We start from the raw sequence: 55,930 nt of genomic DNA on the forward strand, positions 1-55,930 counted from the left end.
TTTTTTTTTTTTTTTTTTTTTTAATACTTTCTGATGCTTTGGTCTTTTATGTCGAAGGTGTGGTAATTCGAGATGTTTTACCTTCTCTTAAAAATTTAAGTTACCCGGCGAAATATTATAGAATCTTATTCACTATCGTTGACAAGTGTTCAAGTACCAATTCAGTAGTCAGTCTAAAATTTATTGGCAATTTTGAATGTAAATTTAGAATTTTATTGACTGACGTTGGCAAGTGTTCAAGTATCAGTTTAGTGGTCAGTTTAAAATTTATTGGTGATTCTGAATATTAATTTAGACTTTTATTCACTGCTCGCATTCAAGTTAATGACCAGCGTAAAATTTATTCGTGATTTTGAATATTAATTTAGAATTTTATTCAATATAATTAACAAGTATTTAAATGCCAGTTTAGTGATCGGTCTAAAATTTATTGGTAATTTTGAATATTAATTTAGACTTTTATCCACTGTCGTATTCAAGTACCAATTTAATGATCAATCTAAAATTTATCCGTGATTTTGAATATTAATTTAGAATTTTATTCACTGCCGTTGGCAAGTGTTTAGATACTAACTCAGGTGTTGATTCACAAATCTATTGGTAATTCTGGATATTTTTCAAATTTTTGAAACGTTACGACTTTAGACTCGAATTAATTTCTTTTTTCACCTTTTAATGTGAAAATTTATTCAATGCAAACATTGCATGAATAAACAGCCAACTTGTACGAAAGTGATTCAATAACATTATCTGGAATGATACTTTTTTGTCACATTGGCTATAACATTAAATGCTTATACACCTTCATTTATTACCACTGTACAGGTTTCAACTGTAGAAGACATTAAGCCGTTACATAAAAGACGAAGATGGAATTCGAATTGGGATCTATTTATATTTATTATATCTTTGATCGGAAGATATCTTTTAAATACTGATATTTTAAATCTTGCAATAAATGCATAATTGTATTTCGTATACCTTCGTATATGACACATAATATTAAATTCGTATTATATTAAGACACAAGCCTTTGATTTCTCGAAATTAAAATGATGTTAAAATCGTTTTAGAGTTGAAAAGATAGCTCAATTGTTTTATCACGACAACGAACGATCGAATCATCTAAATTTACACTATCTGAAGAAGAAATATAAAATTCTTAAAATCGAGCTCGTGATTGATTCCAAACCTTCATGTTAAAAATTTCTGTTAAGGATTAAGTTGAAATTTATTATTTTATATTTAAGTGCTCGAATGTTCCTCGCTGGAAAACATTCAAATGCCAAATATCTGGTCTACGTCAAGCAATATTATTGTAAGAACTTTGCTCGTCGTTATTCCAATAAATAACATTGCAATTAATTATCGAATCTCGCCCCTTTGTGTAACACCGCGTTAAACGTCCAAACGAGTTTTATCCTCATTTCGCGACTTTACGACGCAATAACGCGGCGATTGCGCGCCGTTGCCGTTCTGAAATTAATTGCGATTTTCGTTCTTCCGTGAACGACGATCCGCCGTTGAATGCCTGCGTCGAGACGTCGTATTGAAAAATAGAAGAATTTGATCTTGAAACGAATGGATCTCGATGAGAGAGAGAGAGAGCGGCCCCGTTGGTATGCAGCCGTGATACTCGAAGCGGTGAAACGGCGCTGTTAATGGACCAGACAAAACCGGGACAGCTGATCTTGATAAACATTTACGAGTACAAAATCGGTTGGCGTGCCGTATCCTCGAAATGCATTATAGTAGCATTTATTTGGCCGTTACACTTCTTTATGGCTTGTTGGACAAGCTTCCTTTGGCGTACCCATGAAATCTGGACTATTGAGACGGTATCGTGGTCGTTGTATCGGCGAACGGACCACATAACACGAGGAGGGCTCTCTCGAACGGACAGGCCGCGCCACGATACCAGCGAAATGATCATTCGTATTGTCTCAAATGCTTTTCAATGTTGTTCGTAGTTCGAGGGGGCGCGAGAACGTTGCCACGGTAGAGAGGAGAGTTTCCAAATAGAACAAAAATGGCGAAATATGGTCGTGTAATATCAGGCTTCGCTGACTCTCGTCTATTATATTGTTCGGTCTTTCCTGCTCCCCCCCTCTTTTATCTTTCGGTTGTTTCTTTTTTTTTTTTTTTTTTTTTTTTCTCTTCACTCGACGTTCGTTGTCCAAGTGTATTCAGAGATTATTGCTCGTCGCCGAGTAGTATAGGATGCCCCAAAGTAAATATAGCTTAAGTAGTTCCTCTTGGCGATCGAGTGGTAATAGCGTCGTTTCCCTTATCGCCTTTAAAACTTCCTTGCTGGAACTGTCTCGAAGGGAACTACGAGTTCCTCTTCGGTAATACATCGTTGATCGATTTAATGTCCAACAGCTCTTAATCGCACGGAGCTCAAGATTTAACGGGGTGTTGCCTTGCGATCGGGAGCAAGTTTATGAGACACTATTTCTACTAATGTATTTAAATCGGATTTCGATATTTTAAACGTATTCATGTCGGATATTTTTGAAAATTATTTTCGAATTTAGCCAAAATTCTTCCAACAAAATTCTTCCAAAATTCTAATGAGGAAAGAGCTTTTTCAAAGGAATTTCGATTTTTTGGAACCGACAAATTCTTCGAACGACGCATTACGATCTAATTTAAGGAGTTCGAATCTGCATATTGTAGTGAGCATATTGAGAAAAATATGAATACAGAATACAGAATATAATAAACTGCCCAAAGATACCAAATAATCTCTCATCAACGCACAAATGTTGAACGAACACAAATCTGACATTTCACGTCGTACGATCTAATATAAACGAAATAATCTTTGAAGTTCAATGAAGCTCAAAAATGATTCAACTTGAACTTTAATTGACAATCTACCCGAAAGGAGTTATCCCATCATTGATTGTTGGATTCCGCGTAAACTTAATATTTTTGAGAAGGTTTTATTCTACGTGGTTACAGAGTCTACTTGATGAAAAAAGAGAATTCTTCTCTTCCTACGTCATTTGATAACTTTGTCTATCGGTAAATCGAAGGGAAAGAGGATGACCAACTACGAATAACTATTCTTAGGTCACTTTAGGGTGGCCGTAACTGGCTCACAATCACTGTCAATACTGAGCCAATATTATCAGGCTTGATTGGTCAATCAGCCTAACATGACTACCACAGCGAAAGTAGTGAAAATCTCTATTACCCAAGAGGACGATAGTCGGCCGGAAGTTGCTCTGATTTGTTAGGCGAAAACAAAGCGTTGGTCGAGCGTTGTTGAAAATTTTGCAAGTGAGCCACTGCATTTGCCCGTGAAGCTTCTCTCCGTTACACGTGAAACTCGCAGTTTATTAATACCGTCAGTGGCGATGCCTCGGCCCATTTAATTCTATATTTACCGCGGTGGCGTTTAGTAGGTACCGCGAAGATAACGACTAATCTGCGGAGAGGATCAGTCAAGGCGAGCCGCGGAGGGTCCATCGCGATCGCGCACCAGGGATCTTCCCACGGTGTGTGTTGGCCAGAGAAGAGGTTCGTTGGAAAGAAGGAAAGAAGGAGCCAAGGTGGCGGCGGCGTGAGCGTAGCCTTGCAAGGACAAGCACGCCATTTTAGATGTAAGCGCGCAAACAATTATTATTACCGGGAGAGGGCAGGGTGTGGCGGCTTCGGTGTTTCTGTCTGAAGACAAAGCTGCCTGGTTGCACGGAGGCGCAGAAAGAGCATGGAATTAGAGGGACGAAGATAGGGAGGGAGAGAAAGAGAGAGAGAGAGTGAACACGATGGAAAGTGGCATGATGATGCAGAATGCGCGATTAAGTACTTTTACGGGGCTCAAGGTCAGAGACGAAGAATCGTAATAGAGCGCAACAATTATTTCACGCGTTTGTCCCTCGAGCTCTGTGCGCTCCGCTAGTCAAGTACACCTGCACTTGCTATGGTATAGCTTCCAATGAGTTCTCTCGCAGATTTAGGGATTCTGGCAAGTTTCTCGCGTGGCCGAGGTATTTAGGGTTGAGTAGCTTGAGTTACTGTTGTAGCCTTGCAATATTTATAGAATTCGTGTTTCTTGTAAATTCAAACGGATGAAAACTAGTAGCTATTGTATGCTTGCTAGTATTCGAACACGTCTAGGAACTTTTTATGAGTGTATAAAACATGTGTGTATAAAACAGTCTGAAATTTCATTAATACTGTAACGAAGTACGACTGTTACTGTTGGATTGGTGAAGTTTGAAACAAATCTAAAAATGTGTATAGAAATTATGACATTTGAAGCAAGTGCATGTTTTAGAGTGGCCACAAGAGTATTTGAATTATCAATTATATCAATAAACCTTAATATTTGATGGAATCAACTTTCGCATTTGTTATATGTGCTTAAGATGGTTATTCATGTTGTGTAACAGTTCTTTTATTAAACATATATTGGTAATAAATATATCAATACTCACATTTTCTGATTGGTTTTAAATTTCATCAATTATAATTGCAACAGACAAATACATGTTTGCCGTAAATAGATATCTTTGTAACGTCTATCGATGTAATCATAGTACAAAGCATACTATAATTTGGTGTAAAATTTTTTTCATAGTAAATATTCAAATACTTTCACGAGCTACTGTATATTTATACAGCATAATTGCATTTGTCTTTCTGTAAAAATTGTACAACGACGAAAGAACAAAAATACTTAATCGGAACGTTCATTTTCAACAACGTGAATTACACTTTGCTACAAATCTGAATCACATCAGCTCGATGCCTTTTTCCAAATATCATCTCTTCAAACGCAAACCATTGTCTCCTAGATGATCTCGATCACTTACAAATCCCGTTCGCCTGACATTCTATTTCGATTATTCGCAAACACCAGTGGTTCTTATCGATTCGTCGGCTAATTAGTCGGCAGCTAGGCTGGCCGTGTTCCATTGAATCGGCGCGTACACGCCGAGAGGTTCAGAGAGTCGCTGGCCATGTTTAAGGGGCAATGTTATTCGGTCACCGGTGTCAACGATCCGATATCGTACGGATCGATCTGTTCACGATTCGCGCTGAGAACGGCGCGGCCGCCAATTAGGACGTACGCGCTTCGCATTTTTCACTCGGCGTTTATTTCATATGAAATAAATGTGCTAACTAACCAATTACAGCAGGACGGGCCACGGGGACCCGGCCGTTCTGCTCATTAGTGTCACGCTAAAGTGCTGCCGGCCGCACCTTCGCGCACCGCACGAATACGATGACGATCCACCGGCTTCTCCCGTCGACCGATAAATTCGATCCTTCTCGTTCGTGGGGAGATTCCACGCCAGATATGTATTCGGTTCGGGATGCGTTCGTGTTCGACCCTGCGAGATGTCGCCAGGCGCCGGAAGTGATTCGATTGAATAACTGGCTTTTATTACTATGGCCACTTGTTCCACGAACTTTCGGTTCCTTTTTATGATTTCATTTGCAACAATTGGATTCTTGGTTTTTGTGTATTTGCAGAAGAATTGAAGGTGCACGAACGCGTGCAATAGAATGTAACAGAAAGAAATATACGAAAGGCTGGGAATCATAATAGTGTAAATCACTCTATGAGTGTTTGTTGTAAAATTATGTTTACGTTTGCTATTATCGCTTTCTTGTTCAAGTATGTACTGGAGTGAAACACTGTCATTTCTCGGTAATAAATGAAATTATATTATATATATAATATACTTGAAGGACGTTATTAATTTGATGTTAAATAAAATTTGGAATTACACTAGAATGATTTTCAACCCTTCATATATATATATATAGAGTTTATTTAAACTTTCTTTGTTTGTTTTATAGTTCATTTATATTCTTAATTCATTATAGTTCATTTTAGTTCATTTATAGTTCATTTACAATCTTAGTTCATTTTCTAATGTTCTATTTTTTTCAATTGCATCCTTAAAAATATAATACTCAAATAGAGAATAATACTCAAAGAGTAAACTGCGTAGTATACGTATATCTTTATATTTATTTTTGGGTATTATGATTGATCTCATCATGTAAAAGTTGTTCAGCGATGGAAAAACTTCTCTTCGGCGAGACGTTTGAATTTTTACAATTTTCGAGAAGAAAAGTATTCTTATTTTTACACTTGCTGCATGATGTAAAAATAAATATCTTTGAACGAAATAAACTCAGGATTGTTAAAGTAGAGACTCCGCTCTTTAAAATAAAATCAAGTTAATTATTCTACAAATTTTTTTGACGAAATCATAACAGTTTAAAGTATTGACAATTTTTTTTACCTAGTATACGAATATTTTCCTTTTTTAAGAATGTGTTTTTTAAGAATCTCATGAATTTTATGTATTTGATTCAGACCAGTTTTTTATTTTTTTATTCCAAATTAAATATGTAGTGAAATAGGTAATACATTTCCTACGATTCTCGAACCTCGAATCGATATTTTTCATGATCGATTTTTAAGCAGGAGAGCAGACCTTTAATGGCGGAAAGAAGCACACCTCGGAAGGAAGTGTTATCCTGGAACATTATCCAGAAAGAAGTGTCAATCAAAAGTTCTCAGGTAAAAATTTATATCAATAGCTATTAGATTTGTATTTTTGTTGTGAATTTTTAAATTATAACTTGCATTTTATAAAAATATTTGATAATTGATTTAACCATAATTTAACCCTTTAATCTTAAAGTAAGATTTAACCAAATAATTATCAGAAATAATAACATATAAACATTTAAACAGAACATACCATGCTAAAAGTTATTTCTAATTTTAAATATAAATTATAAACCTAACCTAACCAAAATTTAATTTCAATTTTACAAACAGTACAAATATTGTGACCTTGTAATATGTATAATATGCTTTTATTTTTATTGCAACATTTTCTATTTATTTGTTGATCTTTTAACTTCATATACTACGTAATTCTTAACTAACGTAAATTCAATAATTTATTAGGAATGTACGTGTTTAATATTTAAAATAGTAATTTTACCATGTAATATCATAAAATTTCTCATGTTTCAGTATAAAGTATTGAGAATTTTTCATCAGGTGTGCGAATATTTTCGTTCTTTTTCTTATGAATTTTGTGTATTTGAGTCAGATCAGAGTTTTTTATTTTTTATTCCAATATTTCATGTGAAATGCGCGCGTATTGGGGTTAAGTTAGTTGAAGATTACAGCGCCACTACGCGGTGAAATAAGCAATACACTTCCTACGATTCTCGGACGTAATCGATATTTCTCATGATCGATTTCTAAACGGCGGAGCAGACCTTTAATGGCGGACTCATCTGTATAAAAGGAAGTGTGATTCAAAAAATTCATCCAGAAAGAAGTGTCATTCAGAAGTTTTCAGGTAAAAATTTAAATCAATAGCTATTAGATTTGTGTTTGTGTTGTGAATTTTTAAATTGAAACATACATTTTCAATTAAAATTTGAATTAAAACTTACAGCTTCAATTCATCGAGATTTGGCAGATTATCGAAAAAGTGTATAATTTTTAATCCCATTAAAGTGAGTAACCAAATAATTATTTTCAACAATTAAAGAAATACTGGCGTATAAACATTTATATAGAACATATTATGCTAAAAGTTATTTATAATTTTATATCAATATTTAATTTCAATTCTAACCAATAAAAATATAACCTTGCAATTGACTAACTCATTGTTATATATTATATATTATATATTTTTACACGTACACCTCTATTATTTGTTGATACTTTAACTTCATACTGCATAATTCTTAACAATTCTAATAATTGTATTAACAATAATTTGTTAAGAATATACGTATTGGTTAAAATAATAATTTTACTGCGTAATATAATGAAATTGTTCAGTTCTCAAATAAAGTAAAACGTAGAAGGCCTTGAGGCTCGAAATTCGAAGTAGAAAACAACAACATGAACACAATGTTTATGTTCGTCTTAATTATCGTGCCTGTTCGGACAGAATTACCCCGTCCCCTACTATTTCCTCAACTGAAGGACGATACGTGTCGCGGGGAGTCATTTAGCTGTGGAATTTCGTGACAACAACACGTATTACGTCGCATTAGGTTCGTAACTTTTTCTAACCTATCGGTGGTGTCCCTTCGTCGTTTCTTCGACACTTTTACTTTCATTTATATCTCATTAGTAGTGTCATTTAATTAATACGCGTGTATTGAATGATTAATTAGCATTACGACAACGAAATCGTGTAGTACTTTGAAACTTTTCGCATTAATTTTTCTTCAATCGTCAATTACACTTGTAATGGTACGGTTACCGATAGTTTGTCTCGTACGCTTTTTTTAATAGAATTTGTAGTTGATTATTTTTACATATTTGCCTTCATTTGGTCTGACTTTTGATTTCTTTCTGTACAGGTTCTTCCTTGATTCTAAAGATAGCATAGAGTGCATGGACGCTAGGATCATTAATGTATAATCTGATGAACATGGACGCTAGGATCATTAATGTATAATCTGATTTTATGGAAAATTGACAACATTTTATTTTGGAAAATATTTGGTATACAATTTATATTTATTTATATTTGATGTACAATTCAGAATACGTATTTTCATGATTATTTGCGATAAAGGGATGAAAATAGAAAAGATTAAATCAATTAATGTTTTATTGCGAATATAGAGATCATAGTATCTCAATAGTATTTATTTTTAAATGGATATACATTAGATTATTCAATTCAAACTTTTTGTACTTCATTATACAATATATTTACTTTTTCCGATCACCAACACGCAATACATATTCAAGTTTCATTATTTTCATGCATTCATTACTTTCAGAAAATTTCTGTGACCGCGTGCAATGCGGTCGGTAAAGCCAGTGTTTGTTGCGTAGTATTTTAATTCTTGTGTGATTTAAATAAAATTATTAATTCATTTAAATTTATTTCGCGAAGTTAGAGCCAGTGAGTTCGCCGATTGTTAAACACGTGCGTTGATAGTCTTTTATTTTTCTCTTTTTGTACTTCTTCTTGTTCAATACTCGTTTTCGGAATTAGAGTCAGTGCTCAAGAGGATAAAATCTCTTCAGGAGATCAAGATCGTAAGTAGTTTTATATATTGTACTTTAATTTATTCAATTTTTCAAATTTAATAACAAAGTATAATGTTTGACGTTTTACAGACGCTTCATATCAGCAACAATTTTTTTGTAGCTTTTGGGGAAAATCCAACGTTAACTCTAAAGCAGAAAATGTAAGAATCTTTCATTATCTTCAACTTAAGATTTTGCTTTGCTTCTAAATACGAATTCTAATGTTTAATGTTTTGTTACAGATCTTCTGCAGTTCGTCACTTCCCCTAATGCTCCAAAAATCTTATGATGCTTCAGAAGCTAAGAATGTAAGTATTTTAGCATATTGTACTTGAAATAATTCTATTCTCTATAGTTCTCTTTCTCTGTTAAAGTCGAATGTATTATAATTATAAAATAAAAATATTTCAAATTATTAGTAATAATAATTTTTATCATTATTAAACTTTAAATTTTCACAAATAACACTGTGTCTTTAGAAATAATATGTTTTATGTTTCTTAAGAAATTTTTCACGGCGTTCACTTCACCCATGGGATTCTCAGTGGTATCTACTTGATGAGGATCTTCACGACAACTTTTCCTGGTCCAGTGCAGCATTGATGATAACGTTCTCCATATCTATCGCGTGAGTCGCATGCATTTATGTTCCTCCGATCACTCAAGCATGTCGTAGGACGAAAGGTCCAAATCGGCACGGGTGACTGGTTGTATACGTAGAATTTTTGATGAGCATAGTGACCGCGGGTATTTTTTGTACCCACGAGTAGTAACATCTTTTTATGTATTAGATCAGGATAGGGCTTCTTGCACATCGCGATTTTAACAATGAAATTTTTTAGTAATTACTTATAAAATCAAAATATCTTCAATACAAATGTTTGCAAAGGTAAAATATATGAATATCTATATGAATAGATAAATTATAAATACTTATAAATAATTATTATTAAAATGATTTCGTTTGAGCATTACATAGTAGAGTAGACGGATAGCCTCTGACTTCATTGCTATGAAAAATGGTTATTACTTATTGATATTGATGATATTTTGTTATAATAATTAATAATTAATCATTTTCAATTTCATCTATCCTTTTATAGTATTATATAATTATACATAGTTATGAACTTCTATAGAATTTGAAATATAACAGATTAGAATTTTTTCCGCAAAAAAAAAAAAAAAATGTATGAAATGTTATGTGCAAGAAGATACTTCGCGACAGGTAGATTTTTTAATCAAGGCAATAAGTTTGAATACTGCTTTCGTATTTTCGAAAATGTGCTTTGATGAAGAAATCGCCTGAGGTTATTTCTATTAATATTTAATTTAGAGTCAATTGTTTGATTTTGATTGTTTGAGTCAATTATTAGATTTCATAGTATCTTGTTTAATAAATTCAGTTCTTGTCCATTGCAATTTCAACAATTTTTGAAAGAATAGAGTCATTATAGTTTGAAATAAAATAATGCAATAGTCCGTTAGACACAAATTACATAAACTAATCATTTTTTAAATTCAGGATTTTCAGGTTTAACCCTTTCCGTGTTCATTGTCAGGATCTCACTCACGTGCCCAGGTGCTACCTGGGTGGGTGAAAGACATTGGGCACGATGACTATAGTTTGTAACTTTATAAAAAATTTCTCAGCGACTGACAATGTGTTAGCGTACCGTGCACGACGTATTTCCACATGTGTGTTGTGTGGTTAGGATGTGGAATTGCGTCGTTTCCATTGTTCCATTCATTATAAGTTGAAACATATATAATATTTATGCACTAATCTAAAGAATTATGTCATAATACGTAACAAATACGTATAAGAGGTTATACTCAAATATTATTATTATTATTATTATTATAACTATATTATTAATTATAATAATGATGCTAAGTCAATTTGCACATGTAATTTCTATAAAAATTATACGTATCTTTTCTCAGTTATTAATATCTTACAAAATTGTAAATATAAACGTGCTTGAATCACGTTTTACGCAATAGTCGCTAGCCATTGTTAGTCGATTTCAGGAAAATGGTACGTAAATTAGAGTGTGAAAGTTGTGTGTTAAGCTCGGGTGTCGGAGGCGTCCCGGGACGTCCTCTCTAGTTTAGGTCTNCTGCGCCCGAGTAGTATGTGTGAGAACCGTGGAGTGAGTGTGTTGGTGTGCCTGTTTTGCCATTTTTTAAATATAGGGCCCCTGGATAGGATAGGTAGCTTACTTTCTGGTATGCCTGTGTTTAATTATAAGTAGGTAGGGCCGGGCAGGTTGGCACAGTCTCTGATCGCGTGTCCCCTTTTCGCGTGTCCAACCTGTTTCAGGAAATCTAATTTGAAAGATCGACATTGAAATTGGTACAAATGGAGCATGCCACTTGTTTCTGGTTTTACTCTTCGATTTTTCGAATTTAGTATCGCGGTCGTGGTCGTGGATAGGTCGCGAGTAGGTCCCGAAACGATCGTTTATGTAGGTATTGCTCGAGCACGCACGTGCGAACGGACAACGATCACTATGATCGATGGTCGTCCATGTGTATTGAGGTCAGCTTTCGCGATTTATATGTTATTTTTTATTTTGCGATTAGAAAGACTCGAGCTAGATCTAAGTTTCAGCGGGCATTGCGCTCGAAGAAAAGAAGAGGCTAAAAGCCGAAGAGGCCCGGCAAACTGCCACGAAGAGGGTCACAACAAATGGCTTCTCATTCTCTGGATCATTCAAATGACTGCAGAGTATGGGAGGTCATTCTTGTTACTACTTTGTCACTATGCTCTTTTTAGTATTTGTAGTTGTAGTTTATTGTCTTCTCCATCATCGTTCATCTTCGTTTTGGGCAAATCGCGTTTTTTCTTGTTAGTGTTGCGAGAAATTGATTACAGTTTAAATTAGTGTTGCGAAAAAATGATAATCGTATTTGTTTGCGACTTATGATTTCGCGATTGTGATTTTTTAAAGTTGTCTCAAAGTTATACAGAATAAAATTTATCTTGCTTCCTATTGTTTTCAATTCAATTATAGAGTTATTGCTTTTAATTAATTTTACAGTGCTAGAGTATTTGAAATAGCTTTCCGTTCGTACAGTTTTGTATTGTTAATAATAATTTTCATTGAATTTAACTTTAGAGTTAGCGAATTTTACTTTTACTCTTAGTGTTGCGATAATGAATGATCGCGTATCTTGATGTAGCGTTTATAAAATGCCTAAATTCTTCCACTGAATTCGTGGAAGGCTATTCCAGCTCCTGGATCACCTGATGCAGCTACAAGAGCTGTACAAAAGTGGTCATTCATCAGCAATCTCCAGCATGATTGCACTGGACGGGTCGCAATTAGTGTTGCGCATTTTTAAACATGAGTGCATAGATTAACAACGTCGCATATTTATTTTCGGGAGTTTTAAACATGACAAAGCACTCTTCGCGTTGGATTTTGAAAATTTCCTATTTCACAATTAGTGAATTAGCGTTGCGAAACAAGATACTCGGGTTCGTAACATAGATAATACAGTGGCCCTTCTGGCTGTTCATTTACTTTTTCTTTCGAAATGTCGCGACTGTTTTAGTGGTGTGGAATATTTGTGTCAAGTTTTTTTAAACTACTAATCCAACAAATAAGTTTGTTACAGATTTATCAACTTCCAAATGCATGGATGAAAGATGGAATAACATGGATCATGGAACTTGGAGAAAATGATGCCTGGGTCCTGTCTAATGGTAATTAAATATATCTTGTTAAATTCATTTCACAAATCTTTTTGACATCATCAAAAGAAGGTTGCACGTAGAATACATTAAATATAGAAAATTCTATATGAAATATCCAAAACATACTGCTCGTTACAAAAGTTAATGACTGAGGCTAGAAAGTTAATGAGAATAATATATAATTTTGATAACTATATATCTGGATAACTAATTTGTAAGCGTATGGAATATATTTCGAATTACGAATTTGTATATTTTTCGAACAAAAGTATTTTAGAAAGTTTAGGATTAATTGTTTCTTCTGCAATGATTATATCTGTAAATAAGAGTTGTTCTTTCTTCTCTTTAATTTTTCGCATGTTATAAAATTTATTTAAGCTGATAGGTTCTTTAGAATTTTATTAATAACTATAGAATTTTAATTTACTATACGAAAAGAAACCATTGTAATACCGTAAATCATGGATAGAGGTCTTTTTGATATATAATGGTTTCAGTTAGTTAATAGCTTCACATTTCGGTATTTGACAGCACTGCAACGGATATCAAAAATCTTATTTCTGACGCATTCGTTACTTGATTAAATTCGATCGTTTTACATGATGTAGTTCCCCAGTTCATCGTTGTTTAAGTGTAGAGTGCCAAAACCACTGATTTTCAGATTACGAAATTCCATAAGATGCTTGGTTTATTCATACACCTCGTCTGTGCTTTGACCGTTTCGCGGCTACTTAATACACAGTATAGAAAAGGAAAGAATATGTCGAGGCGAAATTTTTACAAGAAAGAAGACAAGGTTCGCATTGCTTTCGTTTTCAGTGGCGTTTACGCGTAGGTACATGTACCTACTTGCAACGCTGTTAACATATGGCGCGTAATGTTGTTCGCCACATGGTAACGCTCATAAGCACGGCGATTTTAAGTAATGACTAAATACAGTGTTCGAACTGTTCCTGCCATTGCCAGTTTATTTCTCGGCTACCTGTCAGAAATTATACGGTCATTCTCGCTGATTGGCCGAACGTATGTAAGAAACGGGCGTAATCGAAGCGCTGGAATTCGTTTCTGAGGTTAACCCCCTGGCCGCACTGGGACTTCCATCCTTGGCGAGCGTCTGCGCCGAGAACACCTCGGTTTAATTGGAATTTGCACGAGATCCGCATACCGATTTGTCCTTTTAGTTTTCGTTCGAGAATAATCGTAAAAATTAAAAAAAAAGAAAAAAAAAAGATAGAACAGTTTAATAAAAATTTTAATCAGTCCAGAATTAAAATGTCTAAAACTTCGATTTTTGCCAATTCTAACGTGATTAGAGAAAGAAATTTTGTAAAAAATTTTCGAAATAATTCTATGTATATATATATATATTTTTTTTTTAATATAATAGTTATATACTTTTATGAATTTTTTTTAAAGCGTAATAGTCATGCGCTTTTATTTATTTAACACACTCGAGACCAAAACAACAAATTTTGAAGCGATCGTGTTCAAAGACCGACGATGTTCTTCCACTTATATTAGACTCGACGGCTGATTCACATCCAATTTGGAAATTTCTCGTTGTCATTGGAGAAAAAACGGACGCGCTTCGTTTCGTTCGTAGCCATTACTACTTAGCTGGGTTACCTGCAGATGTAATTGCAAGGTACTTGGTATTTTTATCGTCTCCACAGTCACTTTAACCAAACGAACACTCTTCGTTATTGTTGTCTGGTGTTCTCGCCTTTATGGCGAAAAAAAGGAACGGCGGGTAGGCACGGGAACTTTTAAGAATTCCAAATGGGAATGGATAAAGGGCAATATACCCATATATACGAGGTGGTTGCGTGCTTTTCATCGTCCGCGCTGTCAATTGGCTGTAGCTAGTTGAAAACAAGCTAAATTCTGTCAGCAGACGTAACGTTTTTCGCAGTTTTCAAATTGCATCGTTCGGATTTCGAATTTCTGCGAGGAACATCGATTTTTTTTTTTTATTATTATTGCTTCTCGTATGCTCCGAACTTGGTTTAAAATTGTTGTACTTTTACGTTACCAATCATGTATAGCCGTAACAGTAATCTCTCGCGTACGTGAAATTTCTTCCAAGAAGAATTTTTCAAAATCGTAATCGTAGGTAACCGAGTATCTTTATCATCACACAATGGATTTCTCGTCAAATAAATTCCCCTTTCACTTTCATAATTTAGACATATCGCGCTATCAAGACTGACTAAGAGCACTCTGGCTGTGACATAGCATTTGTGCTCGCTATACAATGGCAATACAATTCTAACAATTCTAACGGGTGTTCTTTTAACTTATCGTAGCGCACCGTGTGCGTACAGTTGGTTATTGAGAAGCGACTGACGCCTTTGGAAATGTGCATTTTATTTGTCTCGGGGGGATGAAGGGGAGGGGCGATAGGATCTTTCTTTCTTTCGCTAGATTAGACTGCATTGTAGAGAAGGCACCCGGATTCTTCATTGATCGTATCAATCAGAACGTATAGAATACACGAGAAACGATTCACATTGCGTGTTCCCTTCTTGTCGTACGGAAAGAATCGGACGGACGAGATAAATTTCAATTCATAATTTCCTCAAAGGTTCTTTGAGAAGTCTTTATCCTGATAAATTGTGACAAGTCACTCTGCTAGATCTTATCTGTAAATATCCCAAATAACTGTGCCCTCGTACCTTTGTACCTATTCAGTTAGCCTTATTCACTTATTGTCAGCTTTATCGAGGGATAAGCAATAGTTTATTATGATGTTAAAAGTATCTAATTTTGTTCAATTTTCATGCAACTGTAAAGTTTGTCTAAAGTGTGAAAGATAGTTGGAATCTTGTTTCATAACTGTAACGTAGTCAAAGTTTGCAGTTGATGTTACGTGAAATTAATTTGAGAAAGAATGAAATTTGTTACCAAATTTGATTTTCTGGTGAAAATATAATTATATTAAAAATATAAAATTTATTATTCGTTTTCAAAGGTAAAGACCAACTTTCGATTTTAATATTTTCTTTCAGTTCTTTCAACTTACTGTAGTTTAAGATTCAATTATTTCCTTTCGATTTCAAGTGGTTGTAAATGTAAAATTTTAATAGGAACGCTACGTTTTAAAAACTAAATTCGACAATGTGAAATAATTGGGAATAAATTGTTGCAACGTTGTCCAACTAACTTTCACCGTATTTTATCAGAATTTACATTTAAATTAAAATATACGCCCGCCGTAGCGTTTAATTTCTGCAAAATATGTTATTACATTTGGACATTTTTCTATCTAACAATGTCGTCCAAGGTCGTCGAGAGCCATTTAATCAAAGACATTTGTTATTTTTATTTTAATTAACGTCAGTCACGGACGACTGCCTGTAGTTTTATTATTCGCCAAAGAATTCCCAAGTAATCAGTTATCGTCCTCTTTCTCGGCCCTCTCACGATATTGCAGAGAACACCGGATAATTATTTCGCGAGAGGAATTCCAACCGCGGCGAACGGCGAGAGAGGGAATTTAATGTATAATTCAGAAAATGGAAAATGAATTTCGAATAACAAAAATGGTTATTTATTACCGCGGCGCTATTACGAACTGAGAAAATCATTTTTATGAACCGAATACGTTTTCCAGCCAATGTGTAAACACGTTGCATGCGGCTTCTCTTACCTTGGTTCTTCATTTTGAATTATGCGTTCAATTCATCTTCACCTTCCGCGCATAAATTTCTACGATATGGTCGGGATCCTCCAAGACATGCTATATGCTGCTGCATCTGATTTATCGTTAGCGCCAGCGTTTCACATAATATCTGTGGAAGTGCCATGAAATATCGCGGCTAGTCCACGTTAAAAAGTCCATCCTCCCCTTCAAAGAACGACGATTTTTCTGGATTTGACTTTATGAGCTGGTAATATGGCGATTGATTTCCTCGCATTTTCAAAGTCTCTCGTTTTTGTTACACCGAGTGGAACATTAAGTTCTAAAAATAAAACGAGATTAAACGAAACATCGTTTTTGAGATGAACGAGACAGAATTTCGGATGCGTGTGTAGAAAATTTTCAAGCGCAGAATGAAACGTACAAATTTTATACAATTGAAGAATATTGAACGACATAGTGTTTCTTTATTAGTAATATAATAATTAATATAACGATCAATTTCTTCGTGATCTTTCGTCTATTCTCCCATGTATTAAAACGGGTAGAAGTTCGTGAAACTATCGGAGATCATTAACAAAGATTAATTTTAATAAATTTAAAATAAGAAGCGATATTTTTTTGTTTTCGAAGAAGATCGATTTTAGATGGAAATAAGTTTAAAGTAAGAGGCGAATAAAATCTCGTTTTTGAGGAAAAAGAACTTGGATATAGCCATCAGATTGAATCTACAGACAATTTTCATGTTACAAGATTGCCACTAGCAATTATAATATATTTAATTTTTGAAAAATTAGATTTTTACAAAATTATCAATGTCATAATATTCAAGTATACATAATTACTGTTCAATGTATCCAAATATTCTTTCCATAAATTTATTAATTACAGGGAGATAAATAAATAATTGTATATTTCAAACGATATTTTAAATATTCACGATTTCCTGTGAATTTTGATGTTTAAAGTTGACTTTTCAATCGTAAATCTATACTCATTTGTAGAGAAATTTTAAAATACGAAATTACACATAGACAGATAAATTTTCAGAAATATTTACACTCAAACAATGATACTACTTCCCCTGGCAAACAATTTCCGACCAAACGGTGATCAAGTGTTTGAAAGTGTATTTAAGAATATAAAAATCTTCCGTATAATTAACATCGCCAATTCTACTTTTCTATACAAACAAATACAAATACAAATTTTCTTTACAAACTGATACAGAAATATTTTAAATAATTAGAGGATTTCAACGGGTTTTTGAATACGTTCAAACATTACGTACAAAATGTTCAACGTACGAATACATCACAATGGAAACATTATAAAAAGAATACACAAAGAAACGTTAGAAAAAGAATACGTTTATAAAAAGAAAAAAGAAACTTATTAACGCTTTCGATTAAGTATGTACATATACACGTCCCTTACCGACTGACCCACATCGTTAAAAGTCTGGCGTCGAACGCACACGGCTGTCGACTTAATTAGACCGACTCGTTTTTCCCCGTCGCGTGCAAGGAATCCTTCCAAACCGAAATTGGAGCACGTCATACGGCAGCAACTTGCACCGGGCGTTATCCAGATAAAATCCGCCTAACGAGTGTCTGTATCTTTTTGGCCTTGCCTTTTCGATCCTTTATCGTTCCGCGCGATCGTGAAACACGTCAAGCGTGATTCTGCGAGACCAATTATAAAAAATCTCATCCTGCGCGACCGATACTTTTTTGCGCGTACGCGAACGATCTCATTGAACGTGTTTAAAGTGATACTCGCGAAACGACTTTGAGAAAATTATGCGGACCTTTTTTTCTTTTTTTTTTTTTTGAGTCGTGTCGTCGGACGCTGCATCGCGGGGAAATAAATTTTACGACAGCTGAACGATTATCATCTGGGTTGCGTCGCGATTCGCGTCTTCTTCGCGGAGATTTCTCGATCCACTGTTATCCAAAGTTATTTAGAGAAAAAACGAAGAGAAACACAGGGTGGTCTGGATATTACAGTTTTATATATTAATTTATATTCTTTATCATTTTTCATTTCACAATGATTGATCCAAAAAATTGAAAAGAAAAAAAAAAAAAAAGGAGAAGTAGCTAAGTATAAAATTGCGATTTTATATTTCCTTTCTTACGAAGAAACTGATTTATAATTGAAAGCTCTCCACGACTTTGATATTTAGTTTCTTGCTTCTTCTTTGCCAACAATTGTATTAATCCGTGGTTCAAAGTTGTCTATAAAACGTAGAGAAGAAGGTTTCTTCTTTTCTTCTAATGAACGACCTAAAATTATCCACAAAAGAATAGAAAGAGATACGTGGTAGTCCAAACATAGCAAGAAATTCCAAAAAAAAAATCTACAAAAACAGAGGAGAAAGGAGAAGCAGAAAAGATGGAAAACACGAGATGGAAGAAACAAAAGATTATTAAAAAAAAAAAAAAAAGTACGTGTAAAATGGAAGAACGAGATGAACAAAACAAAACAAAACAAAAAAAAAAAAAGAGTAGAACAAACTAGTTCGAAGTATTTTTTGAGTGAACTCGCAATTAGCCGAGCACGAGCCGAAGAGGTGAACGGCGTACGCGAGATTCGGCCAGCGTGGATCCTCCTCCGTATGGGCGGCGATGAACTTTTCAAGGTTGCCGGTCGATGACGACGACACGAACGACCCGAAGACGCCGCTTTCCTCCCCGCTTACGTCACACACGACGCTGCATGCACGTCAGGTGGCAACGACACCTCGCAATGCAGCTGCAGCCCTCGGGGATTTTGCGCGAGGCGTGGGTTAACCAGTTTTTACCGGGTGGACAGGGGCAGGGAGAGGATCGAGGGGAGGGAGGAGGAACGGTCACGAAGTGGACGAGTCCGGGTATCCGGGCCAGCCGAAATCGACTGGATGAAAGTGCAAACGAGAACGAAACTGGTTCCACCGATATTTTCATACGTAAGAGATGTTTTGACACACGCCGCGCACGAAATTTGACTAAACTTGAACCCTCGTTACAGCCCGGTCGATGTAATCGAACTGCAAAGGGATCGAGATCAACAGATTCTTTTGATTTCTCGCAAGAATTAATTGATATTTGTTCGAATCAATGTATATTTCGTATGAGATAATGTGGTTTGTTTTTGTGAATGGAATGGAAGAAGCTTGTTTTTATAAAAGGAAGTGTTACGCTTGGGGATACATTTGAGTAGGAATTAATCCCGTCTCTTTCTTTCTCTTCTCAGGAGTAAATTATTTTATTTTAATTGAAAGTCTATTAAAAATCCATAGTAGTATCTACTCGTCAAATAATAAAAAGAAATCCTATTAAGAAATAGAAATAAATTAGAAAATACCGAATATTGAATGTTGAAAATGTTGGAAGTTTAAAGAAATGTATAACAATATGTACGTACATATGTAAAAATACTCAATATGTAAAAATATCTAACATATCCAAAGTACAGTGCCGTACACAAGTCGTTTCTACTTAGATTCTTCTTAGGTTTTTTAATGGCACAGCTCTTTAATGACATTGAAATTTGCTATAAAATGGAAAAAATAGAATAGGAAAGAATAGAATTGAAACTTAAGTTTCTAAGAATCGAATTTTATTCGAATCGTTCCTTAGAAATATATACTACACGTTCGAAGTATTTTGAAATGCTTGACAATTCATCATCGCTAGACATTGACGAAGATTGGCAATTTTGCAGTGCGTTCGTTGGTGAAATTAGTACTTTTACACTTGCTAGGATTGCCTTGGAAGGTAGTTGACAATATTTTTAGTACCCACAGTTAGGAGATTATTGGAACACGTGAAATTGTTTGCTTTTCTTACAAGCAGTTAAAAAAAAGAGTGTACTTTAGTTACAGTTGTTCATGAAAGTATTCCATAAATAATTTTCGTGCGCATTGCGTGTATTATGAAACATTTTGATATTTTATTAATATTGTATTCTGACTTGAGACCTGACTGTCACGATTATATTGGTCAAATTTCGAAGAGATGCAAAAATATCTATAGAAATTACAAGTAGTATATATTTCGCTGGGGTGACGAATATTTCTTTCTATTTTTAACAGTAACTGTATATTAATTTTTTACTATATATATATTTTTTACTATATATATTATATATATATAGTAAAAATTTTAAAATAATAAATTTTTTTTACTATATATGCAATGAATTTTTATTTCTAGATTGGTTTCAAATCATGATAGCCATCTCTCATAGTGTTAATAAAATTCTAAAATGTTTCATATAATGAACGTAATATATATATATAATATATAATATATACATATATATAATGTATATATATAAAATATAATATAATATATAATATATATATAAAATTTGAGCTATTATTTTTTATGGTGATTACTATCATACATCTTCGACCACCGTATGTTCTTTTTATCGTATTAATCTAACTTTTACCGCAAGTTCACTGTAGGAACACCTTGCACATTGTTTAATTTCACATTCATTCGTTCGATGTGTTTATTAAAGAAATTCTTTCCCACCTTTTCCTCGGATAATGCGGCAAAAAGTACATTAGCGAGTAGTCGGCGGTTTTAAGGGACAAACGTGATGTTGCAAAAGCTTTAGTTTCAAGGACAGTGGTTTTTGTTCAGAGTGCATTATGCTCGTAGTGGCGCGATGCGTAGTAAGGGCGACTGCGAGAAAAGATAAACGAGTAAAAAATGCTAATGATATTAAAATAACGTTATCTAAAGTGAAACATCGTCTCGAAGAAAAATGACTCGACGAATATCTTACCATTGTGTCGATTTCACACATTTGATACATTTTTCTCCGAAAGTTTCTCCGGCATATAACATGTATTTTTGACATTTCTGATGATAATATACATTTCATAGAAACACATATATTCTTGTGAAATTTAATGACAATAATTTCACAAGAACATATTTTTTGCAATTGAGCAGTTAATTGATAGTATCCATTTTTTCCTAATTATAGATTCAATGTATCACTTTTTCAATGATATATATAGGCATTTATAACTTTGAACATAATTCAGAACGAATGATGATAACGTTAGACAAAACATAAAGAAGATAAGATCTGAGATTTATGTGAATCTCATACACGATTAAATTTTAGTCTATTTATTAATAATGAAAGAATTTACGAATTCAACTGTTTATCTTTTCATCATCTCATTTTTACATGTAGGCATAATTTCTTATCTTTCTATACATATAATATAATAATAATGTTGATATTATTATTAGATTATATAATTAGCATTATTAAAATATTAAAATAATTAATGTAATATACATATAATGTATCGATATAATTTTATATTTTATATTATATATTGTAATATTATATTACTAGCTCCTAAAAGATTCTTTCGTGGAATTTGATTGGGCTGTTCTATCTCATCCTCCATACTCTGCGGATATTACTTTGATTACTGTTATTTACCATCTTTCATTAAAGGATTCTCTTCGCGGTGAAAGATTTAGCTCATAAAGATTCATCTCTTACCAACAAACAACAAAAGTCTTGGAAAGATGGTATTATAAAGTTCTTTTCCGGAAAGAAATGAAGAAAGATAATAGATTAGAATAAATCGCACACAATTCAATAACACAAAATATCGTATATACGTTCATCATCTATTAAAGGGAAAAAGAAAGAAATTTTTAGATCAACCTAATACATATAGTATAAAATATAAAATTGCACGCAAATATACAATGCAAATTATGACAATTAATTTTTTACCAATTTGAACGTAATTTAACTTGGAGAAATAAGAGACTGATTGAACAAAAACAGAATTGTTGCACGTGGTAGTTTTTCAAATTGCCATACATTACAATATCCTTGTTATCTTCGTTACGTTTAATTGCTAGCCGCTAATCGGACATCGCATATCAGACCTCCAATTATTTCGAAACTCGCCTTACCTTTGTCTCCTCTGTGTTGCAACTATGTAAGCAGCAAATGTTTTCGTATTATCCCACGTATGATCCCCCTCTGCGCAACGTCTATATATTCAATGTCTCGCAAATTGCTCGTATCTTATCTTAGATCGACGAGTAAAAAGAAGCTCTCCTTTCTCTCTCTCGACAGGAGAGGAGAGAGAGAGAGAGAGAGCTGCCTTCAAACTTACGAACGATCACCACCGGTCGGTGTGTATCGAGAAGACTCCTCTTCTCCACCGCCAATCAGCGGATCCTCAGCGGAAAGAAAGCAATATTTTCCGGTCGCTTCGTTACCAAGCTGTTTCCCCCTCGGCGAGACCGTCCCCTGAAATTTCTCGTCGTCGACGAGAAAGGGAGGAGGAAAGAAAAAGAAGAAGAAGAAGAAGAAGAAGAAGAAGAAGAAGAAGAAGAAGAAAAAAGAAAAGAAAAAGGACAAGAGGCGTCGTATCATTTGTAGACGTGACATTGCAAACCAGTTTGCCATAAAATTCCGCGGACACGTCCGAAAGACGCGTCCACCAGCCATCGAACAGGCAGGATAGCTCGTGACGCTCGGCATTGGGAATAGCGGAGATCGCAGGGTCAACCGAGGGAACCGAGATCCTCCGCTCATCAGCATCGGATTATTATTGCTCGATCTGGCCATTCGTGCACGGTGTACCACGCTGCGTACGCACACACTGTTGCGTGCACTGTGCGCATCTGCGTTCATGTATACGAGTGTACACCCTCGTTCAAAAGTCTTTTAGGACAAGTGGAGTGAAGGATCCAAATTTCAGTTCTAATTTCTAAGTTAATCTCTTGTTGCTAAATAGCGTGGTCAATTAATGGTAATTTAACAGAATAGAACTACCAAAAAAATGGTCGAAATTTGGTCGGGAATTTTGTAGATGTAAAACAGTTTAAATGATTTCTATTGATTATCGTAATATCGTTTCGACTTTAATGTTTTGTAATTGGAAATTCTGTACTTCAGTCGCCGATAGTTTGAGTGTTACAGTAGACAGACGGATTTGAAGTTTTATAATTAGACTATGGAGTTTTAGTGAAATTTCGTATTTCTATACACCGATTTAAAGAAATTTGTTTTATTTATTGGAAATTATAATAAGATACTCTTCATTTTAGATGTTCTATGTATTCTCGTGTATTATATGTATATATATGTATGTTTTACGAATTCTTGAATATTTAAATTTCTCATAAATGCATAAAAATTCCTGCACAAGTATTAACGTTTAAAATCGTACTTTAGTATCTGACACTGTAATCGTATCGTTTACTCCCCTGTTCAAGTATTTCGTAATTAAACTATAGTAATATACTATAATGCTATATATTATATATTACAATAATCTACTATAGTGCGTTATAACAATATATGTATATTGTACGTTTCGAATTATTATTTGACAATTACATTAAAAAAAAAGTTTCGTACTTAATTTCATCCCTCTCATGACTTTCCCCTGGGAAAGATATTTTTATATTTGAATTTGTAAAACTTCGTCACGAGGCAAGGAACGAAAAGAAAATAGATTAAGTGCACTCGATGTTTCGATTTTATTTTGCATAAGTGCTAAAAAAAAACCCAAGGAGACGAAATTGTACTTTACTACTATATTTGTCCTAAATAATATTTTCTATAACAGTGAGATACAATTGTTAATATACAATGCTACAATATAGTAAAAGTTAATATACAATACTATAATATAGTAAAATATAATTGTTAATATACAATACTACAATTATACTAAGTATTACTTAAAATACTGGAATATTAAAAAAAATACTATATATGCTAATATATTTATATAAAAATTGTATCACAAAGTATCGAGATACTTAAATGTTGAAAAGATTTTTCAAAGACTTTTGAGCAAGAATGTACGTGGATTTCTTATCCCAGGGGATACATACGTTTCGTTATCATGCGGTTTGTTCGGCTAATGTAACTCGAGCGACACATCCAGTAATAACTTTATTTGAATACCCTATCGAACCCGTATAATCGCACGGCAAATGTTCGTAGCTTTTTTCCCTAGCTATAAACATTGTCGTTTATGATATTGCTCGTTTTCCAACACACGAGTACCGCGGTGGATCGTGTTCATTCGTAGCCGTTCTCATTTGAAATCATTATAATTGGCGAATGCCAGTTCGATCTTTCAAATTAAAAATCTCCGACGCTGAAGAATGGAATTCGTGAGTTGAGAATTACAACGGTCTCAATACTCATTGTCACTGTCCGAATATTTAATAGAACTCACTCTGTTATACAATTTCCTACAGATTCTCCTACTTTAGAAACATCCACCGGACCATAAACCAAAAGAAAAAAAAAAAAAAAAAAAAAAAAAAAAAAAAANAAACCAAAAAAAAAAAAAAAAAAAAAAAAAGAAAAAAGAAAAAACACAGAAACGAATAAAAAGAAAATAGAAGAGAAATAAAGCATAGAAGGTGTGCATGAAAAAGTGCGCGGTCCTAGCGAATTATCGCTAACGAGCTTATCGATTAATGTCGATCATCGGTCCCCCATCCGGACGCATTACCATCTCGCAACATTAATTCACTTTTTTACCGATGTCGCCGATGCGATAAAGCTGCTTATTATCGCCGCATCGGTCTTAATCATAAAAGCCAGCGTACAAGCAAACGCAAAAGGAACACGTACGGGACACGTGAGGGAACAAGTGTGCGAGCGGATCGTGCGCGCGCGATGCTGCTCGACCATCTTGATACATACAACCGCAAAACACGTATTATACACGATGTAACTATCCCCGCTGTTTACATGTCGGCTATCACAAACGAAACACAGGGATCATTAACGAGACGATGTGTTTCGGAATTTCGCGACGGGGAGGAGTTTTTTCGTTTCGCCACACGTCCGTGTTCGAGCTTCGTGTCCCTCTCTCGTCCGAGAGCGGGCGAGCAACAAGACGACTTATCGCTGAATATAATAAGCGACAGGCCGCTCTGATACAGAGAACGGCTGTTTCCAGCATCCTTTCATTATCTCGTCCCCATCTGATTAAAAGAAGACGAACCAGCGGCGAATGATTCACTCGCTTATCGGGGCTGAACGTGCCGCGGGATTAGAAACAAATTATTGCACTGCGCGCGCGTGTTGCTCGATCGAATGCGTCGACGTGTTTTGCAGGAAGTTGGCAACGCGGACGAGATTGTCAGCGATTTTCTATGCGATTGTATGGAGGAAGGCGAGGAGCGACGAATATGTTTCAATTTTGGCAGATTAAGTCATTGAAAAGACGTTTGATTTCAATTTTAGTAGATTGTGGATTTTTACGCGTTTATATGGGAAATTTGAAGGTGCAGAAGTGAACTCGATGCGCGTAACATTGCAAAATATAATATAATATAAAATAAGATATAATTTTTAATTTTATATTTAAAAAATGTAGTATTCAAAGAATGATATTAATTAGAGTATTACGTAGAAGAGGCAATTTTCTATTTAGGTCGTGTGACATGAAAATTTAAAAATACATAAAAATCAGCAGCTTTTCAAACAATTGCACCGATTGTGACCTTTCCATTGTACGTTGTCAAATTGGTGCTCACGAAACGACGTATTCGTAAATCGAACTTTGATCGGTCATTGTCTCTCCAAAATAGTATTTCATACGGCGTTACAAAAATTATAATTAAGTCTTAATTAGAAACTATAACAATTTAAATTTTCAGCTTGCCTAATTGTGGAATTTTTAGTTCAATTTAATTTTAGCGCTAATTAATGAAATAAAGTATTTTAGTTAAATACCCTAAATACTTATAATAGAACATTAATTATCAAAGTCACTTGTAACACGATGCTTTATAAAACTCGATGGGTCCCAGATTAATTTTCAGTTTTGGATTTTTTTATAAAAAAATTCATTGAATTGAAGTCATTCCTTCGTGAAAAATAATTCATTTTATTGAAGAAACGAAAATTATATCACTAATTAAATAACGCTCAACATATATATATATATTTGTATAATATTACAACAAGAATACTACATAAAGTTGTATAAAAAAAGACCAATTACGCGACTAAACGGTACAGAGACTTTTCTCACAAAAAAATCTCATCGATCCAATAGACACAATTAGTATAAAAAGACTTTACAAAAAAGTGATGCAGGGAGAAAACGATATTAACGATGATTCTGCTTTGGGCAAACAGTACGTCGAATAACATTTGCATAACGAAACCCGGCACTTATGTCTTCAGAATTTTATACCTACCCTTTAAGAATTACCAGCCCATTGAGGTTTTTGCCTCACGCAAACTTCAGCCAACCGCACTCTGGGCTAATTACCAATGCGCGGCAAACGGTCCGATAAAAATCTGCCAAGTGCTGAGAAAAAACGACGGTAGCCTCGGTTACTTATTGTTCGTGCGTTTCTTTTTACTTCGAAAGCACGGACCGGAGACGAGTAGGAATTTTAACACCAGAACTACGATCGAAGTATAAGATTTCCATTAGAGACATTAACCTCTTGCGCTGGAATGACGTGCCACGCACATCGAGAATCTTTTATCACAAAATTGCAATATCTTCTCAGTTTTTAGTATATTTAAATATAACGCAGGCGAAACAGATAATAAATTTATTACTTCTTAGTAATTTCTATCCGGTGAATTCAAAAAGAAGACGAATTATTGTATACGGTTTGGTCACTCGTTATGGTCCGTGAACCAGTCGCCCCAGCGTAAGGGATTAAAATAAAAAATAAAAATAAAAAAGAACACACAATAGAGCATAGAAGCATTTATTCATATAATTTACGAAATATCATTCAAAAATCTCTAAAAATACACTGTTTTAAAATGTGATAGGAAAATGGAAAATTTTCCGATTTTGGCATTTTACAATCTTCAAATTTTCCCGTAGAGCAGTAAAATACGAGTCGAGGAACTGTTGCTTTTATAGTACGGGTTAGTGTCGAAAATGAAAGCCGTAGAGAAGGCAGCAAGGCAGCTTATTATACCTGAAACTCCCTTAAGGACCACGTAGGTAACCGTGCACCCGCAAAAATTACGACTCGGTGAAACGATAAAAGTTTCACGCGGCACATGCACACGCGTACCCGGAACGACACACACTGGGTCTTTTGGGCAAGCCGGGCTATTAAAGTTAAAGATTGGCTACGCCCACCGCAATCATAGTGATTACCCCGACGCGTATTACAATGCAAATGCTGGTTAATTCTCACGTGCCCGTGCGCCCCCAAGATCGTTGCGCTGAACGTCCCCTCTTTCTTTTCTGAAGCGTCCTCCGCTCTTCTCTCTCTCTCTTTCTCTTTCTCTCTCTGTTTTTTAATCCATTAAGGACCAAGCACTTTGATATTTTTTTTGAAATTTCACGAAACCGTGAAATTTAGAAGAAGTATCAACGAGAAAAATATCAAAGATTATCAAGCTCATAGTGTGACAGTCACGTCATTGAAGAGTGAAGAGTCTGTAAAAATTAAACAAGTCTGGTTCCTTTAAAAGAAGATTGTTTATTCGCAAAACAAGTCACAGCTTAAGTATTTATTCACTAGATACTTTAATAAATATTCATAAATGTATTTATTGGGAAGAAAGAAGAAAAAAGGAAAAACAGGAGCTAGCGTCAAAGTGAAGGACAAGGAAATTCACAAAGTGAAGAAACTGAAGGATGGGATAAGATACTGCAGATAAGATAAATAAGATGAAAGTATTAATATATAAATATAATAGTTACTGTGCCAGAAAATAAGATAAGCGAGATGAAGATAGATAAATATAAGTAAGTGAGACAAATAAATAATATTTACAGTAACAGATGGAAATAATGAAGATAAAAATATTTATTATATTATAAATATAATACTACTATAATATTATATTATAAATATAATTACTGTGCCAGAAAATAAGATAAGCGAGATGAAGATAGATAAATATAAGTAAGTGAGATAAATAAATAATATTTACAGTAACAGATGAAAATAATGAAGATAAAAATATTTATCATATTATAAATATAATAATTACTATGCCAGAAAATAAGATAAGCGAGATGAAGATAGATACATATAAGTAACTGAGACAAATAAATAATATTTACAGTAACAGATGAAAATAATGAAGATAAAAGTATTTATTATGTTATAAATATAATAATTGCAGTGCTGGAAAATAAGATAAACAATGAAGATAGGAATATTGAATTGAAAGAATAAATGCAGTAAGGTGGTAAGTACAGAAAAAATGAAATATGCTAGTCAGTAAAGGACATGAGTTATGAGCTAAGGTGTCGCTTTTTTTTATATTGAAACGAGTCCTGAGTTGTAACTTAATAGATCAAAGCAGTGTCACCCAGGAGTAAATAACTCTTTGTACACTGTGCCATCAATATTGAATGTTAAAACGTTGATGCAAAGATTCCTATTAACATAATATAGGGTAGCTAGCAAGAATAGGTTTTACATACCTCTGCTGTGAAGCAGCAAAATCTTGCAAAGTATCCTGAAATGAACCAGCAAGATCTTGCAAAGTATCTTGAAGAGTATCCTGAAAATAACCTAAAACATAGTATTCTAAATCAGAATACACCTTATTAACGTTTTGAGATTGGCATTAATTAAGAATTAATTAAAATCAAAATTAGTTAAGAATACCTTCTCAACGCCAAAGATTTGTATTTCTAAATGCAATTCGTTGAATAAATGAAACAAATAACCTGTTTATCCACATTATTCAAATTGGCTTGGCCGTCTTCACGAACTTCATTGCTTAAACTCAATACGCTTCTATTTGAGCAACTAAGACGTCACCAAGAATCGGAGCAGACGTGGCACTCAAAGTGTCAATACTCTCTCTTCGCATCGTTTCGTTCCTCGCTCGACCTTCATCCATTGGAGAACGGAACTCTACGCCGCTCTAGAAGAGACACACGTTCGTGAAGAAAAAAAAAAAAAAAGAGAAGAAAAAAGAAGGAATCCCGTGTATACGTACATGTGTCGGTGCAATCTGGCACCGGTGTTCCCGGTGCCTAGATGCTAGTCGATACGGTTGATCTGCTTAGTCGTACGACAGATCGTCCGACCACGATTACGCGCGCGACTTGGCACTTTGGCACGACTCTGAGGACGCTGCCAGCTGTTGCTGTCGTCGAGCGTGTGGTCCGGTGTGCCGCGTGACTTGACACACGTGTGGTGCCACACGCTACTCGCACACGGTCCGGTGTGTACTGCCGGTCGTTGATTGAACGTCGTCGATTCCTGGCCGCTGTTACGAGCCAGGGGAGACGTGTAACGGTCTCCGCGAACTGTGTTTTTGTGCCGTCTCTCCGCGTTCTAGCGAGAGGGATCGTCCGTTTCTTCCGAGCAAGCCTGGAGCATGCTCGCTCGCGCGGATGACGAGACGTTTTCCGTTTTTCGTTTGACGTGACGGTACACGGTGAACGGTACACGTCGCGCGTTCGACGTTCTAAACGTTCTCTTGTCACGTTCGTAAGGCTATAATTAAAAAATTATGTTGCACAATTTTATTTGAACGAGACAGGACTTTCCACTCGGTGAACTATCGATGGAAAAAATGCTGCGACACTGATTGTCGATCAGTTATACAGGGTGTTTCACGCAATTCTCTCTTAAACTATCCGCCGTAGAAAAGAATTTACGTTGTTTCGAGGGAGGCCATAAATCTTGTCTACGTGACCACGCTTTCAAAGTGATTTTTGTTCTTTTTCTTTAATAGAACTGTATATTTTTGAATCGACAATCTTGTGGCTGATCTAGATAACGTTGGTTTATTTAAGCCGTCCAGCATCCAGAGATTGTTCCTTATCTATGATATTCGAGGTGGTGACCTTGTGCCGAGTAAAAATATGGAGAAGTCTCAACACGCTTAAAATAAAATACAAGTTTCTCGCATAAGACGCAAGAGTGATTATTCAATTCACACAACGAACGAACGTTACGATCGAGTTCATTGCGAGTGGACCGAACACCCGCTGCATCGCAGCACAGGTGATAATTCGCCTTTTTCTCCCGCCGTGCAATTCGAACAATCCGACGAGGGACGCCCACGCGTTTCTTTTTAATAAACTCGTTCGGAATATCGCGGCACATACATCAAACTGCCGCGGTATCTGCGCGATCGATCTCGGTAGACAAGCGCTGATAAAAAATTACGACCTCGAAATTACTGTTTTTCCGCGTACATCGCGCGGGCTTTCTTCGATTATTATTTCTGCTCGACGTTGGAGGGCGAGAGCGCACCTTAACCTTTATGTTTAACCCCCCGATACTTACGCCGATTTTGCCACATTGTATGTAATTTCTGAACACTGTAATTTGTTAACGTACGTCCGATAGGGACGCCTCGTCGCCTTTTTCGGTGTTTCCCGGCGATGATACGTAACCAATGCAGCCACTCTCTATCGCGGCATTCCCAAGCACCGACGATCGGCGAAAGAGAAACGAAGGGAAATTACAGAACGTCGCGATACGATGTGAAACGTTATATCGGATTTCTCAGTGTCGCGTCTCTCTTTTTTTTTTTTTTTTTTTTTTTTTTTATGTTTGGGAAAAGTCTCAGAAAGGTTCGGCATAGAGTGTTCGAGATAGATCGGTATTTGTTTTCTTGTTCTCGACGACGATGCCTGCAATTTAATCTTTTTGTATTCGATAATTAAACATCGAATTTATTCGCGATATATTCGGATCTTTGTTCGGACGACTTTGAAGGCAATGTTATAATTGCGAAAAAGAAAACCGAGTAATGAATTGAGTAATATTTATGGGAACCAAGGAACATGTCTGTTGCAAAAGACGTATACATTCGAATGTGTATATGTTATTTTTTTTGTTATTTCTATATTTTACTTTGTGTCAATATTTAGTTGAGTCCACTTTTGCCTTGAACGTCATTTCTGAAACGGTTTTTCATACTGTATTTTACACATATTATTTATAGTATTCTACATTTCAGTCATTCTTTGGTATCAATAATTCATTAATAGTTTATCGATAATTAATGATTATTTAATTTCAGACTACAAATATTCAATAGTGTATACTGAATTTCTGGCACGTGACGTATTCTTTTACAATCCGATGTTTGAGATATTCTATCGAAAATATTATATCCTGCACTGTATTTCACGATATTGATATATAGCTGATAGTTCTCAATTACTTCATACGAAATAGGAAACGTAAGGCTATTTGCTTATAAAAACAAATTTTACATTACCCCCTTCATATTCCCAAACATGGTGTTTTAAGAATTCACATTTACGAAACACGATTAGAAATTAAATTTCTTAATCTAAAATCCTTACATCGCAAGATCAAGTATATAACGACAAGAACAAACTTCGCAACTTGGTCATAAATTTCGCAAATGTATCACGATGGTCGAACGCATTGAAACAATCGGCGATGATTCTGCCCACGCTGCGTCAACGTTCAATGGCTCTTCGCACCTTTACGCTCGGAACGTCTATCATTACCTCTTCAACCTACTACTACTGCTCGTTTTCTACGCCGTGCAACGATCCGAACGGAATGAATACTTTTACCAACGAAATTTTATATATCGAGGCCTGTTCGATTACCCGGTTTCACAAATCCCTCAAACAATCAAGGTATGCAGCGTGTAGCGTGGCCGTGGAGGAAAGAAAAAAGAGAAAAAAAGAAAAAAATCAGGGAAGATCGATAAGCGATACGCCGGTTAGATGCAGCGAGCCCGAGCGATTTCGAGGCTATAATTTCACGTGGTCGCTAGTTCAGACGGGTCACGGCCGATCTACCGATCGTCCGCTCGTCCGCTGCTAAAGGACGATTTAAAACAATTCAATTCAACGACAAGCGATTAAGCTCCGTCTTCTTTAAGCTTCCACGACGTACCAGACCCGCGATATAATGCGTTTGCTTCGTGATTTATTTCGCCGATCGGAGAGAGATCATATCGCCGCGCCTTTCGTTCGCGAAGAATTAATTCCGATGAATAATTTATTAGTAAACGTTGTTTGTTGTGGAAACGTTGCCGCCAGAAGAATTGGAAAATCCACGTTTTCGAGTATCTTCGGTTTATTTCCTCTGGGAAATTTAGAGGGAAATTTAGAGAATTCATTTAAAATGTTACCTTTCTACGCTGTTGAAATTTTAATTACTCGCGTTATTAAATGTCAGTTTTAGTTTGAAAAATTTCTTGCGCTCGATTAATTCAACTATATTAATTTGATTTGATAGTTTGACCTTTTATTTGTAGTTCTGTTTTTCAGCTGTTCACTTTCATTCGTTTGCTACGCGACATTCTTTTTAACTCTGTCTATTATAAATAACAATATTAATCATTACAATTAGCTATCATTATTTAAAAGATGCATGACCTGTCCAGGAATTACAAATAATATTTCTTGAATTCTCTGGGATTAATTAACATTTGTACATACCTGCGTATTCATTTTGATATACGTATTCGAATTTTTACAATTTTCGAGAAAATTACCAATGTAAAATAACGTCCGAGAAAAACGAACTGAAAGAAATGGTCAAAGTAGAAGCTTCACGCTGTAAAGCGAGACTGACAGTAAATTTATTCGCGACGTTATTACAGTTTAATTTTTTCATCGTCACTGGTACAGTCATATAGTTACTATACGTGTGTATGTTTCGCCCGCGCGAGCACTTGCATTTCAAAAGACCACGTTGCATGCTAATAATAATCACGGTTATAACAAGCCGATACAAATAAATAAATTATTGCCCGCTGGGGAAATGAAATCGATCGACATGGCGTTTGCATACCGGTTGGCTTTTAAATCCACGGATTCGACGGGCCACTCATGGTCCTCTCCTCCGGTCGCGTACAGATAGAGAGGAAGGCAACGAAGGTATCTCTTGTCGGAAGTGGACGTTGATGGCCGATAGCCTGGCGTAGCGAGATGCGGACCAAGCGGACGGAGGAGACCGCTTCGAACGCCTGCGTACCACGGCCATGAAATCGTCGCAAGATCGGAGATCACGCGAGCGCCAGAAAGGGACAAGCAGCGGAGAACCGGAGGACCGAGAGATCGAACCACGAACCTCCGACCAGCTCCGAGCATGTCGCCACTAACTTGTATTAATGTTGCCGATCAATTCTAATGGACGTGCTCGCATCAGCGCTGCCCCGTGCATTTGCATGCGTATACAGGGTGTTTCTTACTTGATGCGCAGCGTCTCTTAACTGTACACAGCCTGGCACACGTGGTATTATTACGGTCGATCGATTGATAAGTCATCGGTTTCGAGGTGATCGACGATGGATCTCTAACCCGTTAACGTCCGTTTCAATATATCGTTGCGATTATATTGTATCGTTGTGTTATAATTATAATTTATATTGTATATTATATATTATTATATAACATATAACATACAATATATATATGTTGTATATATTATATATTGTTGTAATTTATTGTAAATTATAATTGTACACAATGTGGTAATTAATTAGATTAGATTAAATTAGAAATTCACGAAATAACTTGCCACGTTAGGTCATTAAAATTTATATGTACTAAACTCGAAAATGAGATTCTGAAACTAGTAATTAAAATTACTAACGTAGTAATTTTATACGTAGTAAGTTTCAATTAAAATTGAAATTCTAGAAACTATAACTGAACTTAAAGATAAGACACCGAAACTGATATAAAATCAAATCATTTTATATGTGGTAAAATTTGAAATTCATACAGTTGAAATTGAAATTCTAGAACTACAATAACGAACTTAAATATGAGACACCAAAACTCTAGTGTAAATGATTCACAACGTCAAATCGCGTTTCTTAATGACAGAATTATTTCTCAAGAGAATCTTAATTTCGTTTTAATCGACAGTTCGAAAAAATTGTCAAATATACGTAATCGCCAAGTAGATCAATCTCTTCGATCAAAAGTGTTTCTGACAAACACACATCTCGAACCGCATTGTCGACCGATCATGGCCTCCCCTTCATCGGTTGCTCGTTTACTCTGCAAAGGAGTCCTGTACTGACGTTGCGTTCGAGCTGCCCGAATACGGTATTCGAATCATCCCCCAATGAAAAGTTAATGGCTAGTTGCAATTCAATTATGTTTAACTGCTTATTTATAGTTCAATTACGCCCAACTGGCAATTCGCTGTCGATGCGAAGCGTCGGAAACGACTGTGTTTAGCCTGAATAAAAAAATTCGAATGTGCTTTCTCATGGGTCGGTGCGGGACGATGATTGAGAGCCTCTTGGGCACTTGAACTTTCTTTTGAGGGGCAACCTCTCGCGCTATCCACGATGCTCGGCCATTCTGATGTTAATAGTGGACGTTTCGTATTAGTAAATGAGTTTTAAATGACTCTGGCGAGTGATAATCAAGCCGGATATAGGCCCGTAGGGTCCTGTAGACGAAGAAATTGACTTTCCACGACTTGGCCGTTTTAGCTGAAGCTCGCTGCGATTAGGTTGTTTAACTGTTTCCTCGTGCGATTAAGATGCATTTCGAATGAAGGGATATCTGAAGAACGATTGTCCCACGATTATTTGACTCTCTGGGTGCTTAATCTTCGTCAATTTGACACGTTTGTTTCCTGCAAAACATAATATTCTGCAGCGTAAAGATATTCTTGATGGCCAGAGTTGCAAATAACATCCCTTTAGTTGCAATTGTGCAGATTCGATGAAACATATTTTCCAAGATGCGCGTTTAAGCATTCATTACAGTTTTGAATACCGTTAGAGGCAAGAGAAAATAGATGATCATGAAGTTGGAGGGAAGTATAGGATATGAAATTGAATACTTACATTTGAATGCAATCGAATAGAAATTTAAACTACTCGTTGTTAAATATTATATTATATTAAAAAAAGATTCTTTTATTCATAGATTCACAGATTCTTTTATTATATTATATTATATTATATTATATTATATTATATTATATTATATTATGTTATATTATATTATATTATATTACATTCACAGATTTTTTTATTATATTCATAGATTATTCATAGATTCACAGATTCTTTTATCATATTATATTATATTACATTCATAGATTCTTTTATTATATTACATTATATTAATAAAAGAATCTGTGAATGTAACTGTTAATTACAATATTTTAAATATTTTAAATATTAATTCTTTGCTATTGCATCCAAGGGACAGTTTAAGGTCGAAGGATGAAGGGTGAATGAGGGTTATACGGTCATATCGAATAATATAATTTTTTAAAATTATTATTTTAATGATATAATATTAAATAATAATTTGAATGATATTTCTCTATTTTCTCTCGTATCTACAAATAAATAATCGCTGTTAGCCCGTGTTTAATCGTGCCGAAAGTAGAATATCACTGCAAAATTTAGTAGAGTTTACGCAATCTCGTAGAGATTGCAATCGTAGAGATCAACAGTTTGACGTTCATGAAATTCAGTTTATTAAACTTGAAGTTCGTTAACACTAGATCTACCGACAATTAAGGCATAAAGTGTCATCATCAGAGACAGTGAAATCCAAACAAATAGAGAAACTTTATAATACGATGGACCTGTACAGACTTTTATTTTACGAAAAATTATTTAAATCCTTAAAAATACAATGTTTTACGTCCATAAAGTATCTAACAAAAATTATAAATTGGTCATTCTGACCATTTTGGTAGTTTTAGTGTTAAAGTTGAAAATTCGATGATCCTGGATGCGTCCAAATTTCGCTGCCCGTGCCACGAGAGAGAGAGAGTACTCGTGATTCGTCCAGGCGGAAAATCAGTGACGCGTCGATGCTCGTAGGAAATCCCGACAGAAAGCGTGGACGGCCATTAAACGAATCCGCGCTCCCTTTGATCGACCCGCTTCGTGTGTACCTACGCGTGTACCAATAGGACGCTGACGTAACTCCGGCACGCAATCTCGGCTGCCGATCAACCGGACGGTTCTCCGACTCTTCTCGGTGCCGATGCTCGCCAGGGGTTACCCCGAGTAAACAGATTTTCTTCCCTTTCCGCTGTCACGGGCAACGAGAGGAGAGCAAAGAGCAAAGAGCAGAGAAGAGAGCAAGCAAGCAAGCAAGCAAGCAAGCAAGCAAGCAAGCAAGCAAGCAAGCAAACAGGCAGGCAGGCGGAGAGACGAGTGAAAAAAAGAGCAGCGAACGAAGAGGAGAGGAGAGGAGAGGAGAGAGAGAGACGTTTGCGAAGCAGGCTAACGCAAGATCGGAGCCCCTGTTCGCGGTACCGTTAGTTCCTCCGGGGGGCTCCCGGGACCAGACGTGTAATTTATATATCGCCCCGCGTAGACTCCGCGAAAGTATGTGCAGCCTTTTTTACGACTGCTCTCCGACGGAGGAAAGAAGAAGAGGATCGAGCGACGAAGGGCTGGCTGGCTGGCTGGCTGGCTGGCTGGCTCTCCGTTTCTTTCGGTGGCAGAGCCAAAGCACGCGGCGAGCACCACAACGTTCGCGAAACAGTGCGCGCACGTCAATTACGATCGCGGTAGCGGCGCTCGCCTCGGCAACGATGTTGCCTGTCATTATTCTCTTACGTTCTTGCGCGTTTACGCCACCGTTTCTTCATCGGTGCTCTCTCGGCCTGCCAAAACCACCGGCCCCGCGGACATTTATGATCGGTCAATCCGGACTTGGCCCGTTTCCTACGAAACCGGACCCTTTTTTACCCTTAATGAGATGGGCTCGGTCAATCTCGTTGCGAAACACTCGACGCGTGATCCTGTTGGTTCGTGCGCGAACTCGTTGACAAATTCGCACGAGGGAAGAAAGTAAATTGAGGAGCAGTTGTGTAGTATCGGTTATTATGATTAATCTGTAGTTTACAAATTTAGTTATTGTAACGTAACTAAAATATTTAAACGTAACATTTAAATAGATATTAAAATAGATTAAATAAATATGTTATATATATATTAAATATATATAATATATTTAAAATTGTTTAAATATAACAGGTGGGCCTGTTTGTTTATCATAGAAACACGATAAAATATGAATGTGAATTTTATCTAAATCATCCAAGAATCCAGTGATCTTGAGATCAGTCATCGTTGCGTTTTCGAATGTGCTTCTTCCACAATTGTGCGATCAACGACCTGGGTTCGTTCGACAACGTCATCGGGTTCGCCAAAAATGGTGCTCGTGCCGACGGTTTTTTGTCCCTGACCGACGGATGATGTTGCATCGATGCAACAATGTTGCGTGCACCGACGATCACGTGTTCGGGGAACCTTGTTACGTCAGTTATTTTCGAAGAAACAGAGAAGCAAAAAGGGCAGGTGCGGGTAAATATTTCTTTGATTCGCAGTGGTTCCTCTTAACCACTCTGCGAACGCGAGGGAGATGCACGAAGGGATTCGAACGAAGTGATGGTGGTTGGCGTCGCTCGAAGGGCTGAGAGTGCGCAGCGGTGCAAGCCCGAGTTTTTTTTTTTTTTTTTTTTTAATTTGAATTAATAACATTTTTCGAACGTCCGGCATTTCATGGCCAGCCATTGTTATAACTTCATTCATTACTCAGAAATGGGAGTGTAGCGTCGTTTTCCACCGTTTAAACAAGAAAGCAATAATAGTAAACGTGAAACGTAATGTGCAACGAGAAACGGGTCGTAAGAATCACTTACACCACTGTGATTCTCCCAGTCTTTCGCTTGTGAATAGGCTGCAACTTTTTATGCAGTTTCATGGTTTTAACGGTACGGAGAATGTAGAGATTCGTTTCACGTGTGTAAAAATTATAACGACTATTACTTTGGGTATTTTATGTAAGTATATTGTGATATATATTAAATATTATGATTATAATAGTATATAATAGTATATAATATAATTTGTATATACAATATTAGTATGTTGCAATATGTATAATAATATCTTATATTGTATACATAAATTATATTATATACTATTATATACTATTATAATTAATTAATATTTAATATATCTCATAATATACAAAACTTACATAAAATACCCAATTATATAATATCTTATATCAATATAATAATAAATTTTTGTACTTTAAAATTTTTCATAAATATATAAAAATCTGCAGTCGAACTGTATTAATCGAGTTACATTGTAGCTCGCTTTATTCGAAAATACTAGCGTTTGAATGTTCGTTTGAAATTAAATTAATAAACGAAGAATGATTTGTTAGAACGCGAGATCTATAGTTATTCGATTATACTCACCGCCGTAAATTAAATCAATCAAAGGATTGAATCGACGAAGAAAGGGAACGAAGGGGGTTTAATTAGTTTTGCATACTCAAAAAATAATAATAAAAAAAAAAAAAAGAAACAATACTAATCTTTCGAATATAAATGTTGGTCGCGAAATGTTTGAAACAGAGACAGTGCAGATGGATCGGTACGTATTTTGCGAAAGTTCGAGCGACTATTTCGATTAAAAGCACCGTTCGCCCAATCTTTATTGGTTCCCATAAAATTTAACGATGTTGACCAATGCTCCCTTCCAAGTGATTGACTCAATTATCCACGGACGTGGACGCTGTCACGAAATCCATTCGAATTCGTCGCGTGCAGACCGCTATCCGCAAACATGTGTACGTGACCAAAGGGTTTTAAACCGTCCTCCGGGCAAACGGCCACGAGGACTCTATACCGGCGTTGACCTTCGTTAATCAGAGTTCTATGCTTCCTGGTGATAAATAACGTCGCCTGCCAAGCGGGCACGGAAGACGCGACGCTTATTTGTATACAGGCTGTAGTCCCTCGTTATACGTTGCTCGCGCGAGCAACAGGGGTGTATATATGTAACACTGGCTAAAGCTACGGAGCAGGACGAACGGGAGAACCTGGAAGAGGTTCGTTGCCACACAGTCTGAAAACCTCGCTTCTTCCGGCCAAAAGTCAATTTTTTTTCGTACTCCAATGCGTGGAAAGAATTTCTATGTTATTCTTTTTGTAAAGTGTTATTCATGTGTTAGATAATCCTGCAGAATCCTCGTTTTTCGTGGCCAAAAGTCAATTTTTTCGAATTTAACGTGCGAGAAGAATTTTTTCTCTTTTTCAATACAAAAGTGGAAAATTCAAAGATATTATTCATTTTAGATGATCCTGCGATCAGGTGTTTAGATATCTGTGAAAACTCGCTTTTCGTGGTCAGCGTTTCGAATTTAATGTGTGAAAAGAATTTTTTTCGAAGTGCAAAATTTGAGGTATTATTTATTTTAGGTAAATAAATGTCATCAAAGAATCCGAAAAACGCCACACAATCAAGAAACTCGCTTTTCATGGCCAAAAATCAATTTTTCCAATTTATATATATATATATATAATATAATAATAATATAATATAATATAATATAATAAATATAATATAACATAATAGAAAGTGTAATAAATTAATTTTCTATACATCGTAATATTGACGCTAATAAGAAAGAAATTCCAAATTTAGAAATTTAGAGATTCACAAGAAATGAAAATGGTAATGAAACGGCACTTATCCAGAATATAGTTAATGATTTATGCTCTTCACTGTGTTTACTAAAAATCACGAAGAACTACAGTAATAACGCCATTTATCTCTTTCCTCTTCTTCTTCCTCTCATTCACAGTTCGCCTCACACGCGAGACTTCCTTTCGGTGAAATTTAATCGTTAACTCATCTCTGATGAGTGACTTTGCCATCCATAACCGCTTCGAATCATCGCAACACCGGACGTAAGTAACGCTCAGGAGGCGGGAGAGATCACGCGAGTCTATCCAGAAGACGATCCGAAATTTCCCAATAAAAACCTGCTTGTACAAATTTCGCGGCAATAATCGTTCGTCGCGTCGTCGAAGACAAACGCGTAGGAAATCGTGCGTGAGATCGGTTACGTCCACGCGTCGGTGGGACAGACTTTCACATTTCTCATGGGGCTAGTCACTTTTGTTTCGTCAACTAACTCGTCTCGTTTCGTCTCCGCTTGATGACTCGTGCGAATCGACGAACGATTTACGCAACTTCCACGGGGAAGTGCCACGGGTCGCGAACGAAACGTCTTATCGTTGCTCCAATTGCTGTCAGCTATTGTTTCGCGGGGACAACCGTGTTGCGTCGTTCCCTCCGCTAATTATCGCCCCTGCTTTTTTAGCATCATTCCGTTGGTTAATGACTGCTGGCTCTGTTTACTCCAGGGCTGGGGGAAATAGTAAATAGGATGTAAATATTTTAATTTTCACACGTGAGTAGTTACACATGGAAGTAGTATTGTGCAGTAAGTATTTCATTAAAATAATATTTCATCAAATAGTAATATTTCACAGAATAGTATTTAGAATAATGGTATTGTATATATATATACGTAAACACGTGCCTCGTTTATATATATATATATATATATACGTATACACGTATCATATACTTTCGAATAGATATATCAAGATGAAATATTGAATGTTAGGAAATTAGGAATATCTTTTTAATTGGCATCACTTGAAGAATTGAAAGGATAAATATAAAAGAGGAAGTAGACTGTAATTTTCATTTAATTGCTTTGTTTTACTGTTTAAGAATAAGAGGTTTCAACTTTAGATGCATATATGCATCTACTCCACATTTCCAGGAAATGTGCTTTCACTTTAAACGTTCTTATTGTAGTTTTTTACTTTCTAAAAAATAAAAATTATTTATTTACATATAAAATACAATAAAATTATTTATTTACATATAAACATTATTTATTTACATATTTATATATAAATAATAATTTATTTACATATTTACTGTAGAATTTAATAGTTTTCCCTCGATAGAGAGGAATCACATTTCGTAACTAATTGAAAATTCTAACAGTCTCATTCGATCTCTGAAAATTTTAGTCAACTCGATAATCAGAGGTTGCATAATCAAGGAGTATTTTTAAAAAATTAACTGTTCCACCCCACCAGGTGAAATGTGACGACAGACTTGTTAATATCCACATTGTCATTAGCTTAAAAAATATAGTTAAAGAAGGAGAGCTTCAATTTCAGACAATTTCGGACGAGTAAAGAGATACATAAAAAATCGAGAAGAGTTTGCAGTTTTCATAGTTAATTGATATATCGATGACAAAGGGGAGAACGTTACGTAACTGCCCCGCCTTCTCGCTGCAAATGCTTCGCTATTCCCTCGAAAAAAAAAAAAAAAAAAAACACGACAATTACACCTCCGGGGAAAGAAACCGGTCGCACAATTTTCCGTGTCATTACCAACCTGACTCCGCATCAATCCGGGTACTCTATCCGCCGCAGCTCCCAGTCCCATTCCCTCACCTCCGCGTGATTCTGAATCGAAGCTAATGTTGGGAAAGTCGTGACCAGAAGTGGCAGCAGAAACCTTGCACTTGGTCCGCCATCTCGCCCGTTATCTCGATAGACGCGGCCTGTCTGTCGTTCATATAAACGCAACGACAGGCCCCGCTTCCTCCGCGTTTTCGCAGCACAACGGAAATTTGCTGGTATTACCGATTTACCGCGGCGTGCAACGGAACACCGTTTCACGATGGAAACGTTGCATCGTAGTAAACAGTGCGTCAATTGTAGCGCGTGTTTTCTTTGACGAGTTCGAGATATTGCTCAGAGGTTCTTTTTCTTTTTCTTTTTTTTTTTTGGCTCGTCCAACGAGATTTTCTAGCGTTTCGTCGATTCGCGGATATTTGGATTCATCCGGAGTAATTTATTATATGGTAGGTTAAAATAGGTTAAAGTGGAAGGTGTATACTGGAAATAATGACCGCGGAGGAGTGTACCTCGTTAACCGAGAACGTGTTAACTCGTCACTTTCGTTCCAATCTTTTCTTTTATTTGTAAATCTATCATTCTTTCCAATATATCATTTTCATTCAGGAGAAATTGGACCAGAATACCACAGTCATTAATTCTGTAATTACGGAAGTGTTTGATTAAGAAATGCTTCGGTTAAATTCCGAAGAGGGACACGAATGTAGTAATTAAGATTTCTTTTCAGATGCAATTAATTACAGTTTCGTCGCTTTAAAATATTCTAAATAAAATATATAGGTATTTATGTTTACTTGGGAAAGTAATTTCTTTGGAAATATTAATATGTTTTAAGCTTCCAAGCATAATGGCAATGAAAGTATTCATGAGAGTTTCTTTCTCAATACTTTTATACTTTTGTTAGCGTTGTTGAAATTGAATGTTAATGTCGCTGAGTTTAATACTGTTTGAGGTTTTGACAGATAATAATTGCTCACATATATATACTATATGTGTTGTTCACGGAATTACGAGAGAGAAAAATACGGAAATAAAAGCCTGGAAATATATAATTAATTACATTACAAATAATATTTAACAAACTCGTAATTATATATGTATATATGTAATTATATTACATTATATTAATCATATCACATACTTGTTTAAATAGATGTAGTTAATGTTATATACATAATGTTAAATCATCTTATTATTTAATATCATCTTTTAAATTCCTCGATACTCACGAAGAAAATCCCAAGTGTGTACCTACCGTACGAATCAGCCGGATCGAAGATCGCGTCGGCTCACCTTCAATATCGCGAAGGCTTGTCGAAATCGCGAAAGAAATGGTTCATTGTTTCCCATCTGTCAGAGACAGCCGTATACGAAAACACACCTGTGTCAACTGCATAATATAACGGTAACGGTACCGTGAAGGGGAACGCGCGAACAATGAGCCGATTCGCGGTAGCAGGCCGATCATAAATGCCCCTCCATTTTTGTTGGCGACCGGTCGATGCAGCCGGCCGATCGATCGCGATAAATTTTATTCCCTGAGCGTCTCTCTCCGGTTGCTTCGTGGACCTGCACGAAGAAACGATGTGCGAGAGACGGTGATTCTTAGGATTCTATTAGTCTAAAGGAACGTCCCGATCTATGAGATATGAGAGGAGTGTCCTTCAGTTAAATGATCGATCACGAGCGATGGTAAAGAAGGTTTGGAATTTTTCGGATTGACATAATAATATGTTTCTTCCTTTTCTTTCCTTTTTTTTTTAATTCTGAAACTTTTAATTCGTGATTTATTTAAATTAGAAATTCTCCACATTAACATGATATATATGATGATTATTTTGCTTTTATAAAGTGGGTTTGGAACTTGACGCGATAGTAATGTTTTCATTCTTACGCTTTTAACTTGTAATTTGTTCGGATTAGGTTCGGGTTAAGAATTTTTCCCAAACTGTTAATTTACTAAATTGGATTTGTATTAGGAATTTCCTGTATTGCTAGAACAGTGATTCTTTTAAACTTTTGATTTGTAATTTATTCGGGTTGAGTTTTTTAAGTAATTAGAAAAAAAAAAAAAAAATAGAAAAAATTTATTTAGTCTCTTCTTTAGAAATGCTTCAGTGACATTCTTCTAAAGTGAATTTGTTTATTACTCTTCTTTTCTTACTTCACCCAAAGTTATTTTTAATTTAATTTAAATCGACGTCAAGTCACACTTGAAGAAGCTCGAAGAGTCAATGACACGATTTTATCGACGGAAGCATACACCTTGCTCCATATCTCCCTGACACATTGTGGAAAAATGTTTGCTAACCCTTCGGATATTGCCTCGTAAGATTAACGTATCGCTTCCTCGTGGCTTATCGCGAGCCAACACCGCCCCCGATATTTATTATGCATTAGAGATCGGTCGCGTACCGGACCATTATCTCATCAGAATCGATGTTCAGCCGTAATACGATCCGTACACAGGATCCGTCGTTTAAACCGCGTTACACGATCACTCAGGCCGATAAATAAACGATCGATTTCGCGGTGGTGGATGCTGCCTAAGGATCAGAGACGGGATCAAGTCCAATACGTACGTAGGCATTTACGAGTCCAATCGATATCTAAGTCTCGTTTCGTGGATTTTAGACTACTTTACTACGCGAAAATAATAGATTGTATTATAAATTCATTCGTATCAATATCGATGACAATATTTTTTTTTTTTTTTTTACGAATGAATTAAGCTTAAGTTTAAAGATTTCGTATTTTTTATCGAGACATTATACGTATTTCTACGTTCTTTGGGATGTTATAATAATATTAATACAGTATAGAATATTATTATTATATGAATACTATTATTATGTAATTAATATTTTTTTATAGTGTTATAATAAAGTACAGAATTTGCAGAGAATATCTTTCGTGATCAATATTCCGATGTTAATAGTGCAGTGTAAATTTAAGCTTGATAGTAGTAAAAATGATATTTTTTATAATAATGAATAATTTCTTCAATATTTCAGTGTTATATTTTATACGTTTAATTTACGTATTGTATTTAATTTGAAATATTTATAATGTTTCAATTTTTTGCCATTAAGTAATATTTATTGATATTACATGTCTCTTTATTTAATATCTACTGATGGATTATGTATCGTTCTTAAAATTTAATATTCTGAAAATTGGGACACCAAAAGACAAACGAATTTATTACACAACCTGATAGAAATGTTTCAACGAGCAGACTTCCACTGTATTCATTTTATACAAGCTACTTTCGAATTCTAGAATGATTGGTTTATCTATATATTTTGAAAATGCATTCATAAGTAGTTAGATTGATTTTAAATCGCTTAATTTCTTATAAATTAACAATTATCAGTTTGCACACTGAACATCCCTAACCTAACCTAAACTAGAAGATGTACTCATTGTTTTAAATATAGTCTTCTTCATTAATTGTGAAGTGCAGTGTACGTTTAGTTCGTGTGAATTTGAAAGAAGCAAACGATAAGTGGAAGGGCGAAAACTTCTAACATTCCTCAATTTCAAGGACTGAAAAATCGCAAAGAGAAATTGTAAGAATGATGAATAATAATAACAAAGAAATATGCTTCCTTTAGTCAAAAATCAGTCTTTAGAAAATTCGAAACTTGTGAATTTGTGAACTACATCATCTTGTTTATTAATTGTCAGGTATGAAATGAAAAACAAAAATTTCTAATGTTCTCTAAAAAAAAAGTCGTAATAATAATAATAAATAAATAAATAAATAATAAAGGAACGAGCTTCGTTTCTCACTATGTTCGAACTACACTATCCAATTTCTATCTACATTAGTATCCGCAAACATTCGCGAAACATTCGAAACTAACCCCGCTTAAATTCGATTATACTTGAATGTGTCATTAGGGTTACTTCGAATTTAAAAAAGCTGAAGGTCTCGGGCCGACCTGTGAGGTACTCGATCCCATCTCTACCGAGGATCCACAAAGTTACGATCACTAGGCGACCTATTATAATAATTTACGTTCATCAGCATAATGATAAGATCCACGCGAGATAGCAGGTGGCGGAGGGAGTCGGTGGGGTGGGGCGGGGATAGGGTGGCTTATATTAGATAGTTATCACGGTACCAGATTGCGACGAGGGATTATACGGTGGAATTAGTATGGGAAAACCGTGGCTATCCAGCATCTACGTCGGTGAAACACAGCTCCGAGCGAACGGTAAATCGACTGTTTCGAACGGAGTTCATGGACGAGATCCGCGCCGACGGTTTTCAGAATGTGAAACTGCGGCAGTTTTCCTGGGCGTGAGATACGCATTACGCTAATAGCGATAATACGACGTTGTTCAGAGGACGCTAGGAAAGTCGAGCAATCGACTTGTCGCGCAGCGCCGGCCAATGGGCCTTGCCGATTATTCCTCATCCTGAGCGAGTTTCTCGAGTAATTCTAATAATTTGATATTGTACGTCTGAGAATAAGAAAGTCAACCCTTTTCGTTGAATTTCGAAAATTTTTCGTTGAATTTATATTTACTATTATTGTATTTTACATCATTTCATTGCATTATTATTTTATTGTTCATCGTACGTTTAGTCTTTGCTGGACTTAATTTTCATCGAACACTAACAAAATTTATTATTTCCTTTCGTTTGTATCTTGCATTTTAATGAACATTCAGCAGCGTCAAGCTCTGGTTTTCGGTGTGTCATAAAAGTAATTATTTTAGTGTTTTCTTTCGATTAGAACGCACAGCGTCCTAATACAGTTTGTCATTAAACCTAATTTTCTTTATCCGAGGACGATGATCTCTCCAGGCTACGAAAATGCCGCGTCACGAGAATTATCAACAATTTGTTCTGTCATTCATGGTCTCTGTCCGTCACAAGATTATATTATACTTTATTGAATATTTGTCACAAAGTAAAAATATCTTGTTGCGCTTATTATAAAATAAAACTTGCAAAGTCTCAGTAAGAATTCTTCTGTATGACTTTGATGTATCTCGTGCCAGTACGATGTAAACACTATCAGAATTTTTGTTTCAATGGCTGAAAATAGGTATGTATACTTTAGAGCAGATATTCGATCTCGAGGATTTAATTTAAGTTCATTAGTAAGGGATGATTGAAGATTTTTTACGTATCCCTTGTTGCGTTAGTTTATATAAACAGACATACGATCTGTTTAATAAAAAATGGTAACAAAAAAGTCATCACATTAGAACTTGAAGTTCATCTTTCATTCATTTCGCCCCGAATGATATTCCATAATTAGGTTTTCGACAGTTTTTCGAAATATTATCGCAGACAGACACTCTTGTATCTTTCCACTCGATCGTACGGTTCGTCAGAAATCGAGAAGGGTGACGCCCTTTCAAATTCAAACGCGTCGCGTATTCCGAGGCAGCACGCCAGCACCGGAAGAAGCAAAAGGGCAGAGGGAACGGTGACGACAGACGTCGGCGGACGGTTTCCCCCTCGCGTTGGCCGATTCCGCAAAGAAGAAAGTAACAGTACCGGCGCGGTGTTCGCGCGGGGACCGCATAAATCTCGAGGTTGCAAGCAAATTGTCCAGCTCCGGAGGAGATAGAGCGCGTCGTCGTGTTCGGAGGAGCTACGTGCTTCGCTTGCGCGCAGGAGTAACAGCCAACAGGAAACGGTTGTGCGTGGCCTGCGCGTTGTATCTGTTGTGTAGCGCGTTTGTAGTCGGACCCGATGGCTAGGTTGTCCCGTTTGTGTGCTGCCGGTTGCCGGATGCTTGCTTGCGCCACCGCCATGGTTCCTACGGGACGGAAGAGACTCCGAGAGACTTTAACCGCTTGTGCTGGCAGCTGATTGCGGACCATAACGAGCGACCAAACCTTTCTTTTTTGAGCTCGTCGGTATGATATCGCTGGACAGAAAATGATCGGGAAGTAATAAATTTATTATTTGTTTCGCCTGGGTTATATATACTTGAAATTTAGGCGAAAAAACTCTCTTACGTAATTAAAATCAAGCAGTGACGAGCATACACGTCGAACGCAGGGCAAACGCTCGGAAATTGGAAATTTTGTGAAAGAAGTGAAACGAGGAAGGGTTACATTTTCATTCGAGAAGAAATTTAAAAATTCGTCGTTGAGAAGGTTATTGCCAAAAAATAGTCAAAAAAATAATAAAATTCATAAACAAGAAACATTGATGAGAAGAAATAATTTTAAGAAATTGATTTCGAAACGAGGTACAAAGTGTCACTTCAGAGGTCCCTTACGGATACAAAATTCTTTTTTTTTTTATAAAATACATAGCAGTTTTATTCAGAACATAAAGGAAACATTTTTATTATTTCGTATTGAAATTTGAAGTTTTTAAAGTAATTTTTTATTTTTCATGACGAGTATACACGTCAACCGCAACGAAATAAAGTTTTGGATTGACGCGTGTACATGTCTCTCTTTCTTTCTTTTCTGCTGGGCTATCTATGCGAGATGAACTCCACGGACGAATAACACCATTAATTGTCTCCTTAGGTGCTTCGGGTATTAGTCGAGAGTCAAGGTGGAAGTTGCAGACTCGAGGTTTTCTCTTAAGGTTTTCTCTACTCTGTTTAGAAGCTTCGCTCGATTAGTTGACGCTCCGAGTCGATATCGTACGTTTGAAATTAATTGCTTGTCGTCTGATCTGCGAACAATGTTACGTAGTGTTCTGACCATGTTCCAGTTACTAACTCATACTTTGCACATAATATGGTACAAAAGATCATTAGATTAGTCCAGGAATCTAATATTGTTTAGACTATGATTTCTAGAATTGTTAATGCAATACGAGAAAAAATTATGGAGCAGGGATTTACTTTGATCTGGTGGTGAGTAAGTGAGCATTGAATCTTGTTAGACTCTAGTAATGATGGACATTGTTGCCAGCAATTATTAATATACCCTACAGTTCTCAAAATGTAATAAATAGGTTTACATTCAATAAATTAGCTACTTAATGTATACTATGTATAGTATTTTCTTTAACATCTTGACACTCTGGATAGTTTTAGAAAATTGAAAAAATTACTTTCTTCATTGTTGTATCTTATTGAGATTTATCTATTAAATAATGAATATTATTCTTCAATAAACTATTACTAAATTACTAAATTACTAGTTAATCAATAAGTATACTAACAATGTTGACTTTTTCTTTAGTTCAAACATTCAAAATGAATCTTTGGTAACATGATACATAATAACATTTTCTTTTATACTTTTTCTAATTCTCTGTATTTGTTACTATATTTCTAGAATTTATCCATTCGTTAATAAATATCGTCGTTATTGCTATTTATCAAAAAAACACAAAATTTATTAAATATTCATTGCAGACGATCTTTTAAAATGAAGAAGAAGTACAATCTTTGTAACTAATTTCCAAAATTATAGTAACATCGGTATCACACATGGTAACAAATATGAGCACATTAATCTCGAGTTTTTGATCATTGATAGATCATACGTATCTGTAACACGACAATTATACGAGCAATAACTATATTCAAAGTATGTAGTGCATAGAGAATAATCATCGCCTCGGGGAGTTATGTTTAAACGAAAGCTATTAAAGTTACAAAGAAACAAAGCTGTCAAAGTGACAATATCGCAGCTCCCTGCGTCCGGCTGATATTTTCTCTCATTTTTTAGATGCGACAGTGCGATAAACGGTGTGAATGATAGTGCACGTTACACGAAGGACTCATGGGGGTAGGCCAAACCGGAAACTACTTGTTGCTAGTGGACAGCGGCGATATTTGATCTTGGTATTTAGCGTTATTATCCGATGATATATGTCTTTGTTTGACGATGTATTGTTACTCGGTGGTAACAATAGTTAAATGCAAATTCACAAAGAGAGTCTTTGTACTGGTAACTTCGTTAGAGTGATACAACATTGTTATTGCTAAGATATTACTAGATAGGCTTAATAACATAAAATGCGATATATTGTGACGTTAAACGTGATATGTATGAAAAGACGTGATGCTCAAGAAAATTGTGCTAAAATGAATTGAGATAGTGAACGATTAATAGTTAATAATAGAGTAACGAATTTTTTGAAGCACGTGAATTTTTTTCTTTAAAGCTACTAGGTTCTCAGGTGAAAAAAAATTCTCTTCAGTAAAAAAAGCGTGAGATTTGTAAAATGAGAAAATTGCCACGTAATTTTCATTACGTTTAAAGACTTCCAGGCACGGAGATGTAATTTAGTCTCTTTTTTTGCGAGTGACCGCGATTAAAATCAGTTATAATAACAATCGTTACTGCCTCACGATCAAGCGTTGGTCTTACTCGTGATTTTACTGTTACGCAGGAGGAAAAAAAAACCATGAAACGAATTGAGATAGTTGGTGGCGATTGAACCTCGACGTTACTCCACTCGTTTCTTTTTCGTGTGCTTGAAAAACAACTGAATTGCGTTTGTTATCCTGATTGTCTACGAATCAACGATGCTGGTTGAAAATTAAATTAAAAAGTGTCATAAATTTTGTCAACGATTGTCCATAATACGACTCCGTCCTCGAGAAGTCGAGTATTATAGTCTTTGGTCATTGAATTAGGATCACTTTTAACTTTCAACATCTTACGTCTATTTAGTAAAATTTATATTATCAGTAATTTGTATTATCTTACAAATATATAAAATGTTTAATTTTATTTTGTATTTTCAAATTAATTCTAGTTTAAAACTTTCAACATCTTACGTCTATTTAGTAAAATTTATATTATCAGTAATTTGTGTTATCTTATATAAAATATTTAATTTTATTTTATATTTTCAAGTTAATTCTAGTTTAAAACTTTCAACATCTTACGTCTATTTAGTAAAATTTATATTATCAGTAATTTGTATTATCTTACAAATATATAAAATGTTTAATTTTATTTTGTATTTTTAACTTAATTCTAGTTTAAAACTTTCAACATCTTACGTCTATTTAGTAAAATTTATATTATCAGTAATTTGCATTATCTTACAAATATATAAAATGTTTAATTTTATTTTGTATTTTTAACTTAATTCTAGTTTAAAACTTTCAACATCTTACGTCTATTTAGTAAAATTTATATTATCAGTAATTTGCATTATCTTACAAATATATAAAATATTTAATTTTGTTTTGTATATTCAAGTTAATTCTAGTTTAAAACTTTAATTTTTATGGCTTTCAGTGTCCACTATCAGTTAGGGAATAATAACGAATTTTATTAAAAACATATACCTACATACATCTTTCACAATAAACGCTAAATGATCATAGTAAACAATAATGTGATACATATAATTAAACTATTGAGAAATGAAATGTTTCATTCTTTTCGAGAAGCCTATATTAAAACTGAAAAGAAACTTTCAATTTAATATTTACTTAATACTTTTGATACTGTAACGAAATCTTACGACACAAATTATATATTATAATTATAATTATATAATTATATTTATAACATATATTATAATTATTAAACGTGGTTAAATTTCACTCGATTAAAATTCTTCAAGATAACTTTAGGCGGTTCTTATTATAGCTGTATTGGAACTGTAGAAATAACCAAAGATTACGCAGAATATTAGGCTTCTCTACGTTCGACTTCAATTCTCCTCTCTCGCGGAGGGAATCCACGCTCAGTATCAACAGCTGGCGATAACTCGGCAACACCTTATTCCCGGCCATTACCGTCGCCTCTGCAAATATTTGCCAACGTTCAACAACCCGCCCATTCTAGCCACCGTGCCCTCTGCTGCGCAAGAAGAAGGCAAGAAGAAGAAGAAGACCCCGAGCGGGTGTTCCGATCGCGGGATGAAGTGTTGCTTTCGTGAATGAAGCAGTTTACGCCGGACACGATATCGCTTACAGCGACAATTTAGCGCCGCTAGTTAGAATTATGCGCGAAACCGAATACTCGCGCTCATATTACGCGATCGCGCGATTTATAGTCTGGCGCGCATGGTGGATCCCGGCCGTCGTCTCTTCCTCCGCGTACGTATCCAACTCCTACCCTTCCGATCCTCGCGTCGTGTCGCGTCGATCCATCGGCCGCGAATTAAATTCCCCGGCAACACGAGACCGAGCGCTCGCCAACGATCCAAAGTCGTAATTTCACCTTCGTATCTTTCTGCTCTATCGCGGCCTAGACTCTCACGAATTCTAACTGGACTTGAGAGTATCTTCTTCTTCTTCTTCTTCTGTTTCTTTTTCTTTCTTTCGTCGTCGTTGCGTCGTGTTCCAGATTCTGCAGTTCTGCGATATTTGTGAGCGATTGTGATAAATACTTTGAGTTTGAGTTTTATCCGATATTGTGTAATATTGTAAACATTTTTCGTAGAAAAATCCGCAGTCTAGTTATTGTCGTTTTTCGAAGATTAGAGCTGTAGTGTTACAGTGTCGCATAATTTACCGATAACATTATTATTACGGCGTCACATGATTTTTAAAGATTGGCAATCATCAAGAAATGAATTATAATTAATATTCACTTGTTTGAATATTCTTAGTTCTCATAGCAAAAGGTTAGATTTTGTAAATTTTTAATAGAAATTTGCCAACCTTTGGTGAAAATTACCATCGGAATTAATTGTTATTAATGAATCAACTTGCAACTTGCACAGTTCGAGAAATTTATTCGACAGAGGAATAACGTTATTGTTTGAAACTCGAAGAAATAATCAACGAATCTAGAAGAATTTTAAAGATTGGCAATCATCAAGAAATGAATTATAATTAATATTCACTTGTTTGAATATTCTTATAGCAAATGTTAGATTTTGTAAATTTTTAATAGAAATTTGCCAACCTTTGATAAAAATTACCATCGGAATTAATTGTTATTAATGAATCAGCTTGCAACTCACAGTTCGAGAAATTTATTCGACAGAGGAATAACGTTGTTGTTTGAAACTCGAAGAAATAATCAACGAATCTAGAAGAATTAACTCCATATATTAAAATCCTTTACACGAATGTCATTCTAACTTCACTTCACCAATATTTCTATCCCATCGTTTCTTGACAATGATAGCAGGTAATAATTTCACCGGTGTCTTTCTGTTCTATTACGGCGATTCTCGTGAATTCTAACTGGACTTGAGATGTTTGTCGATCATCTCTAGAATCAACGGCGATATCCGTTTTTCATTTGTTCGTTGATGGTGTTTCTCTGTCGCTGGTTGATCGTGGGATCGGAAACGGCTCGCGAGTCATGTTACCGATTATGAAACGTGGGCGAATCACCACTTTGTCCTCGTGCCGCTTTGAAGCTTCGTCTTCACTGAAGCAACAACGAAGGAACTTCCTCTTCGCCATTTGCGTGTTTGAAGCATTTCAAACTAGCTGCAACAAGTATTTTGTCCGCGTTGGAGTAACATGATCTGCGAAACATTTTCAGCGTTTCGTGTCGGCTTTTATTTTATTACATTCAGGATTAGGTTCTACAAGCAATGATCCAAGAAACAAACTGGCATGTTTGTTTAAAGAAAGACGTCAAATCAATTTTTATTTCTACTATATAGAGTCAGATACCTTGTCCGTTTGAAAAGAACATAAGAGTTACATTATGCTTCGTTTAAAAAGAAATTTACAAATATGTAAGTAGACTGCGTATTTCTATGCATTTTAATTTGTCAAGTAGAAATACCAAACAAATTAAATGTGATGTTAAGTATTACAAATTGAATATTACAAGTTCAACTACGAAAGTTACTATAACCTGAATGTAAAAATTATTAAAAACTGTAAACTATAAATTATATTGCGATAGAATATTATAAATTGTACAATATTATATTTATTACAGTGTGATATTGTACATATTCACGCACAGTCTATGAATTCTATATTATTTCTGCATCTTCCAGTTTTTCACAAATGCATAATTTATAGTCTACTTATAATTTCATCCATCAGTAACAGGTCTTGTCGTTAAGCAACAGAAACAAACTCGTCGACTTTCTCAAAAAGAAAACTTCTCTTCAAAAAAAACTTCTCGTTGTCGCTTCAGTGGGAACGCGTGCATGTTGCAGCTCAGCTTGCATCGACAAATCATCCGCGAGCCGGCAATTAGAACACGTGACAACCTCGTCGCGCGTCGGATAATTTTATTGAGCCGTTAGTTTGACGTTTTACACGGCCAACCGAGTTTTAGTCTTAGAGTTCGACGACGGTCTCGTGTTAATAACACACGAGCGACAGCTTGAACGAATGAATCAGTCGATTGATCGATGACCACCACGGTCATTTCCTCTTTAGATAGATCTCGCGAAAAAGAAAGACAAAAAAAAAAAAGAAAAAAGGAAAAACACATGTCTGCGTGCGACGATATTACAAGCTCGTCGAGATTATCCAGGTTTCCTTTCGCGCGTAAAAGCGTAGATGCGAATTTATTAGGACAAGGAGGAAGTTACTTGGACCGCTTCGAGATATTTTTATCTTGTTTTACGGGTGGGAGGGAAATCAATTCACGAAACTATAGACATATAGTGGTTATTATGTAAAGTATTATAGAGGATTTTCTGACAAACAATTACTTTTAAATGAGTATTTAATATAAAAATTGTATCATGTAGCAATTAATTTTTTGTAACTTTTTTTCGTATATAGTACAATAGTGATGAAAAAATTACCTTCAATGTCTCAAAAGATATTTTATCATTTACGTTTTACATTTTATAAATTAAGAAATAGAATCTGATGACACGAATTGACCGAATTTGGCAATTGATTAAATTGAAAAACCTGAAGGAACTATGCTACGAGAGAATTTAACATTCAACGATAACGCCGTCGTATTTACTATCGTGAACCTGACACAGTGACCTTACTTTCTCTTGTTCTACAAGATGAAGACGCGTATTAACCAATTTGTAGTCGAATGGAATAACACGCACGCAAAAAAAAAAAAAAAAAAAAAGAAGAAAAAAGAAAAGGAGTAGTTCATTGACCAAAAAACGCGTAACTACCGTTGGATTTCTGTAGAACGAGGTACGGGCGTATGAGAAACATGTACAAATCAGTTGACTCGAATAGAAACGCGTTGTAACTTACATCATGAATGAAAGATTGGATCGATGACAAATTTCTATTGAATTTCAGATTACTCAGCGAGGTAAAATTCCAAGGACTTCTCATTATAATGCCTTCTATAATTTTACGAGGTTTTAAGAAATTAAATGGATACGGAATTAATTCGTAAGCTACAATTTGAGAAATTCAATTCAGAAAGTGAATGAATTTATTGGGAAATATATTCGTGTATATTTTCGTTATTATTTCATTTTGTGTAAATTTATGATTTCAGTTAAATAGCACGTACAATTGAAACTAATTTAATAGAGAACTTTAAATTAACTTTAAAACTTTTAAGCCACGTGAGGCGTTCCACGTTCCACAGGAGAACAATTTGAGAATAAGCTGCCAACAGTGAATGTTTCGCGTTTCTTTAAATGAAAATTTAACTTTCTAATTTTTTCTTCTTTCGTGAATGTCGTGTTCTTTGGAAGCTTGTTTAGACCAAGTTAATTAGGCTTCCTCCACGTCGAAAATTCACTTTTTGAATAATAAGAATTATATGTTATGTAGGATGGAACATTAGAATTTTAAAAAGGTTCAAAAAAAGAAAAAAAAGAAATAAAATAAAATACGTAAAGATTAAGATAATAATAGTGTCGTAAAGATAAGGAAGAAAGGATGACCGCGAATGAGGATAGCCTAGATGTTAGAACGATATTCATGCATCGACAACCAGTTTCCATGAAAAGTACACTTCAGAATAATGAAACGTTTTTACTGTCTTGAAAGCATGTACACCGCGAGAAGTCACGAAACGCTCACAGTACAGCCCCCTCGTAACCGAGTTATTTTATATCGGATTTCTCGCGATGGGGTTCTTCGGAACCACTGGAGCCGAATTACAAAAGACGCTAAACTACAAGCACCGAACTTCGTCTTTCCGGACGAAGCTGCAGTACCCCGACTTGACACACTGACAACGAAATTTGGAAAATCTACTTTAGTGCAATGTCAGTAACAATAGTAACAACGGATAAAAGAAGAGCGGAGAGAAGATGTCCCTAATTTCGTTTAAAGTTAAATAAACGTGTCTTCATACAGAATGCGCTCACAGTGAATTCACAAGTACTAACTATCTTATAATTAACTCGAACTAAACGCACGCAACTAAAACTAAACGCACGTAACTTAAAGCTAAGACGCACGCATCCCACGATGTCCCTGCGATATCCCTCGTCGTCCATCGGTGGCCCGCTGGGGGCCCAA

At 35.4% G+C, this 55,930-nt stretch overlaps 1 long non-coding RNA gene across 1 annotated transcript; it reads left to right on the forward strand.

Annotated features, from left to right (window-relative positions):
- Nucleotides 1–10,543: 10,543 nt before the first annotated feature.
- LOC122535926 lies at nucleotides 10,544–26,245 on the forward strand. Its single transcript, XR_006308299.1, has 3 exons — nucleotides 10,544–10,857; nucleotides 23,357–23,361; nucleotides 26,235–26,245. It is a non-coding gene; the product is annotated as an uncharacterized LOC122535926 (long non-coding RNA).
- The last annotated feature ends 29,685 nt before the right edge of the window (nucleotides 26,246–55,930 follow it).

The sequence above is a fragment of the Frieseomelitta varia genome, unplaced genomic scaffold (assembly GCF_011392965.1).
Source record: "Frieseomelitta varia isolate USP_RPSP 00005682 unplaced genomic scaffold, Fvar_1.2 scaffold_789, whole genome shotgun sequence".
NCBI lineage: Eukaryota > Metazoa > Arthropoda > Insecta > Hymenoptera > Apidae > Frieseomelitta > Frieseomelitta varia.